General features: G+C 36.9%; 2 protein-coding genes across 2 annotated transcripts; both read left to right on the top strand.

Annotated features, from left to right (window-relative positions):
• Nucleotides 1–4,374: 4,374 nt before the first annotated feature.
• On the top strand, nt 4,375–9,957 carry tmem256 (transmembrane protein 256). Its single transcript, XM_030161607.1, has 4 exons — nt 4,375–4,490; nt 5,040–5,077; nt 6,489–6,569; nt 9,331–9,957. The coding sequence occupies exons 1-4, from the start codon at nt 4,409–4,411 to the stop codon at nt 9,472–9,474; spliced, it is 345 nt and encodes a 114-aa protein (XP_030017467.1). The 5' UTR covers nt 4,375–4,408; the 3' UTR covers nt 9,475–9,957.
• A 19,452-nt stretch (nt 9,958–29,409) lies between these two features.
• tmem102 (transmembrane protein 102) lies at nt 29,410–64,637 on the top strand. Its single transcript, XM_030162514.1, has 6 exons — nt 29,410–29,670; nt 30,850–31,061; nt 52,902–53,246; nt 59,362–59,555; nt 59,819–60,031; nt 61,820–64,637. Exons 2-6 carry the CDS (start codon nt 30,860–30,862, stop codon nt 62,417–62,419), a joined length of 1,554 nt encoding a protein of 517 aa, XP_030018374.1. The 5' UTR covers nt 29,410–29,670; nt 30,850–30,859; the 3' UTR covers nt 62,420–64,637.
• Nucleotides 64,638–72,089: the final 7,452 nt, after the last annotated feature.

Below are 72,089 nucleotides of genomic sequence, written 5' to 3'. Positions count from 1 at the left end.
GCTAGATAGATAGATAGATAGATAGGATAGATAGATAGATAGATAGATAGATAAAAAACACACAATTACAATTAATACATAATCAATAAACATAAATATAATCAATTAAAATAAAAGGGAAGAGTGCAGATAGGAACACTTACAGTTGTTATAGAAACCTGATCAGCAGTAACATGTTGAGTCTAAATCAATTGCTAGTTGTTATAAGACTTTAATTAAACATTTTCTTAAACAAAAGTTTTTTTTTTTGCATATTATCTCAATGAAGTGAGTAATAACTAGTATTATAGTATGATCAAATGTGAGCAAACCATTAGATTGACAGCATTAAAAACAGTTTTGATTTAATAGTTTTCACACAGTTTATCCCTTTCTGTTATTTGCATTTTAAATACATGTTTCTTTGCTTCAAAAATTAAACGTATGGTGTCCAGCTGAGCGGACATTTTTGTAACTCCATAAAAAATAGGTTCATTAAAAAAATTTCAATCACATTGGTATTTTTTTCATGCCTAAAGAGGAATACAAAACACTCAGGAAAAAAAATCTTGACAAAGGTTTTCATAATTCATGCATGAAAGGGTTAAGTATGGATGCCACAGAAAATCTGATAAAACACAACAGTACAGTATGATACAGTTTTACATTTGTTATATATAGCATAACACTGATTTTTGACCTATAATAATAATGATAGATAGATAGATAGATAGATAGATAGATAGATAGATAGATAGATAGATAGATAGATAGATAGATAGATAGATAGATAGATAGATAGATAGATAGATAGATAGATAGATAGATAGAAATATGGAAGTATTTTTAATTTTGTCATATTTTATTTCAAAGTAGTGATATTTTGCTTTTTTAATGGAATTATGCATTTTAAAACATTTCCCGTTTTTAGTTCAGTTTTTGTTACCATTATAATTATCACCATGGTTGTTACTGCTTGTATTGTTGATACTTTCTTGTGAGGGTCTTCACCACCTTCTTCTTTCTTGCTCTCTCCCCTTCGCCCCCCCCCCCCACACACACACACACATGTCTGGTCTGGCATCAAAATGCAAAATGTGGTTCAACAAAGCTCATAATAAAGTCAGTAGAATATCAAGGAGAGCTTCATATACTATAAGCAAATTTGTTCAGCACAAAAGGCAGCAGACTACCATTCTGCCGTTAGGATGCTGGACAAGACAAGTTTAAAAAATAAATAAATTCCCTGCGGTCTACATAAACTGTAAATGCTATGCTGGGTCTGATTCTTCATTAATTTCAACTCCACAGGTTCCATCTTCAACCCTATTTCTGAGTAATGACACCAGAAAGGTCATATTGAGCGCTGGCCCTTTAAATGCAATCGAGCCACTTCATGCCCCACCCCCTCGTCATTGTTGGCTGTGCTGTTCTGTCCCGTTCAACCAGTAATTCAACATTTTAGGTAATCAGCTCAAAGTTTGGACATGTATTCAGTTTTTACTACAACTGCTTCTGCTGATAAACAGTTATGTCATACTCGAGAAATGTTCGTCGGAAAGTCTTGACCTTATATGTGCAAAATGTTGTGATTTAACTAGTTATAAAGCAGGAATTAAAACAGGCGGTAGAAATCCACCTCGATTTTGTCAAAATAAATGTAAATATAGCTTTGCAGCACCTGGAGGGTTCAAATTTTAAAACTTTATGAACTATTAGGGTCCAAATACACAAATAAATGAACCAAAGACTAATAAAGTGGGTTTAGCAAAATATAAGTAGTGTTGTAATTCGCAGCGAGTATGAGTGATGATGATGTACATTATGTCATATTAATCTACTCCTTAAATCAGGAGCACCCCTGGCCAAAGCCGGCCCAGCAAGGGGTCTAATCCAGCCCATGGAATGAATTTGTTAAGTGCAAAAATTACACTGAAGGTATTAACAATCTAGGATGTCAAAATTATTTTAATTCAAGGGCACATGCAGCCCAATTCGATCTAAAGTGGATTGGATGAGTAAAATACTATCATAATAACTATAAATTGTGAAACTCCAAATGTTTCTCTTTGTTTTAGTGTACAAAGTAAAATTACATGAAAATGTTTAGATTTACAAACTATCCTTTCACAAAAATGTGAATAGCCTGAACATGACAACATGAAATGTGTTAAAGCAGGGGTGTCAAACACATTTTAGTTCAGGGGCCACATTCAGCCTAATATGATCTAAGTGGGCTGGACCAGTAAAACAATATAAATATAGGATAAGAACACAATGTCAACTCCAAAGTTTCCTGTGCTTTGAGTGAAAAAAGTTAAATTCCGTGTTAAAAATGTTTACATCTACAAACTGTACTGGAACATATCATGAACAATACGACATAAAAATCTTAGAAAAATAAGTGCAATGTTAACAATGTCACATCTCTGTTTATCATTTATACAAGTGCATTACAACTTACAGATCACAATGGATCAAAAATGCACAAAACATTTAATAACAGGCAGAATATTGGTACAATTTTACATACTACTCTTAAGACATTTCAGGTTGTTTATATTTGTTCAGGTAATTCACATTACTTGTAAAAGGCTAGACTTTAAATGTAAATATTTTTGTGTAATTGTACTTTTTTTTTTTTTTTTTTTTTTTTTTCACTAAAATAGAGAAAAAAAATGCCATTTTCATTATTTATAGGTTATTATGATTGGATTTTACTGGTCTGACCTATTTTAGATTGAATTGACCTAAAATGATTTTTCACATCCTTGATTGTTAATGTCTTCAATGGAGATTTTTCATTTTACAAATTCATCCCAAATTCATCCCTGATTGGACCCTTTGGCGGGCCAGTTTTTGGCCCCTAGGCCACATGTTTGACACCTGTATTTTAAAGGAAGTAAGTGCAATTTTAACAATGTTGTGCCTGTTAATAAATGTTTTGTACATTTGTAGATCCACTGTAATCTGTAAATTGTAATGCACGTGTGTGTAAATGATAAACTGAGGCATAATATTGTTACAATTGCACTTGTGTTTTTTGGCAAGAAATTTGAGGTTGTTCGTGCTTGTTCATTTTATTCACTTTTTAATTATTTATTTATTTATTTATTTATTTATTTATTTATTTATGTCAACTTTGTAGATGTAAACTTTTTCATACTGTAATTTTACTTTTTTCACTGTCATTATTTTACTGGTCAAGCCCATTTGAGATCATAATGAGCTGTATGTGGCCCCTGAACTGAAATGAGTTTTACACCTCTGTCTTAAATCAACAATTAGATGAAACTAATTTATTGGGTGTAATTGTGGATGGCACATTGTCGTGGAATGGTCCAATAAATAATATATTGCAAAAAATGGGTCAAAGTATAGGAATAATTAGACACTGTAAGAAATTTATTCCTCAATGGTTGACCAAGCTATTAGTTCAGTCATTAGTATTATCTCATATGGATTATGCCTCAGTTGTTTGGTCAATTACTAATGAAAATAATTTACACAAATTGCAAGTTGCACAGAATAAAGCAGCATGAATTGTTTTGGGTTGCCCTTACAGAACTAATAGAACCACAATGCACAAACAGTTTGACATGGTAACTGTAAAATCTAGATTGAAATATTCTTTATTATCATTTATTTGTAACATTATCACAACACAAACTCCAGAAATTATTCACAGAAAACTGTCATTTTTTGCTGATCAACATAATTATCGTACAAGACAAACCACTGAAACACGGTGTGCTCTGCCTTTAGGCAGAACAAATCAGTTACAGAGAACTGTTTTTATCGGGCCATGGTTGCATGGAATGGATTGGCAGGGTTTTGTTGTCGGAAAATAATAGAAAATGTTCTCAAAGAAACTAAAACTTTTTTGTTTACACAACAGGCATGAAATGGATTGAGTATTGCTAATATTGAAAGATGTTTCATGATTTGTGTCAGAAAGCTATTGTTTGGTGCAGGAGTACAAATGTATAGTTTTTATTTTTGTTTATTTATTTTAATTGCATTGGGCTGTTGTATATGTCCTGTTTGTGTGTGTGTGTGGTGTGTGTGTGTGTGTGCGTGCGTGTGTGCGTGCGTGCGTGCGTGTGTGTGTGTGAATGGTGTAAGATTAATGTAAAAATTTAAAACTGTAATGTAATGTAGAGGAGACCCCAGGAAGAATAGCAACTGAATCATCAGTTGCTAATGGGGATCTTAATAAATGAAATGAAACGAATTCTTTAAGTCTTACAATATTGTATTTACATAATTTGCTGCCACATTTTGACATTTTGTTACAGTTTCTGAAAATTATAACGTGTGTGACACAAGGTCAGTCCGAGTTACGTCCAAGCTTGAAACGTAAGAAGCTGGAGTTTACAAAGTGACCGTGAAGGCACCACCGCAGACTTCCGGTTTGTGCGCAGACAAAATGAGTGCGTCGGCTGTGGTCCGAAGGTTAGCGGCTCTGTCCGGGGCTTCGGCGGTGGGCCTGGGGGCCTACGGGGCTCACGGTAGGGATTTCCCACTAGCTGATAGTTGACATTTCCAGTCTCTAACAGTTAAGCGGAATAATAACTTAGAAAATCCGAAGGAAATGCAGTGTTAGCAGTTACTACCCCAGACTCCATTCGGAAACGTGGCAAATTAATGTTGTCTGGGGTTAGAAATAAAAATAACTTCCTGCCATTAAAGAAGTAAAGTCTGCTACGAATGTATAACACAGTAAACATTAATTCGGCGTCTAAATATTGTACCAGAGTTTACGTAGTTTCAGTTTATCATCATCTACATGTGTCATCAGTGTGACCCTGCTCTCCTTCCACAGTTATATCACTGAGTGTCTGAATCATGGTGGAAAAGCTCAAAAGGCCAATACATGTGTTGTTGTTTGTCAAGTAAAAAATGGTATCATATCTTTTATTAAGTAGCTATTTGGAATTAGACTGATTGTAGTAAATTGCAAGTCATTTGTGACAATCTGCGGGAGACATTTATCAATAATATTGATTATATATTTGAATTTGCAGTTTAATATTTTTTCCCATTTCTCTTTGCATCAGGCTTCAAAAACAGTGACCCTGATGACTACCGGATGGTGGTATGTATACAGTCTAATGTTTTGGTTATTTTTTTTGTTTGTTTGTTTTTTTCAGTTTGACTTGTAAGATTTTGCTGTGAGGATACACACAAATATATTTTAATGCCTTATTGTAATTATTTATTATGTATATGCATATTTTTTGCACTTTCAATAATCAAACTGTTTGGAATCATCTTAACTATTTTAATTTATTGTTTGAAATCTGTTTTTTAAGTTATAATTATTATTATTATTATGTGTATTACCGACCTCTTGTCACCCTTGCAAATGAGATCTGGATCTCAATGGGTCTTACCTGGTTAAATGAAGGTTGAATAAAATACCTAAAAAAAGTACAATTATACAGTTACAATCTGCATGTGTTAGTACACAGTTTGCAAAATCAATGAAAAAAATATTTTTGCGAAGTTACAGACTCTAACAGGATGCAGATTATCACTTTGATCACTCGGAAGTCAAACTGTGGAAATATCCTGAATGTGAAATAGAAGTGTCTCTATAAATGGAAATGTAGATTGTCTAATACACTAAAAGAACCCAACCTGATAGAAGAAAACAATGCAATAGATCATGGGTGTCAAACATAAGGCCCGTGGGCCAAAACTGGACCGCCAGAGGGTCTCATCTGGTCTGTTGGAGGAATTTGTGACATGCAAAAATTACACTTAAGATATTAACAATCATTTTAGTTCAAGTTCCACATTCAGTCCAATTCAGGTGGGTCGCTCACCCTCAGGTGGGTCGGATCACTAAAATACTATCATAATAACTCATAAATACTGAAATGTCGAAATTCTTTTTATTTTAGTTAAAAAACAAAGTTAAATTACATGAAAATGTTTACATTTACAAAGTATCCTTTCATAAAAAAATTTGAATAACCTGAACAAATATGAACAACATGAAATGTCTTAAGAGAAGCAAGTGTAACTTTGTGTGGTCTGTTGTAATGCTTATGTGTAAATGAGAAGCTGAGGCATAATATTCTTAAACTGCATTTATTTTTCTTTAAAAATAATCTGTTTTTTTGGGTTGTTCATGTTGTGCGAATTTTTTAAAGGATAGATTGTAGATGTCAACATTTACATCATGTAATTTTACTTTTTTCACTCTAAACCATAGAGAAAAGTTTGGACTTGACATTATTTATATATTTTTATGCTATTATTTTACTGGTCCGGCCCACTTCAGATCATATTGGGAGGATGTGGCCACTGAACTAAACTAAGTTTGACACCCCTGTAGTAGATAAATATAGTTATCCCATTCTTTTTTCCTCTTGTAGTGCTTCAGTTCAGCCGCAACAATCCCACCATGCTTTTCCAGAACAGTTTTGATTGGCTAAAATAGGATGAAAAATAGAGAGTGCAAAGTTTTGTAAAAACTTTTTCTGTGTCTACATTTCCAGCTATTTGAGACTGCCAATAAGTACCATTTCTACCACAGCCTGGCCCTGCTGGGTGCTGCCCACTCTGGAAAACCTGCTGTGGTGAGTAAGGAGGCTTAATACCAGCTCTTAAGGCTGGCTGCACTCCATTGTCCTTTGAAAATGAGCCTATGTGATTTCCTGCCATTTCCTATCCATGCTCACTCAGAAAATCACTATTCCTTTAAGCAATTATTACTGACAATTGGGTGAACAAAGCTGTACTGCAGTAGGTAGTAAACACTGCAGGGGGATTATGGTTTAAACCTGTGTTTTTGCAAGAAACTCCTTTGTAGGGTTTTGTTAATTTCTGCTTAAAAACCAGCAGTGAAAAGTACTTCAGTACACAGGCTGGGCAGAAAAAGTCTTAAAATGGAAAAAATACTGAATGTTTAGCTTGGTGTCACCATATCAACTCTCAGATGATAATTAGACTGATGCCTCTCAACTCATTTCTTATTGTGAAGGCCAGTAAAGTGCAAAAGTCTTAGGCCTCCCTTAGCTTTGTTGTTTTTTCCAGGGTTGAAATGAGCATACATGTTTATTTTTCACTCTGCGTTTTTTTCAGATACAACAAAAAATATCGGAAATATGTGCACAGCCTTAAAATACACACAAATGGAAACTAAATGGGTTCTAAAGGTTAAAGTCACGTTTTAGTGTTGCCGCTGTCACCATGATGAAAAGCAGCACAAACAGTTAAAAACATTTGACGTGTTGAATGAACCCTGTTATAAAACATCCGAAAAAGAGCACAATAAATCTCATATTGTCTGAACAGAAGGGTTAATGACCTGTTAAGTGCAAAGGGAGGTGACACTAAATACTACCGCTTTGGTTTGTAGAAGCTGTTTTTCCCTGAAACTTTACATACTTCATTTATATCAGATTAGATTTTTATACAGAGACTGGCCATTAGAATTTTACTAAACCAACAAAGCAAAAAGGCAGACTAAGACTTTTGTGCAGAACTGTATATGGTTATATTAAAGTATGTTTATGCCTTATGGGATCACATTCTGGAGCAACATTTCTCAGTTCATGTGGTACCTAAAATATCTTACCCCCTACATTTTGATGGTTGCAGAGTTAAATGGTCGGGTTTTTTTGTTTGTTTGTTTGTTTTCTTTTCCCTCTTTATTTTTCTTTAACAAATGAACAAGAAATAACATTGTCCCAATCCTGGCAGAAAAATACAAACCTACACATACAGAAAATACATACCTAAAAGTAATTACCATAAAATTTAGGGTTTTCTTAATAAATAGAAATAGTAAATCAAATAAATAAAACTAAATAAATGAAATAGAATGACAATACAATTATAAAATTATAAAATCATTTCTTTATTACACCTGCACGAAAATCACATTCTTCTGGAGTTCATTTTTCCTGCTGGAAGGAGTGCGGTTCACTTGAGGCATATCAAGTACATGTATTCTGGTCCTGTCCTGGTATTGTTGGCTTTTGGGGAGAGATGATTAAGTTGATGTATTCAGTTTTTGGTGTTCATTTTGATATGTCATTGGCTACTTTGTTTTTTAGCATTCCCCCAGAGGAATTACAGGAAAGTGACATGTATTTATTTTGAATACTGCTTGCCGCAGGCAAAAAAGCCATCACCAAATACTGGCTTAAAAAGGACCCTCCCTCAATTTCCTTGGTGATAAAAATTGTCAACCAAATCCATTTAATGGAAATGATGACATACAATCTCTGCCAACAACAACATAAGGGTGTAAAGCACTGGAAAAAATGGGACTTCTTCATTCAATCTGTGGACAGTAAACAGTCTGTAAATGTGTGAATGTACCTGTGACTGTGTTTCTCTTTGTTTTGTATTTTATATTAAAACCATAAAAAATAAAGTACAAAAAAAAATTATGAAATCAGACCACAGTATTGTAGAACTGTAGCTCAGAATAGGAAATCAAGTCATACAGAACTGTGGTTTTTCAAGAAAGCCATATACAGACCCCATAAACAGGCAAATTTCTTGTCCTTCTTTTTAACAATATATGTTAGCCCTTCCAAGGCAAGACTAGCAGCCAGCTCTTTTATCCACCAACCAACAGAAGCTATGTCCATACTTTTCCATAAAAGTCTGATTATAAATTATTGTAAAAGTCCACAGTCAATGAGTAGTGACTGCTGTAAGGTTCCAGCAAAATCTTCAGGATACATGCCCAGCACACAAAGTTTAGCACATGATGGGACTTCCTTCCCAACTACAAGGCTTATACAATATATCACAGATTTCCATAATCGCTGTAGCTTTGTACACTTCCACAGACAATGATATAAAGTACCCTTTTCCTCTCTACATTTCACGCGGAAATCTGAAATATGGGGGAACATCTGGAGTTAAATGATAGTTACTTCACGAACATCATTTGTAAACACGAAGTGAAAATCCAAAACTTTACATGTTCAGCCTCTATTTAGGTGCAAGCTAACTTTTGCTTCCCAATTCCTACTTTCAGCAAACTTATTACCCTTCTACCTCCCATCTAATGATGTTACTTGAGGTTAGGAAAAAAATGGGAGAACATGTCACATTAAATCAGAAGAATGATTTAATGCTTTCTCAGCCACTTTAGCTCCTGCACTCCCTGTCCCAACCATTGCTCAGAGCTGCATTTTAAATTTGAGCAGATCAGTAAATATGACTCTACCTTGAAAATGAAATGAAATCCAACTAAAGTAACTCTGGTAGATTATTCCTCTTTTTGGCTCTTGTATATTCCAATCTCAGGTCTGTCCAGGTAGGTTTAAATCAGTTGTGACCAGCGCTAATTTGACTCTGTTTTTGTCTCCTCCCCAGGCTGGAGCTCTCCTCGTAGCTGGGATGGGGATGTTCTGCGGTTCTTTGTACCACCAGGCCCTGACGGGGGACCCTGGTCTGCGCAAAGTGGCTCCCATGGGGGGCATGGCTATGATCGCTGGCTGGCTGGCCATGGTTCTCTAAACCGTAACTGCTCTCAGCTCCTCCACAGGGCCACCATGTGATACTTAACTGTCAGGCTGCTAATGGATGAACTGGGAAAGCTGTGAGAGTTCGCTGAGAGGCACAAACTGCTGAGTTCTAATGTCACCCACCCAACCTCTCCCAGCTCTGCATTGTGGGTGTCAGCAGGAGATAAGGTCACAACAAGATTATCATGTTTTTTTTTTTTACCACTGTGGCCTGTTTTCTGACTCATGCCCTTTGAGTATACTGAGTTAAAATTGACAAATAGGTAATATGTTATATATTTTATGACTGAAAAAATATATTCAGTTGTATGTTAATGTTTGTGAGACAGTATCCTATTAATTAATACTAGTTTGTGACTTAAAACACACTATTATACCTTGCCGTTTGTTCATTTCTACAAAATGTTACTCTAATGCAGGAAGTTTTACGTGTCTGAATACAACCAATGTGAATAAAAAAAATCAGTTTGCATCATGGGGTCACTTATTTTATCTATAATTCTGTCAGATTGTGTTGACATATCAGGCATAAACATAACACACCCAACGAGACTAAGGATCAATATTCAGGATCTGACTGCAGATATGTTATCACCACTATGTTCTGTTTACCGTTACTGAGATATCTGCATTCTGTTTACTCTGTTTCTTGGAAGCGATAGAAAGTGAATGTGCTGTACTACTACACTAAATTCTATAGGATTGTACACACTGCTTTACATTTACTTGAAAAATACTGGTTGCTTTAAATCAGAACTTTTCTAACAAAATATTTGAGTTCAACTGATACTTTCTAGTTTGTAATATTACTCACACTAGAGCCTGACTGATATGGGATTTTTGGGGCTGATGCAGATACTGATATTGGGGGGCTAAAAAAAAGCCGATATCCGATATATCTACCGATTTATGAGATAAGAACATTGATATACACAGGATATAATAGTCTTAGATAATGGGGGACGTGAATTAACAGTTGCATCTTTATATCACAAAAATACACACAATACCCTACTTTGCAGAATGAAATTGTGAGGCACACAGGAAGTGCATGGACTGGGGTGGGGGGTGAATAGTTCGTAAGATGTGGGGGGGTAGCGTTTCATGATTGTACAAGTGAAAGTGAAACTGAGCATGCTTTACTATTCCTCTAACTTTCTGGGCAGCACAGACACACAGGAGCAAAGCAACAGAATCTCCATGCAACAAAAAAGTTAATACATTGGTTACATATTGACCGATGTTGATTAATCAGTTTACCAGTGGTTCCCAACCTTTTTTGGCTCGTGACCCCATTTTAACATCACAAATTTCTGGCGACCCCAGACATTCAAAACGGAGACTTTTTTTTTTTTTTTTGCTAAAATGAATTTGTTTTTGATCATGTAATAGTTTGCTATACTATGTTGCAAATAAGTGTTAATTTTAGATGACATTTAGTCTATATAATGTATATTATTATGGATGGAGGCAGAAAAGCCAGGTGTAGATTACTGCACAAAGTGAGAATTTTATTTTCCCTGTTCAGGATATGTACAGTCAGTCCACCTTGGATTTACAAAGCTGAATCATGAAAGAGCTGCAGCATCTGAAACTGACCACAATGAACATTTGAAAGATAAACAGTACCACAGTGCTTCAGTTTCAGAGTTTGTCATGTCTTTTATGGATTGGGATTGTCTCTCTCAACTCACCATAGATTTTTTATTAGTAAGTTTTTATTTTTATCAATTACTAGAAATTTCAGGTAACCCCACGTGGGGTCCCAACCCCAAGGTTGAAACACACTGGGGTAACTCATTAGAGTTTTTTGGAAACATTTAATCTGCTTGCTGAGAAAAGGGCATTTTAGAAAAACATCCAGAAACCTTAATATGTGACAGATTGCAATGTTTGGCATTGAATATTTGTAGTCAAAACTATATCAAAAACTATAAAGCAACATTAAAAAAATATTATTTCCACAACTATGACATCTCTCTACCTCTAAAAATCATTTAACTTTCCAATCCTCTTTTGACTGGATTATGTCATGTTTGGCACTTGTTCAGCGCATTTAGAAATCACTTAGAAATGAATCATAATTGGAATAAATTACAGTCAAAGCTACCAAGTAACAAAAAAAAAAAAAAAAAGACTCAAGTGCTGTGAAAAAACAAAGGGTGGTCTAATAATTTTTTCCATGTCAGTACATCCACTCTGTTGATATAATAATCCTGCCTCTTTACCCCCATCCTCACCTTCTTTTCCTCAGGTGTGGTGGGGGATGTGCTGATTTGTTTACGTGTTTTTGACCTTGTTTTTGATCATGTAATAGTTTTCTATACTATGTTGCAAATAAACATTAATTTTAGATGACATTTAGTCTATATAATGTATATTATTATGGATGGAGGCAGAAAAGCCAGGTGTAGATTACTGCACAAAGTGAGAATTTGATTTTCCTTGGTCAGGATATGTACAGTCAGTCCAGCTTGGATTTACAAGGCTGATAATTAATACTGAACAAACAAGAACTCAAACTATGAATTATGAAAGAGCTGCAGCATCTGAAACTGACCACAATTTTATTTCATTTGACAGATAAACAGTACCACAGTGCTTCAGTTTCAGCTTCACAGTTTGTCATGTCATTTATGGATTGGGATTGTCTCTCTCAACTCACCATATATTTTTCTATTAGTAAGTTTTTATTTTTATCCATTGGTAGAAATTTCAGATGACCCCATTTGAATTCCAGGCAACCCCATGTGGAATCCCGACCCCAAGGTTGAAAAACACTGGATTATACGCTATAATAGGCTCGATTAATCGCTCTGGCTCTATTACACACTGTTGAAATTAACATGACATGTAAAATCCCTCTGAATTACCTTTTACAAAGGCTTTTTTCCTTGAAATACCTTAAATGGCATAACATAGTAACTAAAGTGATGAACTGAGTGCTTCTGACACTTGTGGTATACATACTTTGAAGAATTACTTCTACACTGGACCTTAGACTGGACTGTGTTATAATAATAGTAATTATTATAATGGATTAGATGTCTATAGTGCTTTTCAAGGCACCCAAAGCGCTTTACATTTGTGAGCCATTATTCATTCACTCTCACAGTCTCACTAAAAACATGTGTACCCACCGCTGTCTTAGGGCAGACTGACGGAAGCGTGGCAGCTAATCCACGTCAAACAGCCCCTCAGACCACCACCAAACATTCACATGCATTCATACAGCAGTCTGAGTGACACTGGAGGCAAAGTGGGTGAAGTGTTTTGCCCAAAGACACAACGGCACATGACTAGAACAGAGTGGGATTTGAACCGCTTCACCTGCTCTACCTCCTGAGCGACATCATCACACAAATAGAAACTCATTTTTCCAGGCATGTGACAAACCAAAGGTGATATCTTTGGAAAAATGCAGTTCCATCCATTCACTATTGTTTGGAGATTTGCAAGGCACACTGAAGCTACTCTAGCAGTAAATGGAACCCAACACCTCTCTAAGACGTGTTCTATTGGCTTTCCTTACACTACTCTTCTGTATGTGGGCAGAGGACAGTTCGGATTAGCCGTACAGCACATCACAGAGCAGCTTTATGTGTCTGAATCCAATTTGTGCACGTTCCCAAATGTCTGTTTTTTTGTACTAAAGGGTGGATAAATCCATAGGATTCACCACCTATAGCAGCTGAAGGAAGTCCACTTTCCTGTGGTGATGAATGTTTTTACAGCCTCCAGCATTTGATTCTCTAAGTGGCAGAACACAATAGAGTTCATTACCCATGGTCCCCCCTGTGCCGCGGCCGTGTTCCAACCACTCCGTATTCAAATGGAAAGAGAAATCCATTGAAACACTAATTCTCCTTCCTGACTGTAGGCTCATGAATGGGGACCTTTAGAAAATAGCTGTATAAATCTCTGGGTCAATTTGCTGGGGTCAGCACATAAGCCTAGGCTTTGCTCAGAGGAGAAGACTTTATTACTGAACGCGCGGTGGATGAGCTCTTCATCACAACCCATAAAACACACATTAGAATTAAGTCGCTATTGGGAAACATTCTGCTATTCTGGGAAGAGAAAATCACATAGCATGTGTCACACACACCCTGTCACACGTCTGTCGCCAAAGTTTCTAGGAGACACCTGACTAAAACTTACAGGGTTTTCCATTCACTCTGCCATATATTTTAAGCTCCATCATCACATTTTTCACCCATGTGTTAAATGCATCACGGACACATCATCTAATTCTCAGACTAAATGCGACTTGCAAATTTGACCAGATTTATACATCGCTCTTATTTTAAGACTAGCTATTTTTCTCCTCTGTTGCTGACATTCAGACATGTGGATCCTGTTGCTGTCAGAACACCATCTCACTGCTAAAATTTATGAACTGCATCACAATGTTCTGGTCTAGCACATTTGGAAAATAAGATAAAGGGAGACACTTGAGTCTGGGTACAGTCTTCTTTACCATAGTCCTCCCAGGTAATGCACAGACACACATTATCCACCTGTCCACACCATATACAGGGTGGGGAAGCAAAATTTACAATGAACATTTAGTTGTTTTTTCTCAGCAGGCACTACGTCAATTGTTTTGAAACCAAACATATATTGATGTCATAATCATACCTAACACTATTATCCATACCTTTTCAGAAACTTTTGCCCATATGAGTAATCAGGAAAGCAAACGTCAAAGAGTGTGTGATTTGCTGAATGCACTCGTCACACCAAAGGAGATTTCAAAAATAGTTGGAGTGTCCATAAAGACTGTTTATAATGGAAAGAAGAGAATGACTATGAGCAAAACTATTACGAGAAAGTCTGGAAGATACTATTAAAGAAGAATAGGAGAAGTTGTCACCTGAATATTTGAGGAACACTTGCGCAAGTTTCGGGAAGCGTGTGAAGGCAGTTATTGAGAAAGAAGGAGGACACATAGAATAAAAACATTTTCTATTATGTACATTTTCTTGTGGCAAATAAATTCTCATGACTTTCAATAAATTAATTGGTCATACACTGTCTTTCAATCCCTGCCTCAAAATATTGTACATTTTGCTTCCCCACCCTGTATATGAGCAGTACTTGCCTTTTTTTAACAATGTTTTCACTCATGTTGCTATTTAACCCACAATCCATAAAGCATATCCACTTGAGGAAAGTCTGGTTTTTGCCTCTGCCTCAGTCTGTGCTGTTGTGTCTGTTGGGTGAGAAAGAAGACAGATACTAACGGTAGATATTGTTAATTATACCTCCTGGGACTTCTCCTGCACTTCACAAGCTTTCCTCTGCTTTATTTCTCCACTCGAGAATTTATTATTTAGTCCAAAAAATTTCCCCCCCTTTTTTTTTTTCCTCTTCTTACCCTTTTCTCGTCTTACCCTGCAGACAGATTTAATTACATCAGCTCTTTCTGCGGAGGGAACAGCTCCTTGTTTCCATTGATTTCTTTGGTCTGAGTCTGTTTTGGTCAGAGATGAAGCGAGTAGTTGTGTGAGAGTCATCAGACAAGAAGAAGCAGGGTGATGGAGAGCTTATGGGACTCTGGATCTTTAGATTGTCTCCTAAAGACCTGGAATGAGATGTTTTGCTCGGGCCATCCTGCATGATTACCCACAACTTCCTCCATCTCACTGACGCACACAACACACACTAATACCAATCCACGGACACGCACAGGCTATATATTAAAGTGCATGCAGTATAACACGCCAGAGCTGCACCAAATCCTCCCATTGAGACATCAATCAGGGTGCGGTGGCTCACACAGTGAAGCAGAATGGCTGTAATGGCCGTCCCAAGCCTTCCCATATTCCCGTCTCCTCCGCTGACCTTTCCAAGCCACTTAAACGATAGTCAGTGCTATCACACCCTCAGATAGATTATTCGCTCACTTCAATGGACACTGAGGCCTCATCACCGCAGCCCCCTTTTCAGAGCTTTAAACCCAATCATTTCACTTCAATCTGCAGCACAGTGATGACGGCCATGCATCAGAGGAGCTAAAAGGGATGACACCGGTGGGGAGCGGCCATTGTTACCATATCACCATAAACTCTATCAGGAGCCGTTTCAGAGAGTTATGTAACGTCGGTGAATTGTTATTTGCCAGCTGGGAAATTTTAGATGGTGGTAGTGGCAGGGGTTATGCAATGAAATGTAAATGATATTACACCAACTCACTATGATAATAATGAAACTGTGGAGGTTTGCAGCTATAATTATGGTACATTATTATTTTCCGTGGGACTACAGTGCAAAACAAAGGCTTTGCAGATGCATGACAATAGCAGAAACAACAGAATGAGGCAAACTGTCATATAAAATTGAACAATGCTGCACACATTTACACAAACACATTGTTCCTAAATATCTTTTCTCCTGTGCTATCAAATAACATCCAGTACATATTTTATAGACTTTTTTAGACCAGTAATTATGTAAATTCTAATCCTACCACTTCTCTTTATTCATACAGTCAACATTAGCTAACTATTTTATTAAAGACCCAAACATCCACCGGTGACCAAAACTATCAACTAATAAATGTTTAATACCTGCAGATCCACTAATCCTATCAATACACGTAAATAGTTGATGTAAAATACAGTTTGTCGTCTTTTCATGGTCATCAGATATGAGGAATTTGGACATTCAGAGGCTCCATAGTGAACGTGGAGACACTGTTATGTTCTACGACATTGATTCACCAGTAAAACCCATGGAGTTGGATCAGTGACAGTGGATGGAGACACTTCATTTATGTTCAGTCAATGATATATTTTGCTGAAAAAGTCACTTTTTCTTCATTTTTCTCAGTTTTTCTTATAATAACCCTCAAATATAATCCCAGCATAATGATTAAAGTATATGATCAGTAAATCAAACGTTGGAAGATACCTGATTTTCAATTTTTAAAAAAAAATTAATAAAATAAATCACTTGATAAACACAGGTATTAAATATTTTATATCAGTAGACAGTAGATTTTGCTGAAAAAGTCACTATTTCTTCAGTTTTCTCTGTTTTTGTTGTAATAACCCAGATGCATGACAATAGCAGAAACAACAGAATGAGGCAAACTGTCATATAAAATTGAACAATGCTGCACACATTTACACAAACACATTGTTCCTAAATATGTTTTCTCCTGTGCTATCAAATAACATCCAGTACATATTTTATAGACTTTTTTAGACCAGTAATTATATAAATTCTAATCCTACCACCTCTCTTTACTCATACAGTCAACATTAGCTATCTATTTTATTAACCCGTAAAGACCCAAACATCCACCAGTGACCAAAACTATCAACTAATAAATGTTTAATACCTACAGATCCACTAATCCTATCAATACACGTAAATAGTTGACGTAAAATGCAGTTTGTCATCTTTTCATGGTCATCAGATATGAGCAATTTGGACGTTCAGAGGCTCCATAGTGAACGTGGAGACACTGTTATGTTCTACGACATTCTACGAACAATGCTGCACAAATTTACATAGACACATTGTTCTTAAATATGTTTTCTCCTATGCTGTCAAATAACATCCAGTACATATTTTATAGCCTTTTTAGACCAGACTTTCAGAGGCTCTGTAGTGAACTTGGAGACACTGTTATCTCCTATAACATTGATTCACCAGTAAAACCCATGGAGTTGGATCAATGACAATGGATAGAGACACTGGTTTATGTTCAGTTATTAATACATTTCGCAGAAAAAGTCACTTTTTCTTAAATTTTCTCTGTTTTTGCTATTACTCTCGCATGTAATCTCAGCATGATGATTAAAGTACATGATCAGTAAATCAAATGTTGGAAGATACCTGATTTTCACTAAAAAAAAATGCAAAATACAGGGGATAATATTATGATAAATGGTGATAAATCACTTGAGAAAGGTTGAATACAGAGAAAAAATAATTTGGGTACTGTCGACAGTATTTTTGTGACGTCACAAAAGTAGCACTGGGTCTTTATGGGTTAAACAATGCTGCACAAATCTATACAAACACATTGTTCCTAAATATGTTTTCAGTCTTGAGAACTCCTGTGCTATCAAATAACATCCTGTATATATTTTACAGCCTTTTTAGACCAGTAATTAAATAAATTCTAATCCTACCACCTCTCTTTATTCATACAATCAACATTAGCTAACTGTTTTATTAACCTGTAAAGACCCAAACATCCACTGGTGACCAAAACCATCTACTGATAAATGTTTAATACCTGTTGATCAACTAATCCTATCAATACATGTAAATAGTTGATGTAAATCATCCACTATGATCTTTCATGGTCACCAGATATGACCCATTTGGATGTTCAGAGGCTCCGTAGTGAACGTGGAAACACTGTTATCTTCTATAACATTGATTTATCAGTAAAACCCATGGAGTTGGATCAATGACAGTGAATGGAGACACTTCATTTATGTACAGTTAATGATATATTTTGCTGAAAAAGTCACTTTTTCTTCATTTTTCTCAGTTTTTCCTGTAATAACCCTCAAATGTAATCTCAGCATGATGATTAAAGTACATGATCAGTAAATCAAATGTTGGAAGATACCTGATTTTTACTGAAAGAATGCAAAATAAATCACTTGATAAACGCAGGTATTAAACATTTTATATCAATAGACAGTAGATTTAGCTGAAAAAGTCACTTTTTCCTCAGTTTTCTCTGCTTTTCTCATAGTAACCCAGATGTATGACAATAGCAGAAACAACAGAATGAGGCAAACTATGACATAAAATTAACCCATAAAGACCCAAATATACACTGGCGACCAAAAACATCTACTGATGTAAAATATTTAATAACTTTAGAGCCACTAATGCTGATAATACATGTAAATAACTGATGTAAAATACAGTTTGTCATTTTTTCATGGTCATCAGATATGATCTATTTGGACATTCAGAGGCTCCGTAGCGAACATGGAAACACTGATTCACCAGTAAAACCCATAGAGTTGGATCAACAACAGTGGTTACAGACACTTGGTTTATGTTCAGTTAATGATACATTTTACAAAACAAGTCAGTTTTTCTTCAGTTTTCTCTGTTTCCGATATGATAACCCTCGACTTGATTATTCAGCTTTTATGGATATCTACATGATCAGTAAATCAAAAATCGAAAAATACTAGATTTTCACTTAAAAATGCTAAATTCAGAGCATAAGATCATAATTAATTATGATAAATCACAGAGATTTATTTGGGAACTGCCACAAAAGTAGCACTAGATCCTTATGGGTTAATTATTTTGGCTCACACTTTGAACAATCAATGAGTTTGGTCGTTTTTTTTTCTGTCACTTTCAATTTTCTGCATGAGATATTTACACTTTGCATTTATATTTCTGTGTGCTCTCAGCTGCAGCTTTGTGTTAAAGAGTTGTGATTGACAGCTTTCAGTTATTGTTCATTTATTACAGATCAGAATCATTTTGTAATTCAGTTTGGTTGTTTTTCCTTTTCAGTAAATGCACCCGAAGTGATTATAATTCAATCAAATCTCCTGTTCAAGTATCCCCAGGCAATTACATAAGTACACCTAAGTGTTTATGCACTGTGTATATAGTTGTGTTTGTTATTCATTGTGTTGCATAGAAACACAGATTAAAGGTTTGTTTGTTAAACAAAAGCCTATAACCAGGTAATGTTTGGCTCAGCCTGGAGTCTTCATCCTACAAAACAACTCCACTATAAAGCATATTCACGTTTGGATTGTTGCAGCAGGAAATAAACACAGGCGATTACAAAATCAACAATGGTGAATCAGCTCCATTTCAGAAAGCCATGTTAGTGAGCCAGCACGCACAAAACAAAAGCATGGAATTGATGCACCTACATGAAAAGCAGCCATTGTGAATAAAGGTAATTACAAATGTGCATTTTATACCATTATGGGTAAAAACGTCTGCTGTGAGAGGTTTTTCATTGGTCCCAGCCAAGAAATAATGCAACAGTCCCATTTGATATAAGATGTAAGATACAGTTGCTCAGTTGTTTGGACAGATGCTATAAGTGCACCTTTGTTTTGCAGATTAAACCTTTTAAACATTTTTGTAGGGCTGTCAAAATTAATGCGTTAACACAGAGTAATCCATCATCGTGATTAATCTGATTACAAATTTTAATGCAATTCACTGTAGCACAGAATGACTCTGAATGTCTCTGCCAACACATTTGGGGCAGTTTGTCCAAGTAGAGTTACCATCACCCATGAAGAAATGGGCACGCTGGAAAAAATCTAAATCTTAGCAAGTGTATTTTTGTCATTTCTCTTCAAAATATCTCATCACACTTAAAATAAGACAATCTCCTAGAGAGTAACTTTTCAGCGAGATATAAGAACTTATTTTTAGACAATAGATCTAGAAAATCTTATTTCTTACCAAGATAATTTTCACTTGTTCCATTGGCAGATTTTTTTTTTTTTTTTTGCTTGAATTAAGCAAAAAATAAATAAATAAATAAATAAATTTGAATTTAGCCAAAAAAAAAAAAAAAAAATCTGCCAATGTATGGAAGTAATTCTGTGTCATCAGATTTTGAATTATAAAAGCCATTGAATTTCTCGCACTGAATTTTTTGTATCTGAATGTTTGCACCTGAATTTATTGCATCTGAATTTTTTAAATTCTAAATTTATGAACATAGTTGAATTCAGAGACAAACAATTCAGATACTTAATATCAGTGCAAAAAATAATTCAGATACATAATTTCAGTGCAAAAAAATAATTCACATACCTAATTTCAGTGCAAAAAAATTCAGATACTTAGTTTCAGTACAAAAAATTTCAGATACTTTATTTCAGTGCAAAAAAAAATGAAATAAAATAAAAAATTCAGATACTTAATTTTAGTGCAAAAAAAATTCAGATACTTAATTTCAGTGCAAAAAAAATTCAGATACTTAATTTCAGTGCAAAAAAAAATTCAGATACTTAATTTCAGTGCAAAAAAATTCAGATACTTAGTTTCAGTACAAAGAATTTCAGATACTTTATTTCAGTGCAAAAAAAAAAACAAAAAAATTCAGATACTTCATTTCAGTGCAAAAAAAAAAAAAAAAAAATTCAGATATTTAATTTTAGTGCAAGTAAAATTCAGATACTTAATTTCAGTGCAAAAAAATTCAGCGCTACAAATTCAATGTCTTTTATAATTCAAAATCTGATGACACAGATTTACTTCCATACCAATGGAACAAGTGAAAATTATCCTGGTAAGATTTCTTGAAAGAAGATTTTCAAGGTCTATTGTCTTTAAAATAAGTTCTTATATCTCACTTACAAGTTACTCTTGAGGTGATTATGTCTTATTTTAAGTGTGGTGAGATATTTTGACAAGAAATGAGAAAAATACAGATGGTCAGATTTAGATTTTTGCAGCGCAACCAGTAATTAGCAATAAATTAACTAGAAGAAACAGACTTTTAGAACAAAAATACAGGTGTGAATTATCCCCCTGGACTAAAAACCTGCACCCAGATGAAACTGAACCATGATTATGTTTATTTTTTGCGTGGTTACAGATTTTCTGGCTGATTCGAACTTTCAGACAAGTTAAAAGAAATTACAGCAGGCTATCGTCAGCCATTCCACAAAAGACAGTCAGCAGAACCAACCCATAAAGATGGAAGATACTAAACAGCACGTTGGCCCTCTGGATGGAAATATGACAAGAAAAAACCCCAAGATGGAACAGTTGTTTCAAGTTGTTTTGTTGAAGCTGTTGAAGGTGTTTAATAAACACGTTAAGTGCATATATAGTCCCTTCTTTCTTGAGTCTGTCATGTTCATGCAAAATGAAACACCTTTATTATACAGGGTGTCCCATAAGTCCCCATACATAGGAGACATAATACATTCCATACATATATGGTTCTAACATGTATTTCTTTATATTTCTTCTTTATAGTTCTTCAGCAGTGGAGGACATGCACTGAAATGTGTTCCCGACAAAATGGCAGTCATAGAGAGCATATTATATAAATAAAAATGGTTTATGTCAAGAAACGTTTATTTTTCCTATGTATGGAGACTTATGGGACACCCTGTAGATTAAAAATGAATGATATTTAATCGTGATTAATCAAAATTAATCCACACCAACCCTGCGATTAATCTGATGAAAATTTTTAATCGTTTGGCATCACTACATTTTTTATATTAATGTAAGACGATTTTTTTTTGTTTTGTTAATTTTATTTGTAGAATTTAACTGGGTCTATATAGTTTCTGTTGTTGGGACTATTGTAATGGATAGGCGGAGGAATACGGTGTAGAGAGAAAGTGAGGGGAGGGGTTCGGTTTGAGGAAGTGAGAGCAGTGGACCGTCAATAAAGTTTTTTCCTGTGGAGTTATTCCCTCTGTGCATCTTGCTTTTTCATCCAGCTGTATGATTCTGACTGGCTTTCATATATCAAACATTTTCCTCACAACTCCCAAATTCATCAATATCCCACCAAGCAGTCTGCACTTCTGCATTTACCTTTACGTAAAAAATGTCGTAATCAGTCTTCAGTTAGATTTCATGGTGCTTAATTATGGAACACTCGTTTAGATGTCTTAGATAACTCTACATTAGTATCTACATATAGGAATAGACTAAAACATAAATTGATGGTAGAATATTTGCTCTGACTCACTCATCCCAAAGTGAACTGGTAAATGATGTTATGTTTTGTTGACTGTAAAATTATTTTATTTCATTCTTAGTTCGTTCTTCAGTTTATGTGGTGTTTTTTAAGGCTTTTTGGCTTCTACCTCTCCCATGCACATGTTATTATTCACATGTTGTTATTATTATTTTGTCTTTACATATATTTTATTATCTTTTTTAATTGTTTCTTTTATATTTTAAATCAACATTGTATTAAACTGTTACGTGCAGTGGCCCAGAGGTGCAACACCCGAAAAAAATTATCCATATAAGAAAAAAAAGAGAAGAGCCCCAAAAATTATCCACTATAAGAAAAAAAAAGAGAAGAGGCCAAAAAATTATCCACTATAAGAAGAAAAAAAAAAAGATAACAGCCCAAAAAATTATCCACCGAAAAAGCCATCATCCACCTTTTCAATTAGGGGCGCGCTGTTTACCCAAAAGGTCTCTTGCTTTAAAATTAAGGCCACCAGAAAAAATAAAAGCATAGGCTGAAAATTTTTAAGGCCTTGAGCTAATGTGGCTAATGCTAAGGAAGTAACCCACAGGAAGTGGAGGTCGGTTCACTAAAAATAAACTTATTTAAAACATAGGGGATACATTTTGGACTGTTCTCTTTTTTTTTCTTATAGTGGGTAAATTTTGGGCTGTTCTTTTTTTTCTTACAGTGGATAATTTTTTGGGCTGCTCTCTTTTTTTTCCTACAGTGGATAATTTTTTGGGCTGTTTTTTTTTTTTTTTCCCCTTATAGTGGATCATTTTTTGGACTGTTCTCTTTTTTTTCTTATAGTGGATAATTTTTGGGGCTGTTCTCTTTTTTTTCTTATAGTGGATAATTTTTGGGGCTGTTCTCTTTTTTTTCTTATAGTGGATCATTTTTTGGGCTGTTGCACCTCTGGGCCACCGTAGTTACGTGCCAAAAAGTAAAATAAAAAATAAATAAATAAATAAAATACAGTAAAAAGGTGGTGGATGTTCTCATTTAAAGCTCATTAAGGAATGAACCACTTGTCAGTTTTTTTGTTTCTTTTTGTTTTTTTAAATTCTGTCCAATAGTTGATGTTTGGCATGATGTTTAAAATGACATTATTTTGACAGGCGGTTTCAGTTTTCCATCCCCAAATGTTCCAGATTCATTCTTCATAGTCTAATTAACTCCAATCTCTGACATAAATTGTCACTTTTCTTCTCCGGCTCGTGCCTTTCCCTCCTATCGCACATTCTCACCCCTTCTTTCTTGTCCTGCTCCATTTCCTGCAGTCTTTTTCCATCTTCTTTGCCACTTCCCACCTGCAGCCCTCCCTCTAAAAATCATCTCTACTTTTCACGTACAGAATCCTGCTTCCCTTTCACCTTTGACCTGCCTTGATGGAAACGTTCATTTCTGTCCTCTGGTTTCTTGGTTTATTTGTTTGTTTGCTTGTTTTTTTCTCAATATCTTTTTTGAGTTTTTCATATAACACACACAAAAAAAAATATAGAAAACGAATAAATCCAAATATAAAGCGAGACATGTATGGAAGGTTATGTCATATGTAACAAAAAATAAAATAGTTTCTGTTCTTTCCCACATACAACATGTCATTATGAACAGCCAAATATACAAAGACACAAACCAGCATAGATAAGCACATAAACAACAAACAATGCTGTCTTAGACAAAAACAACCATGACAACAAAAACAACAGGATGGGGTCATATCATACATAAACAAAAAAAAAATCATATATAATACATACAAATGAGAGTAGGGGGAATCCTCCCAAAGACAGCATCTAGTTTTTTGTTTTGTTTTCATTCCACCACAGTAGCATCATTATCATCAAGTACATAGTAATTCACATAACCCACTATGTGTTGATCCATACGACAAGGTTCAAGGTTTGAGTTGCATTTTAGTGACATTAAGGGCAAAAATTCAAGTCCTTGGTTATGGACTGAAAATATATCAGTTTAGGGTCAAATTTTGTCAGGAATTTGAAATCATTTATGCAAAATCTTTTGTGGTTTTCAAATCACTGAGCCTTTATTGACACATGGTTGAAACAAAAAAAAAAACAAACATGAAATTCTACCTATGCAGTACTTGATTTGACCATTTAACTTCTGTCAAAATTTAAACATAACATGCTTTCTTCTCTTCATCTGTGAGTTTTGAATACTCCCCAGGAGGCCTTCCTTCCTCCACCCTTGGATGGCTTTCATCTTGGCATCCTAGCCCTATTCAGTCAGTCTGAAATTTTAAAAAATATATATCAATTAAGTATTACTCCATAACATGTGTAAGAGTTGTTTTATTAGTTTAACTAAATTGATACATAGAAACCTTCCTAAAGTGATTCTGGCTGATTAAATTGGCTTCATCATTAACAGAGCAAGTCAAAATCTAACAAATTGGTGGGCATTTTCAAAAACAAATATAAAAATTTGGTTGTAAAAAAAAAAAACTTGATCTCACTTTAGGCAAGTAAATGGGCCTAAATAATATAAAGTAATTGTAGCCCATGTAGGTGGGCATAATTGATAAAATTTTGGAGGCTAGATATTGAAAATTGAGTGAATGCAAGTTTGGGTTTTTTTGTTTTTTTTTAACAATGGTATGTATTTTTCTCACAAACTAAAAACTGATGGTGGTAGGGTTAGTAAAAGTAATGATTTTACTTATCTAATATTAGAATATATTTAATTGTTGCTTTATTCACAACAGAAAAAGAAAGAAAGAAAGTGTATAATACATACACATTTATGATAATATCAACTCTACATAAAAGATTATAGGTCAAATTCTTAGAAGCCAAAAAATCCAAATAAAATTGTCACAGGATTTCTTCTGAGGAACTGGCTGATATGTCATTGACTTTGAACTGAAATCACTGAACCTAATCCTCATTCAAAAGTCCATACCATAAGCTCTTCTAAGGTTAAAGGTAAGCAATTTCAATGAAAATTTGCAAGCAGCAACAGGATTAATATGGGTTTTCAAGTTCTTTGCCACTGAAAAAGGGTCATTTTTGCTCACTTTTCAGCAAACATCACACAAAAAGGTCACACAAGGACTAGGGATACGCATTTTTTGATGTTATATTCTGAAACTACAAAATTTTTCCAATAAATTCAACACAAGACACTGCATGAAAGGTATACATTTATTCCACAATAATGATACTCAAAGTTTCAGCCTTGTCATACTGTACTTTCTCACTTATCTATCTTACTTTCAACACAATGGTAGTTAGTCTAGTACCAATATAAGACAGGAATGGGGACCAGATTCTATAAAAAAACTTCAGACATACATCTAGACCTGTATGTTAAGTATTCTATGGATAACATGTAAAAAATAACCTTATGTCATCCAGCTATTGTGAGGGGTTTACAATCTCTCCACCTCAGTAATATGTTCTTCTTTGCACTAAAAGTGAGAATAGCGAAAAGTCTTTTGGAATGTGTACTTTTAAGTTGTGTGTCCGCGAGTCCAAACAGTAGACACATCGGGTCATTTTTAGGTTTAATATCGAAAACTAAATGTAGTCGATTTTCAACATCTTGGTTTGTTTTTTAATGACCTCATTGTTACAAACCAGGGACTAGAGGAACCCAATTGCGTGTGGTGAACGATAACAGACACGAGTAGCGTAAATGCAAATAAAAGTTTATTTATACATAAATAAACGAGTTACAGAAAGGAAACAATCTCTGACGAAGAAGAACCAAGGGCGTCACCGAACTGGGAATAAACACGAACTAAACCAAGGGAACAGGACCTGAAACACAGCAGAGTAAAAGACTTAACACCCACACCGTGAGAAGAACACAGGTAGAAAACTGAACGAAGAATTATACAACGGTCTGAACTCAGACACGGACTCTATTAACAAAACCCAAGCACCAGGTAACCACCATACAAAGAATGAGAGAGACCAACTTACCAGCATGGAAGAGAAGACACTCTGGCACACAACACAGGAGCTGCAGGGCTTCTAAGCAGGAGGAGAGCTTGATTGGAGATCAGCTCCTGGTGTGTGCCATTACCTGGTCAGAGAGGGGGAGGGGAGGAAACAGAAGACAACCAAACCAAACCAAAACGTGGGTCATGACACTCATACTTAGAATGATCATTTTTGTCTTAATGTCACACCTCCCTCTTGTTCCAGCCTCTTCTTCTTCTCCCTGCAGTAATTTACCTTCCATCTCTGATTGTAACCGACTACATTTCTCTTGATAACTTTGCTCTAGAAGAGGCACTTCAATGATGAGGATGTAATATTTGTCTCTCCATCCGGTGCTTGCCACTGCATGTTTGCAATTTCAAGCTGATCTGACTTGCAAAGGGGAAGATTTTCATGGTAACACCAATTCAAGCAAGGGAGAATATGAAGGCATGCCTACAGAGCTATGTTTTTATATTGGTCTTGCAGGCAAAGATGGACAAAACTAGACAGAAAGTGAGTGTATGACACACTGCAATACTTTTTTGAGTGCTTTGCTTTGCTGACTGAAGGCCGATGTTGTGTCTTACCTCTAATTCACTGTTGTTGTTGTGTTGTCAAACCACTACAGATGGTCCAGAATGCAGCAGCGCGTCTGGTCTTCAATCAGCCTAAAAGGGCACATGTCACCCCCTTACTCATTGAGTTACACTGGCTACCCATAGCTGCCCACATCAAATTCAAATCTTTAATCCTAGCCTACAAAATTCTCCGTGGGTCTGCTCCTGTCTACTTAGGTGCACTAATAAAAGCTTATGTCGCCCCACGACCACTCCGCTCGTCTGGGGAACGTAGTCTGGTGGTCCCCAGACCTTGTACAAGACAATCCAGGCTCTTTTCATGGGTCGTTCCACGTTGGTGGAACGCTCTACCAAGTGCTACAAGAACAGAGTCATCCCTGCCTATCTTCAAGAAGCTCCTGAAGACCCAGCTCTTCCGAGAGCACCTCCTGTCCTAGCACTTTCAAACATTCCATTTTAAATATTCTAATAAGGTTTTTCCCAGGACAACCACAGATTCTTTCACGATTATCTCTGGACCTGCTGCGGTGGTCCGGCCTCTTCCCTGCCCTCATCATCACCACTCACTTATCCTCAACCACCTCCATGTGTCTCCCCCTACTCCCCCCTTCTCCCCCTCTCCCCCAGTCCCTATCTCTATCGCTCTCTCTTTTTCCCCTTCTCTACTCTCTCTCTTTAACCCCAACTGGTCAAGGCAGACGGCCATCCTCCAGGAGTCTGGGTCTGCTCGAGGTTTCTGCCTGTTAAAGGGAAGTTTTTCCTCGCCACTGTCACCAGTCACAAGTGTTTGCTCCTGGAGGATTCTGTTGGGTTTCTGTAGAATTGACTTAGAGTCTGGTTTTGACCAACTCTATATATAAAATGTCAAGAGATAACTTTTTTGTGATCTGGCGCTATATAAATAAAATTTGATTGATTGAGTGATTTAATTGGTTTTCCCCTGTAAGTCGCTTTGGAAAAAAGCGTCTGCCAAATGCGTAAACATAAACATAAACATAAACATAATTCGACAGGTTTTTGACCTGAGCCACTCCCTCAGCTTGTTCCTTATGTGCTGTTTGGTACATCCTCATCTTGATAAATGTTGCACTTCTGCTGCAGAATAGGCTGATGAATCAGACTTTATATGGCACTGTAAAGACCGTTCTTCTCACACCCCAGACTGTGAAGTCGTGATGATCCGCTGAAAGGCTGAAAGTGACGTTATTCCAGGTTATTCTAGACACAATCAATCTGGACTGGTTCAGCGGTGATGCATAAAAGGAATGACTTGGGATCATTAGAAAGGATTGTACATGATATTAATCAGTAACCAGTGTCCATAGGCTGCCAAGGAGCAGGGCCTCCCAACTGAAATGAATGACACCATACATTCTTTTATAACTGACTTGATGAGAAATATATATATTAACCCTTTCATGCATGAATTATGAGAACCTTAGTCAAAAAAAATTATCCACTATAAGAAAAAAAGGTAACAGCCCAAAAAAATTAACAATAAGAAAAAAAAGAGAACATCCCAAAAAATTAACAAATATAAGAAAAAAAAGAGAACAGACCAAAAAATTATCCACTATAAGAAAAAAAGACGACAGACCAAAAAATTATCGACTGTAAGAAAAAAAAAGACAACAGCCCAAAAAATTAACAACTATAAGGAAAAAAAGAGAACAACCCAAAAAATTATCCACTGTAAGAAAAGAAAGAACAGCCCAAAAAATTATCCACTGAAAGAAAAGAAAGAACAGCCCAAAAAATGATCCACTACATATTTTTAAAATAGCTTTTTTTTTAGCGCACTGACCTCCACTTCCAGTGGGTTACTTTGTTAGCATTAGCCACATTAGCTCAAGGCCTTAAATATTTTCAGCCTATGCTTTTATTTTTTGTGGTGGCCTTAATTTTAAAGCAAGAGACCTTTCGGGTAAACAGCGCCCCCATAACTGAAAAGGTGGAGGATGTTTTTTTTTCTTATAGTGGATACATTTTTGGGCAGTTCTCTTTTTTTTTCTTATAGTGGATACATTTTTGGGCTGTTCTCTGTTTTTTTCTTATAGTAGATAATTTTTTTGGGCTGTTCTCTTTTTTTTCTTATAGTGGATAATTTTTTGGGGCTGTTGTCTTTTTTTCTTATAGTGGATAATTTTTTGGGCTGTTCTCTTTTTTTTCTTATAGTGGATAATTTTTTGGGCAGTTCTCTTTTTTTTTCTTGTAGTAGATAATTTTTTTGGGCTGTTCTCTTTTTTTTCTTATAGTGGATAATTTTTTTGTCTGTTCTCTTTTTTTTCTTATAGTGGATAATAATTTTTTTGGTCTGTTGTCTTTTTTTCTTATAGTGGATAATTTTTGAGCTGTTGCACTTCTGGGCCACCGTAGTCCACTGTAGTGACCACTATGCATGAAAGGGTTCATTTTAGTTTTGTCATAAAGGCACCAAATTTGTCATTATTATGATAGAAATGATTCCTGAAGTACCTATTATTACAGGACTCTTATTTATTTATTTTTTTTCTTGACATAGTCCCCTAGTCTACATAGACCTGGACCTGCTCCTATATGCACGTGCATGGACGCCACTGCTGGACTTCCAAGTCCTGCATACACAACATGTAGATGCACCTCCACACACACACACACACACACACACACACTGCACCGTAGTGAAACCGCCCTCCCTCATACTAAACCTACCTCAGCCTTATCTCCTTTGCGAGGCTCAATTTTAATCATAAAACCTGACCTGACAAATCCGTCTGCAGTTTTGTAATGTGGGACGCGCGTGCCACACATACTACTAATCCCTGGATCCTCTGAGTAGGACCATGATTTCTGGGACGGTGTTGCCAGGGGGAAGGTGGCGCTGGGGACCTGTTGGAAATGACAGCTGAAGACGGCGGATTGAAGCACAGGAATCACAAAAACAGTAAACACAGAAGATAGCGAAGAAACTCTCTCGCGTCACCGTGTAAAGGGTGTGTGGCTGTTTGACATATTTGATCGGTTTAGCTTGATAGCTAATGATTGCAGTGTGATCCTGCACTTGCAAGCTAGCGACTCCCGACCCGAGTGCATGTGTGTGTGTGTTTATGTGTGTGTACATGTATTGCTTTTTAGTGTGAATGTGTGTTTGTGCGTGTGTATGTAAACAAGGGTGTATGTTGACACACTCGCCCTCACCGTCCCCACCTGTCATGTTAGCTAGCGTGCTAATTTGATAAAGCTAATTGGCTAATAAAAGAAATCTTTATGTGGGCGAGGCACCTCACCGACCTTATCACTGCAAGTCAAATATCTTGCTGTTACTACGCAATTACATGAATCTATCTATCGTAGTCTCGGTGTATTTGTTATGTTTCACAGGAATTGTCCAATTAGCTCATGTTAACTGTCAGACAGCAGGCTGGCTAATTTGCTCGGCTATTAGCTTAGCGGCTAGAAGCAGGGGCTTGCTCGCTAATTGACCTAGTTTGGTGGGGCAGAGGCCATGTTGTCATTCCAGTCGACTGAGCTTTGTTTACATAATGATTTCAGCTTTGTTACTTTCCTGGCACGCTGTTTAATGCTGTAATCTAAACAGATAAGTGCTCTATGAATCGCTAGGCTATATTCATAAGCTTATATTCTTGGAATGACTAAACGTCCTGCCATTTCAGTCCTTTAAAAACCCACGTATCCTGCTGGTTTGGTGGAGTAAAGTTTATTCTAGCTAACTCTTTTCACATGGCACTGCCCTACTAAGTAATCCATAAATTGAACAACAACAAAGATAGCAGGATTGATGGAAAAAAAATGTAGTTTAAAGTCAGTCAGGTAGGAGTTGAGGTTATTTTTTGTGTTTGAAATCTGCCTACCTGAAATATTCATCATCAGATACAATAGCTGGTCATTAATATGGTTGTTGTCGCTACCATATCGCTGTGCTGTTAAAATTTAATGCTGCTTTCCCTCTGATGTCATTTGTTTTTGCAGACACACAGTCTCATGACACACACAAGGCAGCTGAAAACAAGCAAGCATTATTCAGCAACACAAAATCACTCTAAACCCAGAGTGCAACGTTCATCCTGTGTTGTTGCTGCCACTGTGACACAAAGCGTGTCTCAATCACAACAGTTCAAACTGTCCTCTTTTTCCTTGTTTGGACATCACAGGGTTGTAGAGATGGATTCCCTGATGAGTGCGGTGGCACCGCGCTCCCCAGCCCCCGCCAAGAAGCTGTCAGAGGTGGACTTCCGGTCTGGAGCCGCCCTGGATCAGCTCTCAACCCAAGTGTCTGAGCTGGTTGTTCTGGAGCAGGGAGAGTTTGGAGACCAGACCGCCTTAGAAGTCCACACTGCCAAGGACTTTATCTTTAACATGCTAGGTATGTCTGCAAAGTATGAATGGATTATTTGAGCTTTATCACAGGTGATGCCTAAAAGATCTTGTCTTGAGTCATCAGTTTGATATGAACAAGACTGAAGGCCACTATACTGGATAAACTGATTTTTATGGAGAGCATCCTCTGATGGTTTCACTGAAAAACTTTATAGAATTGATATTGTCAATGGCCACCTGCTTCTGTCACCATTAAATAATTGTGAGCCTTAGCGCTTTTAGTACAGACATTGGAACCATAATCATCATTGTCATTTCTTTAAATGTCAGTGACAACTGCTGTTATAGTAGACTTTTTTTAGAGCCCAGTATTCACCGTGTAGTCTTTACTGTGCCCATTTTTTTAAATTTTTCACAAGTCTTTTGCAAGCAGATGTGTATATTTCCAGAACATGGTCCACTCTTTCATTCTTAATCTTTTTTAGCCAAAGGCAGTACCACAAAGGACAATGAGCAATCTTTTGCATAAAGGCCCTCCTGCACACTCAGACTCGTATAATTCATGTTCACCGGGAAGCTGCCCACTCCAGCTGTTGAATCAGTGTTGTGCAAATGTCCACTAATGCTCTAGTTGTGTGTACTGGATATACCACACGTTGTATGCTCAGATGTAGTATCATAGATATAGATTGGGCTGGAGTAAGTGTCTTAGACTATGTTCAGACAGCAGGTCTCAATGCAAATTTGGATTTTTTGATGAAATCCGTTTTTGTTTGTGTGCTCGTTCATATTACACATTAAATGCAACTTCTATCAGTTTTGAGTATGAACTGAATGCGACCCTGAAGTCACCCACATGTGCAAAAGATGTCCTGACGTAATATGTGACCATGCAAGCACGCACTGGGTTTACGGAAGTAAATATGTTTTTCCGCCGCTCCTCCTCCTGGGATGCAGAATTGTGACATTTGTCTCATTTCAATGAAGTAAAGGTCAGATAAATGTGACCTGGCTGTTCAGACTGAAGTCGCATCGCAAACTATCAGATATGTTTTGGATTTAGGACCACATATGAAAGTGGCCTGGGTCGGATTTGAAAAAATCAGATTTGTGCTGTTCAAACTGTCTTTAACAGATGAGATGTGGGTCACATATGGGCAAAAAAAATCAGTTTTGGGCCACATTTGTCTGCAGTTTGAATGTAGCCTAGTAGTAATTTTATGAGACTTTCATTTTATACTGAGGAGTGCTGTGAATGAAATGATGAAGCTTATACAAATGGATGACACAGGGAGAGATGCGCTGGATTTCAAATAAACTCCTGCAAATGGAGATCTCCCATGGAGCTGTCGACCAGTAAATAAAACATGCTGTCACTATCAAGACAAAGTCTTTTTCTGAGGCTTTTTTTCTATACCCACATTTCCATTTGCAGCATCTGTTCAGAGGTTTGTGAACTGCTGCTTCTGTTTATAGATATGTGGGTATAACTCACATCAAACAAAGTCTCAGATATGGAATTTGCTTTAAAGTGGTAGTACAGTGTTTTCAGTTCAGTTCTCTGATTTGCAGAATTGTGAGCCTTATAGTTTTGTGGATTTGAAAGATGAATACATTTACATTTAAATAACACCTTGAATTCAGATATTTGTGATGTGCGTTCATATCTTCAGAATTTGTGGCTGTATTGTCTCAAATAGACAGATACATAAGGCTTTTTAGTCTTATTATTAATGTCAGTTGTGTGTGAACAGTGAAGTGTGTTTGTTTGTCCAATAGGTGGCACTCTCCCCCCTCCCTGCTGTCCTCTGTCATCCCTTCCCTCTCATGTCACTGTCAGTCAGAACACTCAGAACAGCATGGTTGTCAATCTTTGAACAAGTTTCGTACATTTCTTTTAAGTTCCTGACTTGACTCCTCTGTTGTTTAATTCTACTTACATTTCAGTGTCTCCCTCTTTTTGCTGTCTTGTTTCTCTTGTGTCATACTTGTAACTACATTTGGCTCAGCTCCTTCTTTGTGCCCTGAAACATCAAAACACACATATTCACTAATCCAGGCAAGTGAGTGCTACTGGATTCACTGACAGTCTTTTCTTAAGGATATAGAAGCCACTCTACTTAAGATTCTCACCAAATCTGAAATACCTTCACGAAATATTTACCTCTCCTAGGGAAAAATCAAAATAGTATTTAAGCCTGTGTTTCTCAGTTCATCGTATCACTTAGACAGGCGCTTTTTGCCAAGACTTCTAACATTTTTAGGTGTTTATCTGTATTTTCTCTTGGTCGGGTTTCATTTTTCATGATGTGGATGCACAGCCCTCTGCTTTTCGTCTTTGCTCTTGTTCCCTCTCAGCTGAAAATCTTCCGGAGACTTTTTCAGTTTTGAGTTTGCTTTGGCTGGCATAATCACCAGTGGTTTGCTGGTATTTTCATACCCTGTGCCTTACCGCCCACTGTGACAGCTCTGTGTGAAAAGGGAGGAAAAAAGTTTGGCACTTTTCAACAGAGGGAGATGACTTGTATTGGATTCTTGGAATATAAAGTTAAGTATGCAGTGGTAGCTGCATTAGCAGCTCTATGCCTCTCACATCTCTGTTGAGGATGAAAGGCATCACTGACAAGGAAATATCTTCTTGATGGAGTGGTGGCATTACAGCGGACTTGTCGCAGCTGCATAGTTGTGTGTGTGTGTTTACATATTTATTGGGTTGACCCACATGTTCTGAAATCATTCAGTTTGAGGGTTAAGAGTTACTTTTAGGTCAGAGTTGGGGTTGTGTTTATGGGAAAGGCTTAGATTTGGCCATTTCGTACTTAAGGTAAGCTTCTATGTAAGTCAGTGTAAGTTCCCTTAAAAACACGAAAACACATTTCTGTGTGTGCATAGAGGATGCTGAACTCTAGTGGTTATGGCTGTTTTTGCCTGGCTTTTATAAAGTTCCAGCTGCAGCAGGATCCCCACTGGGCTTTCCACACTGTCAGTGTAGAGAAAAGAGATTAGACTTGCACACAAACACACACACAGTAAATTTCTTCACAGCCTGACACATCCAAGGAGAGGCTCTTATTTACCCTGCGTTGGAGTAAACAGTGTGGTTTGCCTTCAGGCAAGCGTGGTGGGGGCTACTGTATATCTTTTGAAAAACAAAAGTCTGATGACAGCAAAAATAAACGCAAAGTGCCGGTGAAGCAAAAGACCTGGTGCTTGATCCAGATATATCCAAACCCAACTTTTCAGATCATACAGTTTGTTAGCCAGCTTAAGAGAGTTCAGTTCAGAGTTCAGCCTTTCCTGGTGTCGGTGAAAATGGATTCTTTGATCCAAGTTTAAAAAGACAAGAGCACAGTTCTTTCTTCCCATATATTTATATATATATACAAACCTGTTGCATCTTAGGTTTTGGGAGAATTAAATATTGTAGTTATGAGAGGAGATGCTGATCCACACATCCTTGTGCAGGTGGTTGTGTAGTTTTCCATTAACCCCCACCTCTTGGCTTTATGTAGGTTGATTACATCACATCAGTCCCTTTGTTTTCGCCTATCTTTCACACTTAAGCCCCTTAACTGTATGTGCATTGGGGCTTGAACAGTGATAAGTGGAGGTGTTTAGAGAGAGAAGGATGATCAGCACCTGAGTTAGTTTCCTCAAAGTCTGGGGAAACTTGAAGGAAAAGAATGTGTGCAAATGGGATTCCACAAAAAATCATTTTTTTTGGTCACTTAATAGAAATTTGCTGTACTTAAAATCCTCAGTCATGCCATTCTTGTTATCATCAATCATCACATAGTTCTAGACCAGGGGTGTCCAGTCCTGGTTCTCTAGGGCCAGTATCCTACATGTTTCAGATGTATCCCTCTCCCAACACACCTGATTCAAATGATAAGCCTCTCATCAAACTCTGAAGAAGTCTGATAATGACCGTCAGGTGTGCTGGAAGAGGGAAACATCTAAAACATGCACATCCCTGTTCTAGACAGTAAATGAAAAAGCATAAAGATCAGTTTAGACTGAATTGTCCATGGTATTATCTTGTGTTATGGTAGTAAGTAATATTTGATCCAAACCTAACCAGTAAGGTTTGTGCACTTTTTATGAATTTGATAATTTTCTCTGTAATATTGAAGAGTTCAGGCAAGTGTTTGCAATTTAATATTCCTGTCAAAACAAATTTATTTCCTTTTATAATCTTGGAGAGGCACAGCCTATAAGATGTGGAACATCTATAGTTTCCTCTGAACACACTTAAATAGTGGCACTCTTCAATTTCTGTCCATCTCTTCCCAAAGTTGCACAGATTTGGTATGAGGTGATATATATTTTATTTGTTTATTTTTTGGCCTTGGGGGGTCACATTGGTAAAATTCTAACCATCTGAGTGGCAGTTTTATGTTGTTTTGGGCAAGAAGCCCTGTTCGCTGAGGCAGGCTGCTGGCCTGCTGGACCGATACAGTGGCTGGACAGTCTTTCAGTCCAACTCATTAACTGGTGGACTGATGATTGGTGTGAATGATTCACAGCTTGATGTTGTTTCTACTTCTGTGGCTCCCTGCCCCATTTGACTGCAGAATTTTGATGCTTAGTGCATTCACGATTCGGGTCCAGGCTGCTGAAAGGGGGCCCAAATGCCTGCTTTAGCTAAATATATCACTTTTAATGCCATATTTTGATTATAGAGCTTCCCTTCATCTGGCAGCTGGTCCAGATCCATGGCACAACAGAAGCCGACTGAATTATTATTTTTTTGGCTATTGAGGCTTTCTATTCTCAGATTGTATCCATGCGGACACAGCAGTGCCAAGTAGCACAGATGAGAGGCTCCTTGGGTGCCATAAGTGATGGTCATTGACGGCTTTTTGGCATTTAGCAGGCTAAAATCTCGATTGTTTCACAGTTAACCCTTGTGCCAAAGTGAATGTACAACACCATCTACTTGATGTTAATTTAACTTCAGTTCACAACCTCTGTTAAAAGATGCAACAGTGATTTGTGTGTTCTCTGACTGAACTGCTTTACCCGCACCATTCATTAAGTATCTTTCATGGTATCTAATTGAAAATGACTTACTGAATTTGCCATGTTCAGTAAGATGTGTTTTGACATTGCATGACACATTATCTAGCGTCCTGCTCATTTTAATAACCAAGGCTGACACTGTGATTTTGGCTTCTCCATAATAACACTTTAAATATTCCTGTGGCGATGATGGACGAATCATTTGGGTAGTAGCTGTCAAACTGATAACAGTATTTTATGTGCAGGCTGCAGCTGTCTGAGCTGCTGCTGCTGCTGCAAAAAAAAGAAAAAACTTTGAGGGCTTGATGTTTGCCACACACCTCACTACTCCTCCTTGGCTGACACATTTCAGTTATCATTCTTTAACATTTTTGTTGCACACCTAGAAATATTGAAAGTAAAAATCAACTGAAATGTCCACTTTCTCTGTTTTTGCAAACTTCCTTCACATCTGCCATCAACCTAGACTTATTATTTAAATGCACCACTCAAATACCCGTTGCTGTAGCACTATGAGCATAGTAATTGCAACATTCTCACACACAGGTGACGTAACGGGCAGCCGCAAATACTACTTTGGTTTACAACTTCTGCATCAGCAAGCGAGTGTACAATTGAGCACCTCATCGAAGTCATTCAGTCTGTACCTGCTCACCTGCTGTGACACATAATAAGTAAGGACAGTGTTCGATTCTGCTGTGTAATTCAGGAACATGTGTGAATATGATTCAAAGAGTGGTGGAGAAGCAGGCTAGTATTTCAAAAGAATGTTACTCTGGCCTTATTCACACCTGGTATGAACGTACTGTAAGTCCTGAATGAACCATCCACGTGTGAACAGCTCTAATGCAGGGTGTGAACAGACTCAGGATGCATTGAGAACCAGTCACTCAGGTGTAGTCTGCTGATGTGACGCCTTCTCTGTAGGTGATCTCAGTGTGCAAGCAGCATCCCATTAAAGTGTTTTTGAAGATGTCTTAGAAATTTTAACTTCACAGATATATTTTTGTTAGATATCCAGTACAGTGGAAAAGTCTTCGTCCACCTCTGTTTATTGGTTTTGCAGGGCTGAAATGAGCAGACATGTTAATTTCAAATTCTCTTTTCTTCACATAGAACATGAAAATACAGGAAATACATGCACGGCTTTAAAAGACACCCAAAAAACTGAACTAAATGGATTCTAAAGGTTAAATTTAGTGTGAGCCCTGACCCCATGACAAGAAGCATCAAACAATTAGAAACACCTGACATGTGTTGAATGAAACCTGGTATAAAACACCAGATAATTGATGCAATGAATCTCATATTTAAAGACATGTTAAGTGCAAAGGGAGGTCATGTGAAATGTTTAATGGAGTACACTTCCCATATAACTATATTGTATCTTAATACAGAAACTGAGGAATGCATATGTCTTGACCTAGTACTTTTGCACAGTACTGGATCTTCACTTTTTGTCCTCTATGAAAAAGTAGAATATCTGCAATTTTCATAATCCAGTGTGTATTCAAGCACATATTTTAAGCGACTGTAGAGTAGTCATCAATAGGTGTTTTTCAGTAAACATATTTAACATGGAAAAAAAGTTAGACAATCTTGGGTTGGACACAGCAAAATGTGAAAAAATTGTAAATATAAATATTAGATGAATATTTTTTCACAATCCTGTTTATGGGAATAATAATTTGGATTTGGATTTTTTTTTAAACTTCACAAGGTCACTTCACTTTCACTTGACTCTTTATGTTAACCCAGATAATACAGCATATGTGTGCAAGAGAAGAACACAAATGGAATGGTCAACACCGTTAACATTTAAGGCATATTGATTGATTATAATGGTACCTCACGCAGAGAGCAATACTCAAGAAAACACTTCGCTTTAAAAGCTGCTGGTAGATTTCAGGACCTACAATTAATCACATTTGCATAGAAACCTTATAGACCCAACCTGTCCAAGTAGAAATGAAAGTGTATGTCCTGTTTTTAGGCTGTAGATGACATTATTTATTTGCATATAGAGTTGTGAAGTTACATCCAGACCCAGGGCTGTGTGTGAACTGACAAACTGGATCGCTCAGGACTCATATTAATGCCAGGTCTGAACAGGAAGTCCATCTTAAGTAAATTTGCCTGCTCTTTGTTAGGACATTAGGTTATGAGTTAATTGCTTTATGCCAGGTTAATCTGAGACTTAGTTGATCTCTGTGGAGTCCTTCCAGCTTCATCTGCTCCTTCTTAAAAGGTCAGAACCCCTTTTTTTTTAACATAACCAGTCTACCCTGCTGTCCAAAAATGTAATATGCCAAAATAAAACTGCTGTGATGCTGTTTTCTTGTGATAATTGCCTGTTCTTTTAGCAGGACATGGGATCCCAGTGTGGCAGGCTTCAAGGCGTTAGCGAGGTGCTGACGGCTTCCTGCATCCTTCTCTCTGCAGGTGGTTTAGACACACCGCATCTGTCAGCCCTGTTCGTATTAAACACAGAGGCATGTGCACACACTGCGACCCAGCTCAGCAATCCCACACATCCTCCTCTATCAGATAAAATTGGAGCTTCTCTATTCGGGTTCTTCTGGAAGCTATTTTCAAACCAATCCCCAGCTGTGATATGAATTCATAAACATTGAGGCAGGCAGGTGGCTCACCTTTCGGCAGCTGGGTTGTCTGGGATTAATCCCGCTATTAACGTGCAAGATAGAAAGCTGCGAGACGTGCTGGTTGAAAGCCACTGATAACATCCAGTCGAGACTATATTAGTCAGTTTGGAAGAGATTGGATTGCTCCTTTTGGGATAAGGTTACTTTCCAGGTTATTGTTATGGCGTGCTCTGCTGCCGTATTAGACTTTTATTGTCTAAAATAACAGAAAGGTCACACAGAGGTAGGGGAAGTGCAGCAGCAGCTGTGAATCTTGCTTTGACATGAACAACAGCTTTTCCTTCAGCCGCGACTGCACCAAGGTGCCCTCATCTAAGAATAGCACTTAATCTGTCAAAGTTAACTGCATTAAAATAAAGGTATCTTTTACTGATACTTCAACCAAAATTGCTGCACATCTTCATAGGGAAATACATTTTGGGATCAGTAGTGCTGCATACACTGATTTTCAAGACTACAGCTTCGATTATTGTGTAAAAGCAACAATCAATGAATACAATCTGACAAGGAATGCATAGCGTCCAATGAATAGGACTAATTCTAATTCATATTACACAAACACCATGTCACGCAGACCCTGTATTTGTACAGTGATGATATTACACAGTATTGTACATCACCTACCCTGCATTAAGAACCCTGAACCCTTAACAACCCTTGGCCTTAGAAACTGGGAGATTTACTCAAACCCCAGAAGAAAACAGATTTTTTGGGCTGTGATTTGGGGCAAGTGGAAAATAAATCATGTTTTCTTTTGTATTGTCCTCGATATGATGAACTGAGAGCCTCTTTGTTTGATGACATGTTTATCTGAAATCGTGATATGTTCTGGAGCACTGATGATGACAAGATGAAATGGTTGTTTAGTTCAAATGTATTTAAATTAGCATTATTTATCTGTAAAGCCTGGAAAAAGTGGCAGATGTGTTTGTTTAAATAGGTCAGTACTTTGTTTTGTTCATATCTATTGTGCCTATTGTCTGGTATTTGATTTTTGGTTTGTATTTTTGGTGTCTTACAAGCCCGTGTAAGGGCTGGGCATGTTTTTTTTATGCAAGACACTATAATAAAAACATTCACTCATTCAGAAAGTGGTATAAATGAGTTTTTACAACAATCTGCATTCAGGGACTCTGTATCTTCTGACTGATTGTAATGTAACATAGGATGGGTCATCTAGAATTTTCTCATGCATCATTTGGAAGGGTTGATGTTCTTCCATGTTTGTTGAGCCAGGTTGGATTTGGATTTTACAGATGGATTCCCATACCATGTCTGGAAATTCCATATTTTATTAGTACTCCCCAATACTGCCTGATAGAACGTATGCATAATGTATGTGTGTGTGAGTGTGTGTATAGATAGGTAGATAGATAGAACTCTTTATCATTCCAGCCCCAGTGAAAAGTAATTTTTAAAAGTTAACATGGTATAGGTTTTTTCAGACTTTGTTAGCTCTGTGCCAGTGCAGGAGATAGGTCTGGCGTCCAAGTGGTAAACATTATTTGGGGTGTTCCTTGGCACAAGATGCTGTGTTTGATGATGCGTTTTAGAGAACTATGTGTACTCGAGGAAGCACTTTGCGGTGCTAGAATGACTAAATGCCTTCAAAATAAAGCAGCAGATAAAAATATGTCTATGTCATGACTTGCCATTGTAAAGATGTAAAATAATGCTCGCCATTTCAAGCAGGAAGGGGGACTTGGCCATAATGCTCAGATAGAGGAAAGAAAATGACAATCTCACCAATGTGCAAAGAAAATATTCACCTGTACTGCAACAGAGCACTTAACAAGATACAAAGAACTGTACCTCAAAATGTCACGACTGGCAGAAATGCATTTATCTTTAACCATTCTGCAACATTGATATGACACATGCAAGATACGAGTCCACATCCAATAGAGTTAAAAATGCTGGTTTACACTAGCGTCCTAGCTCAAATACTACCTCCAACCAGCACTTATAGATGTATAGTTAAAGGGGTCATATTTTGCTAACCCGCTTTTATTAGTCTTTGGTACATTTATTTGTGTATTTGGACCCTAATAGTTCAAAAAGTTTGAATTTGAATCCTCCAGGTGCTGCAAAGTTAAATTTATATTAATTTTGGCAAAAATCACGTGGATTTCTATGACCCGTTTCAATTCCTGCTTAATTTGTTAAGTCTTGTAACTCGTTACGTCATGACATTTGCACATCAAGGTCAAGACTTCCAACGAACAATTCTCTGAGTATGACATAATTGTTTATCAGCAGCAGCGGTTGTAGTAAAAACTGGAAATATGTCCAAACTTAAAGCTGATTATCTAAAATGTTTAGTGGTTGGTTGTATTAATGAACACAAGTGGCTGAACGGGACACAAACCACACAAACCACAAACCATCATTTGCATTTAAAGGGTCAGCGCTCAAAATGACCTTTCTGGTGTCATTACTCAGAAATAGGGTTGAAGATGGACCTGTGGAGTTGAATTAATAAAGAATTCAGACCCAAGCATAGCATTTACAGTTCATGTAGACCACATGGAACTGTTTGAAAATGAATAATTCCGTTTAAAAAAGCAAAAGATCACTCCTTTAAGTGATGCTTCATAAATGTGGAAGAATTCCATGTAATAATCCTGAAGTAGAGATTAACTTTACAGCACTGTCTTAAATCTGGTGAAAAATAGTCTGTTTTTGATACTTATAGATATCCTGTAAAATATTCAGTTGTAAAGATTTAATGTTAGCGCTAGCTAGTTAGAATTACAGACCAGATTAGCCACAGTAATCGGCACTAGTCGTAATAAAGCTGTTGTGCTAAAGCATAGTTAAGGATAATAAGAACTGATGTTTTAAGCGTAAAACAAATACTCTGTTTTGTTTCTTTTTTATGTTCAGTAGCAAATCTTTGAGCATGTGTTTTGTTTTCTCTAATGAAATATATTTCCTCTCCAGCACTATGTTTGAACAGCTGTCGCTAAGCGCACAACAATAAAGACAAGACATTATCATTATGTTTTTGGTATTAATTTTTTATATAATGCTAGTTGTATTTACATATGCCAGGAAAAGAAATTCAAAGAGATGCCTTTTTCACTGATGGTTAAATGTATGCAGTCGAGGGAGTCAAGGGAATGGGATAAGAGTTTAGAATTTAAGTGGAATGTTTATCAGGGAAAGGATTGGTGGAAGAGAGTTGTTTTTTTCACCCTAAGCTTAAAATGGGCCATCTGGACTTTTTTTTCTTAATTTAACTATGGAAAGGTTAGAAAATATGCTGTGAGTGAGTCCTTTTGCCCATTTTTCTAGTGCACTTAGAACTTTCAAAATCTAGCTCTCACTCACAGTTCACTGCATTTACTGCTATTCTGCTAAAACTTCTTATTCTCCAGCCTCTAGTACAGGTGTGAGTGAAATTACAATTATGACCCAATAAAGCCTATAAAGCGCAATGTCTCAGGTTTCAGAAACTGTTGGAATTTTTCCAATTGGGCAAATGGTGAAAGAATTCCAGTCATCCAAACTGCATATACACAGGGTGTGTCAGCGATGATACGTCTGGTTTTAAAGAGTTAACTAGTTTTTCCTTTTTGCTTTTTAGTCATATTGATTCCAGTGTGTCCATTCTCTCCAGTATGTAGTTTTCTGTCCGTTCCCACTGCTCGTTTTCATCTTCCTCCTGCAGAATTCAGCTCTTAAAAGGTCTCTGTCCTCCTGCTATTAGACATGCTGGTTGTTCATATTCTGCCCATCTCTACTCATTTACTCATTGGACCCTTGAGTTTTTTATTCTCATAGTTTTTCCATCGACTTCTATCAGGAGCTATCACTTTTCTTCTTGCTGTTTATTACTGCTGAGCCTTAGTTGCTCTTCAATCGTATCTGGAGCACCTGTGAGGTTTTTAGTCTCAAGGTTATTCTCTTTAAGCATTCAGCTCTTCTCCTCCTCCTCTTCCTCCTCCTCTTCCTCCTCCTCTTCCTCCTCCTGCAGTGTTCTTCAGGAGGGCAGATGTTTCCGCCTCCACCAGACACAACAGCTGTTCAGGTTGATTCACAGCCATGGGTTCTTCCATCTCAGGATTCTTCTGTTGAAGCTGCACCCGGTGGTAGTTTTTCAGTGTTTTCAACTCCTCCTGGTGCAAAGACCTCTCTTGTTGCAATGATGGGATGTCTTCTCATCAGCCTTCAGAGCAGCTGCAAGGGTTTCACTCTCATGTTTTGTTTGTTTTTAAGCAGAGCCTCATAAGCAGCTTTTTGATTTCTCTAGCTGCTCCTGGAGAAAGGCTTTCTCTGGCTGAAGTATCATTTTCTATTGTTGATTCTGGGGGTTTCTATCTGTTTGAGAAGGAAATCCTGTTCTCTCTCAGCTTCCTTCTCCTGTTTACAGAGAGCTTCCTCCATCTCATTTAGTTCAGCTCCATTCTTCAGGGCTTCAGTCTGCTCCAGTTGTACTAACATTCCATCTGTACAGCTTTGGAAAAGGCCTCAGAAGCTGCAATTTCTTTTTCAAACATTTCCATTTTAAGGAACAGAAGGTTCGTTTCACACTTGTGTTCATCCGTTGTTCTCAGGTGTTTCTGAGAGCTAAGTTTGGTTGAATGCTATTTCTTGCTACTCCTCTTCTAGTGGTGGTCGATGGGTTCTGTGGGCTTACTGCAACATCATTTTGGGGTTGTTTAACTCCAGTTTCAGATCTACATGGTTCTGTATAAAGTCTGTAGTGTGGCAGAGAATGTGTGCAGTTGGTCCATTAGAGGAAGGTTCTCTGGTGTCCTTCTCATACACTTGTTCATAGTGATCCTTTCATTCAGCCTTGGGCTTCATTGTCTTCTGGTTTTCTAACACCTGGCGTATTGAATCTTAAGTGAAAAACTGTGTGTAGGCTGAAACAAACTTGTACAGCTTTTCTATATACATTTGATAGTACGGTGCTTCAAATGACCATTTGATATTCTGATCCTGAAGTTCTTCACTTATATTAATTCATTTATTCTTGAGAAGGTTACATCTTTGTTTTCATTAATAAAAATAGGCTACAGCTTATTATGCAATGGAGTCGAATGCCGATGTCAAGAATTTAACCAACCTGAGTAATAAATGTCAGTATAGAATGTGAAGGCAACAATTCTAAATGAGCTTTTTTTTCCTCACATGGGTGCCATAGGGGGTAATACAATACAATACAAAACAATACAAAACAATGCAACACAAGGCAATACCTTGTATTGCATCGTGCATTTTATCAGCATTTACGGCTATAATACTTACAGTTCTAGTGTTAGAGAATGCTCACATTAACCCTTTCATGCATAGTGGTCACTACAGTGGACAGCTATTCAACAGCTGTTCTCTTGTATATTCATGGGTTTTGTTGATTTATGTGCATATCAGACAACACGGTGGACATTTATGCAACATCTCATACACTGCAATTCACGCAATTACTGATAAATAATTGGTAAACATGATCTGCAGTAACATGTTTGAGTGGAAATCAATTGCTAGTTGTTATTAGACTGTAATTAACAGGTTTTTTTTTTTTTGCAAATTATCTCCGCGAAGTGAGTAATAACTAGTATTAGAGTATGATAAAATGTGAGAAAACATCAGATTAGCAGCATTAATATTTTTATTTCATAGTTTTCACACAGTATATCACTTTCTGTTATTACATTTTAACCCTTTCATGCATGACGTCCACCTTTGTGGACAAATAGTTTAAGCTCATTTTCCAAAGGGTTATAAAGGTAATATTCGCCAAACCACATGGGTGCACTCTGTATAGACCCTAAGCAATACAATATAAAAAAAAAAGTATCATCTTAAATTTAGAATTTGGATGCTCTGTGATCTCATAAAGTTAACCTCCTAAGACTCATATATGGGTGTACTGTTTGTGGACAAGAGTTTCACAGCTTTAAAAAAGACAAACAAACCAACAAAAAACTGTCCACCACAAAGGGCGTTCCATGAACATTTTTTTAAAAAGCATTTGAAAAAACTGTTGCATCATAATGTTTCCAATGTAGGCAATTATTCAATTCTGAAAACAGCCAAAACATATATATTTGTATATTCCTGTGTATCAAGAGGTTAAAAATCTTCTTAATAAAACCATATTAAAAAAAAAACAAAAAATTCAAAATGCATTTCAACTTTAGCCTAATTTTGAGCAATAAAATCAGTCAATCAATCCCAAAAAAGAAATAAAAATTAGATACTTTTTTCTTAATTCATGCATGAAAGGGTTAAGCGAGTCTGAAGTTTGGTCACACAAACAAGGAATTTGACTTCGGCTTAACCTTAGCTCTCACATGTTGTAGAATAAAGAATAAGAATTTTTCACAAAGCTGTACCAACAGTGTGAGACCAAATGGCAGACAGAACAATAATGCAAGTATAAGCATAACGTTCTGCACACTTTTAATACCCTTCGGCCACATACAGTGTAAGATTCTGTTTAAAGTTGCTGCCCTATTTTCAATGGGCTTCTACTCTATGCCAAGATGCATCCACAGTATAAATTTGGTGTGGATATCACAATGCATTCTTCAGATAATGTGATTACACCGTTGTATGGACAGACAGACAACAAAACAATTACAATACTCCTTCGGGCAATATTTTTCATTTATTTTTTTCATTTATTTATTTGTATCAGACATGTAAATAGTTACAGTCCATAGAGTATAATGAGCATTAAAAAAAATATTAAAAAGGATTATAAATGTATGGCCAAAGGGTAAAAACCAGTAGTTCAGTATACAAGGACAATATATAATGGTTTACAAATATAAAATACTATAAATAGACAACAGTGTTTCGCAGGATTTGTGCAAATATGCATGAGGTACATACTGTGTGTTACAGTTTGGCATTCAACAGAGTGACTGCCTGGGGAAAGAAACTGTCCATGAATCTGTTGGTGTTAGCATACAGTGCTCTGTAATGCCAGAGGTAAATACTTTTTTGACAAATGTGTTTCCTCAAAACTGAGATCAGTTTTTCTCCAGTGACCATCAAGATGTATAAAACACAAAATGCCAGCTGATTTTAGCAGTGTGTATTGCAAAAGCAGAGACTTTGCAAACCGATTGTACAGGCAAGCCCAGTGAGGGACTTGAATATGACAGCGATGGTGCTTCCAGGCTCGCAGTCGGTACAATAGGAACATCAAATAGCACGCTGCTCACAGGAAAGGGCATCTCATTTATATCCGCACAGGGTTTGAGCACATTCAGACAAGTTCTACACAGGCTGTAGTCGTTCTGGACAGCTTCAAGGTGTGAGCCAGTCAATATTCTGCACATAAATACATGTTATAAATAAGTGCATAAGAATGTGATTAGCGGCTACGTCTCAGCGTTGGTACTCCTGCCTCCATTGGCAGCAGCAGCACAGAGAAAGTATCAGCTTATTTAGAGGAATCCCATTTTCCAGAGAGATTTACAGACCTATTTTTGGAGTCGATCAAACCAAGAGGTGTGTGGCAGAATATTCTCACTTTTTCACTTTCCCATGATGCTACCGCTCTGCTACAGGGTGTTTCTTAGCTGTGCCATTTTGAGAGCGTTCATGTCTGAATAGACCCCAGAGGGTATAGTACAGCATATGTCCATACAGTTTATTTTATGTGTTATATTAACACTTTCACTGTATTCAATAAAAGAACACATTTATTTAAGATTATAGAAGAAAGCATCCCAGGAAAGAGGCCGTTTCAGTCCGACTACTGTTCAATATGTTTGGGCAAGCACCTATTGATGGAGTTGTAAACAAAATTCCCAAGATGGATGACAAATGAGAGCTCCTGTGCAAATTACATTCTCTATTGATTGTGGAATCTCAGTAAATGAGTTTTGTTTTTGTTTTTTTAAAGATGAGAGTTTAATCATTCATTTTCATAATATTATTAGGGGCCTTGAAATATATCGAAGGTTAAGCTTGTCATAAATCTAATTGGTAAAAAAAAAAAAAAAAGTGTTGCTGCTTGGCCGCCTTCACTGTTTTTTTTAAATTTGTTTTTAATCAACAAAAGAGAATGTAGATTGTGTATAAAAACAAACAAAAAAAAGGTAGACTAAGAAACAAGGGCTGCACAGCACGTCCTCCAGTTTTCTTAGTAAAGAAGCCCTTTTTATTTCTGTATTGTGGTCGATGTGAAATGCCGTGCAGCTTCCTGTGGGTGGTCCTGTTCGCTTAAATCCCATGCGGATTAATCTTGTGATGAATTATTGATGTTAAAACTAGATATTGATGTTTTTTCTCACAGCCTTACCTACCAAAAAGTCATTTGAAAGACTGTTGCAGCAGAAAAGTGATTGCTCCCTGATTGCAGCACCGATCAGGCTTAAAACCCAACCGCCCAATGTATGTTAAATGGGAACATTTGAACTATTGTTTAACTTAAAAGACACAAAGTAGGTAAGCTTTACTGTTGTCCATACCCTGAGATGGACTGAGTAACAAATAGCCATCAGAAAGTGACTTCACAAATGTGGAAATGGGTCTAGTCTGAAAATAGTCCTCATCGAAAACTTCCCTCTAATGGAAATCTACATTCAAAGACATTTTTTTTATAGGATTAGGTTTAATCCGTGGCTGTGAAACCAGCCTAGACTGTCTCCATTCCAGCTCTATTCTCAGACCGTGTGTGTCTACAGGCATAGGCGTTGAAGTGTTTGGATGTGTGTGTGTGTGCGCGCGCTGGCAGATGCCCAGCAAAGCAATGTGTGGCTGTCGATTTGACAGAGTTTGGATTAAAAAAGTAGATTGTGTTCCTTGGAACAACCGCAAACTTCCCGCAGCCAGTTTGGAGACGGAAGAAGCCTCGCTAATTGATACAGTTTTTCCTCCACACTGCTCTCTCAAACTGAAGCCCCCGTTTGAGAGATAAGATGCGCTTTATTCTCTCTTTTTTTTTTTTTTTTTTTTTTTTTTTACCCCAGCTCCCTTCCTATTTCTCGCCTATTTAATCCAATTTATCAGCGGCAGATAAAACCAAACAAATCAGTGGAGTCGTGGCTTTAAAGTCGTTGCCCTTTGGCTGGAGTCTGATCAGTTCCTCCCTTCCACACTGTCTTTTTCCTTCTGTACTCCTCTTTGATCTGCCTACCCTATGTTTCTCCCCTATTTCGTCCTCTTCACGCGGAACATGAAATTCAGATCATTTAGTCAGAATTTGTCTCACCTTACACCCAGAGAAGATTAGTTGGGTAGAAATAATGTGCTTGTGATTAAAATCCAGCTAAAACGACCCATGTCATCCTGTAGATTGAACATGTTGTTGACAGTAGGAAACGGTACCTTTGAAAACATGATACTTGTATAATCATTGTATTATAGTGATGATCTGCCAAGGAGATTTATTTATTTATTTTCCCCTATATCTAATTGCGGTTATTATGATGTTTTTATATTTTTGTCTTTAGGGATTATTTTATTGACATTCCCAGCTTTTTTTTTTTTTTTTTTTTTGTCAGTATTTGTCTCTGTATTTGTTCTTCGACTACCATTTAGTATTAACTTCGTATTTGTTTACCCGTTTGATGTATGTTTGTCTCTTGGCTGTTTATTGTAAAGCATCTTTGAGTACTTAGAAAAGCGCTATATAAAACCGATGTATTATTATTATTAGTAGTAGTAGTAGTGGTAGTAAAACACTAAATAATATTCCACCAGTTTGTTCTAGTACTTAATTTTACTCATCAATATTCTGATGTTGATGATTTTAGCATGTTCAAGCCAATATTCGATTATTACTGGCAGTATGTTCTGGCCATAAAGAAGGGTTTAAAGCCACAAATAACATGATGTGGACCCCAACTTGAGTAAGATTTCAGATTCAAAATAAACAAGATGAGCACAATGGTCTTGCTATGTCTTATGTCATTTAGGTCATTTTTATTTTGTTATTTTGTTTGTTGTTAAGTTTCACTCAGGGCCAAAATTTGTCTTCAAGCCATTTCATTTTCATTGATCCCCACTGGTAATATCATAGTACTTGCTCTTTGAAATTTCAGATCCTATCAAAAAATTACAGATAACATTGTACAGCTGCGGAAAAAATTATTAGACCATCGAAAGTGATCAAAAACAATGGTTATGCAATCAAGTACTAACTCCTGTGTGTATCATGTGACTAGAACAGACAGAAAATAAAACATGGAATGTCTAAAAGCACTGTTTTTGTCAGTACAGTGCCAATGATATTGATGTGAGAACTTAAGTGATTTTGGTTATTATCAAGAAAACCATAGAAAATGGATAGATATCAGCTCTGAAAATAAACTCTTATGAGCTATTTTTGTTGCTATCATTATATTTGTCCAAACAAATGTACCTTTAGTTGTACCAGGCATTCAAATGAACAAGAAATAGAAGAAAACAAGGGTGGTCTTATAATTTTTTCCACGACTAAATTATTTTTTGTTATGTTGTAGTCGATTCCTAAAACACATGACTCTAAGTGTGCCAGTAAGTCTTAATATCTTAGAAAGGGGTTGATTAATCTTTAATGATTTTATTGATCGCTTGGATTTGGTTAAAGGCAAGTTTAGTTTTGTTGAACATGCCTAATACATTGTCATTCATAACCTTGGCATGAAATGGATTTTATGGACTGTAATGCTGCGTTTCAGGCAAGTTTTTGAGCCCGTAAGTCACGACTTCAAACCACGACTCACCACTTTGTAGTGTTCAAGGCAAGTCATGCCAAACTGCCCGAGCACAAGGAATTGTGGTAGCTAGATGTAAACAAACCAGCATGGCGGACCGTGCAGGGCTGATGCTCATTTACAATCATTTCTATCCCAGAGGTGCTTGTTCCTTGCTTTTTTGAGGGAAACGGAGGAGTAAAAATGGTGCATAAGACAAGAGAAGCTGTTATACCTTTTATGTTGCGTTATGTGTACATTTGGATACGTATTTGGTATTCATTTATTGTAGTCCTAATGCTAGATTAGCTGCTGATTATGCATAACATTGGCAGATAAATTACATCAGGGCAATACCTTTTAATAAACAGTTTGCATAAGCACCGCATCCATGGGGGCCGCCATTGTTGTTTCACGGGTTACGTGACGTCAGAGCTCGGAACTGGGAGTACATCGATCTAGTACGAGTTCATGGGTGGGAAGTCAACAGTTTGACTGCCATTCCAGTGCATTTTCACAGGTAGAAGGTTGGAAAAACACAAATTGATTTATTGATAGATGTCTTTATTTTGATCATGTAAATGACAATTTTAAAACAAATGCAAATAAATGATAATCAAGAGAATGAGAACAAAACAAAACAGTAACTAAAAACATCTTAAGCCTCAAAATTTACATGAGCGAAAAAGAGTAGGAAGAAGTATAAACTTATGTAATCCTACCCCTTCAAACCTTTCCATACTTACTGAAAACAACACTCCCAAATTCATCAGCAATTTTTAAACATGTGCATTTAGTCACTCATCCATATTACAACACATTCACCGACACATTGCAAAATTCATATCCAAATAACAAACAAGTACTTTATAGAGATTATTTATCAATGTACTTCTGGAAAATAATTTCTTTATGTCTCTTTCTAAACACAGTCATACTGGAAATTTGTTTTAGTTCTGCACTCAATCTGTTCCACAGTTTAAGTACCTTAACTGTGATATAGAAGCTTTCCAATGGTATACGCACACTTCTGACCTTTAGATTTAAATTTTCCCTTAAATTATAAGTCCCCTTCTCTTTTCGGTAGCAATCTATTCCTTGCTTTGTGTAGTATTCGAGCCATTTTATGTTCCACCAAGTCAAAAAATTTCAGAATTGTGGATTTTAGAATTACGGGTTGCCTGGAATGCAGAAAAAGGTGGCATTTGAATTGTAGTGTTGGTGGAGTTACTTAGATCATACAGTGGATTTACAGTGCTGAAGGGAATAATTGTAAACAATGAGCTTATGAAGTTTCATGTATCAGATGTTGCAAAAATTAGGTGCTTCCAGGAACTTGTGCGCATGTCATGGGAGTGTTAATAAAGAATGAAGATCTTGGAGGAAAAGCACATTCCACATAGGAAACGGCGCCATTAGTCTCACTGGGAGACGAATGAGCTTCTACAGGAGGATGAGTTGACTCTACTGAGGAATAAGACGATCCGGAGATCTGCCGTCACATATCCTTTCTTCTCTTTAGCTGCTCCCCCCCAGTAGGTCGAGTCAAATGAGGTACTTTCATTTTCCCTCCTTCAAAGCAACGCACCACAGAGACCCCTCGTCAGTACATTTTGACTTTGACTCCCACTTTAGTCAGCCTCACTTGGTGCGTTTTCGGTCTCTGGATGCTTTCTTTTTCCTTTTCTCCTATTTTGTATTCCATTACTCTTCCCTGGCTTTCCGAAGCTGTGCAAGATTGTGCGTTATACTCTGGGATGTTTCTCTTTCTGAGGGATACGGTTTAAGTCAAGCCGATCATTGATTGAATATAATTGAAATAGGGGGACGTTATCTCTCACTGACCTCACAGGGGCTGAGAAATCACATGTATGTAACCCAGTTTAGTTGAGGGTTTACTTTCATATTCAGACACGTGCAGCAAAACCCACATTTCTCTGCTTGGCAAAAAAAAAACATGGCTTGTTGCCACTGAGGTTGTCCCCATGTAACTGGATGAGAGGAATTATATACGGAGCTTTGTGCCCCCAAGCCATGGCCCGCTGGCGTGGTCTGGTGCCCCCTGTTAAAGCTTTTGGTGGTCATTTAACTGCCCTAGAGGGATAAACACTCCAGCTTAAGCCTACAATCTCTCCCCTGTGACAGTGCGAAAGGTCTTAAAATGTCCGCGCTTTACCTTTGACCTGCGCCGGCCTGCAGTTAGTTCTGCATCAGCACTGGTTGGGCTGTTGGATCAAGCCTTTTCTCAGTTGCTCTCATAAGCTGGCAAAACATAATTTACTCAACTCCAGTACTGCAGCTCCCAGGGGACCAGCCTGGAAAGTTTACAACACAGCTAAGTAGCCATAAAGGGATTTGGAGGCGAGTTTCTTTCACATAAACTGTTCAGAGAGCCGGGTGAGGAATGCTTTTTAGCTCCCTGGAAGATTACGTAGAAGACGGGAATAAAATATAAGGATATAATACAATAATTGTCTGACACCCTCTGCGCTGTCTGCGTTTCTTTTCAGCATGTTTCCAGATTCTCCGCAGACTCATTATATTTGTTTTGGCATTTTCACTAGTTTTTTGTTTTTATTTAATCTTTCGGTTTGTTTTTGATTTAAGTTTAGGTGTACAGAGTTATTTTTATTTGAAGGAAATGACTAGATTTATTTTTGTGCTTTTTTTAGTGTTCGTTTTCTGATATCATGAGAAAAGCCTTGGCTCGCCATTAAACCGTTGTTTATTAAGTCTAAGAATTCATGTAAAGTTATTTTAATATCAAGCACCATCTACTATTAAGATGACGTCACCTTCACTTCTGTTTTGTCTGAATTCATGCTGCATTTTATTGTAATTTTCCACTTTTGATTCATTGCTAGTTTACGTTTAGGCTTAATTTCATTAAATCTAATAACTGAAGATCTCAGCAATCACCATCTGAATCAAAGTTCTATAACCTAGGTTGTCAGAAAACTCTGTTATTCCCTGAAGTTGCTTCCCTCTGTCAATTTATTCATGTTTCTGCCAATAATGACAAACTTGGAGGAGACAGCCCCCCCTACTATAATGTTAGTTGGGTGTGCTGTATGTGTGGATTCCCCCTGAGCCAACGTACATGTGAACCGAGAGCTTAGTTTTGTGTATGTACAAAAAGCTGAAATGATCATCTGATTCTAACCCACTAGTCACTGAGGGGCCTGTTAATTTCACACTTCTCGTGTCAATATTACTTCAGCTCAGACTCATAAATAAATGCATTACCTTTCAAAACAAACTAAGCCTTGCTTCTGGAAATGTTCCAGCCTCGCGTACTTACGGACCTGCTGTTTTCTGTCCCAATGCATCCGCCAGGGCCGGTGTGCATACCCCGAGCTTGTCCGTGCATCTCGATATGAAATGCATTTTAATGTGCGTATGCATCTCTGAGCAACAGAGAACACTTCTCAAAACCTTTCCTTTCATTGCTCCTAGCACCAGCACTCCTGGCAGAAACACATTTTCACACATACCAGTGGCTTTGAATATGAATTTTGGTTAGTCTTATTGATTTCTTGGTCCCTTTCTCAACACCAGGTTTAGTCCAGAAGGTGGACCAGCGCCTCCCAGTGGCGAATGAGTACCTGCTCCTGTCGGGTGGGGCTCGGGAGGGTGTCTTGGACCTCAACCCCGAGGACCTGGGTGACTACGCTAAAGGAGCAGATTTTGACCTGGACTTCACTCTGCTGGTTCCTGCGCTGAAGCTGCATGACCGCAACCAGCCGGTAACGCTGGACATGAGACACTCCCCGCCCTGCCACTCATGGCTCAGCCTTCGCCTCTGCGACTCCAACATCCTGTCCCGCTGGAGCATCTGCTGCCAGGAGGAGAACGGACTTCCACCCGAGGAAGAGGAAGAAGAGGAAGAGGAGGCAGAGATGGGTGAGTAGGAGAGGTAGAGATGATGAGGGAAGAGCCCGGGATAACATGAGTATAGATGCAGGATTGATTGATTATTTTGAATATCAACATTTAAAACCAATATGAGAAAAATCAATATAAAAAAAGCAAAGAAAACGTATTTGAAAAGGAGCGCCCCCTTACCCTATCTTTTTACTGACCATAGATTCTCATGTCAGCTCTGTAAAGTAACTTAAATACTAAGTAACTTATATTTTATTAGTCTTTGGTACATTTATTTGTATATTTGGGGACCCTAACAGTTCATAAAGATTGAATTTGAACCCCCCAGGTGCTGCAAAGTTATTTTTATATTAATTTTGGCAAAAATCAAATGGATTTCTACAATCCGTTTCAATTCCTGCTTAATTTGTTACATTTTATAACTAGTGACGTCACAACATTTGCACATAAGGTCAAGACTTCCAATGAACATTCCTCAGACTACGACGTAATTGTTTATCAGCAGCAGTGGCTGTAGTAAAAACTGAAAATATGTCCAAACTTTGAGCTGATTACTTAAAATGTTCAGTTGTTGGTTGAACGGGACAGAGCATCACAGTTAACAACTTGGAGGGGGTGGGGCATGGCTCATGTGCATTTAAAGGGCCAGCACTCAAAACGACCTTTCTGGTGTCATTACTCAGAAATAGGGTTAAAGATGGCCCTGTGGAGTTGAATTAATGCAGAATTCAGACCCAAGCATAGCATTTACAGTTTATGTAGACCACAGGGAAATGTTTTAAAATGCATAATTCCATTTTAAAAAGCAAAATATCACTCCTTTAACAAATCTTATACATATCAAAATAAATTCTGACTAAGCCTGCACAAAATATAAACATACTTGACATATCAAAAGTAAATTCTTTCCATTTCATGACAGTGGTACACATTGAAAAATAAACTCGATGCAGAATTCAGGAAGGTGAGACTTATGGCTGGGAAGTTACCATAGAGATGGAGGGAAAGGGTGAAATAAGGATAGAAGGAGTCGAAAGATACAAAGATAAGGGAGGAGTGAAACACAACGACAAAGGTGCAGTCGCAAGGAATGGGAGCTGATTAGATTTTCGCTCATGTTTCACTCAGATAATTTGATGCGTGATGTTTTGATGCAATTTTACGGAGAGAGCTACAGCAATTGCCCGTTCCTATAACTCCAGGGATTGGTAGAACAAGAAATGCCCGCACAGGAAATACACATAGAAACATTTATGAGTATGACTCGACAATCGCAAAACTTTAAGATCACAGGGCGTCTGTAAGATTGCACCGTAGCATCAAATCTGCCACGCACTCGCCAGCGTGAAACGTCCAAGACGCCAAAAAGTAATGACATTTATGGATATGAATCTCTTTAATTTCAGCAATTTGGAATATGTATTTCATGCATTTGCTGATTTTATCGCCATGTTTCCGACAGGATAGATCGGGACAGCGTAGACAGCTTACAGCATTCACAGAAGTCACAACAAAATACTTGTAATAATAAAAAGAATTGAAATGGCAGCTTCAAGAGCTGACAGCAGATGAAATACATCAGAAGGAATTCTCATGTCTGTAATTATTGATTAAGTATTGGTGTATTGATTCTGCAGTGATTAATTTTCACCTTAAAATGTCAGACAAATGAAATATGGCTCTCGCATGCCTTGCTCAATGTCTTCCGATAGCATTTTTAATCCACTGAAAGCTGTTTAATTTACAATAATGTATAGCCTACATTTTAAAGCTGCATAAATATTATTCAGTGCAGCTTGGATCAATACTTTTTTAGTATCAGTGATGAGTTAAATGTAAAATGGACTCTTGTATTTAGTGAGAACATTATCACCTTCAGCTCGTCTTCAGCTTTATAATGTCGTTAACCCTGTAAAGCCTGAACCATTAAATCATTGACAGAAAATTCCAGTTCTTTAAAACTGGAGCCTTTATTGGTCCTTCTGAACAACCCCCCAATTTTTTTTAATTTATTTATTTTTTTCAAATATCAATTTCAATACCAATTTCCAAATTTAAAACCACTAAAGAGAGTTTGGATTTATCAACTTTTCTTTTCTTATAATAAAGAAAATCAGCCTTAATAATGGAAAGAAACAGTGATGGGACATTTACTATGATATTTATATGCAGAAAGGCCCTATTATATGCTAATATTAAGCTTAACCCTGTAAAGCCTGAACCATTAAATCACTGACAGAAAATTCCAGTTCTTTGAAACTGGAACCTTTATTGGTCCTTCTGAACAACCCCCCAATTATTTTTTTAAAATATCAGTTTCCATGTATGAGTTTCAGTTTTGTGTCATATTTGATACATCGGGTCTCAATGCTCAAATATTATTATTTTTGAACAAACAAAAACATAATATAACACAAACATGTTTAACAAATTGATATTTCCTTTTCAAATTTGTCAAAGTTCTGCCTCCTTCCTCATTAATGACAATCTTGTAATGTGACTGGAAAGGCCTCTGATGAACAAATTCCTCCCCCTATCCATGTATTGCATGTATCTAATTGTATACATCAGGTCATTCAAGAAAAATATCACACTGATCATGTTGAAGGCTTCAAAACTATCAAATATGATATGTTTGGCATTATAGGGTGAAGTGTGTTTGAGCTCTTTTGGATTTATGGCCAGTAACATTTCTGTCGTGGCTCCATCTCAGCTTTCATCTGACTTGGGTTTTTGGTATAACTCAGAGGTGATTGTTTTTAAAGTTAGCCTAACATTTAGTCATCGTGGCATCGGAGCTTATTTACCAGCAGGTACAACATCCATTCACAAGTGCACATATTAACATACAGCTTTAATGCATATCTAATGTTTTGCAGTGCAGCAAGGCAAACATTGAGCCAGTGAAGCATGAAATAATGCAAAGAGGTTGTGATCTGATATGCTTTGGGCGCACTGTAATAGCATCCAGCCACGATTAGAGCCGATTAAAAGCGAGATTTTTCATTCTGCATACTAAACACGTGGAGCAAATTACCTTGGCTCTTCCTTTTCTTTTGTGACAAATTCATAATGGCAGTTCATTAAAGACAACATTTGCACAGATGAACTCTTCTTGTTATCTGCTCATCTCTCCATCGGTCAGAATTCCATCAAATAACTTCTGGCCAGTGAACACACAGGACATTTCCCTCTTGTTGTTTTTGTCCCAGCCCTGTGGGCAAATGTAGATTTAACTTAGCTGTACTTTTATATAAGAGTCAGATAACACACTGGCTTTTTGAGTGGTTGGATCAGCAGAGGGAAAAAGACTCAAATACCGCACAGCCCCAAAACAGACAGAAAAATCAATGGAGTATTTTTATAGTAACTTTAGAGGCTTAGTTTGCTTTTGGCATTTTGTTTCCACTGAGCTGTGAAACTTTGGTCCAATAAATACATGATATATTGTTTGTTATAGTTCTTTAGTGTTTACCCAAGAGTCACCATACCTGCTACTGTACCAAGGTTGTTCATGTGGTTTTCTGACAGCGTAGGTGCTGTCTGGGTTTCTTCGTTTGTGAAAGACACACAGCTTGGGGCAAAGGAAACTTTTCTGTTTTTCTTCACATCATTTGGATAATTATTATAGCCTCATCTAGCTACAGACATTTAGAACGGAGAAATAATAAAATAAACAAGTGGTCCCAGGCAAAACAAACCTCGCCCCTCGCATGTATTGTAACTTATTTTGGCATTGATCCAGCTGATGTCATGCATGTGCTGATGTCATCATATCAATTGCCTCTATATATGTGCCAAGCTTGCAGTAAATTGAAACAAAATTGATGTTTTTATAGACATGTGAAATTTCACCCATTATAATTAAATGGGAGAAGAAAAAAGATTTTAAAAATTCCTAAAAATTTAAACTTTGGCCTGCTTTTCTCAACATGTAATGACATGTATTCTGGGTCACTGGCAATCTATAAACCCAGTTTGGTATGAATGCAACCAATAGTTTTGCTGCTAGAGTGTTAACAAATAAACAAACAAACCAAACCAAAAACAAAAACCCTTGCCTCCCTTTCGGGGGGCGGGGTAAAAATATTCAAAAAACTTAAAAACAAGACACCAACCAAGGTTATTATCGTTAACGAAAGCTAACGAAATGACAAAAACTGGAATTGTAAAAACATTTTCGTTAACTGAAATAAATAAAAACTATAATTAAAAGAAAAACGATAACTAACTGAAACTGTATTGTGCTCTTACAAAACTAACTAAAACATATAAAAATTCTGGATAAAATTCCCTTCATTTTCGTCTTTGTCAATGTCAGATTGATATGAAATTGATTCATTTCCTTCAAGCAATTTTAGCTGCTGGCACCATATGATATTTAACGGTCCATCACTTCTCATCACTTGTGGTTTACAGTCGTCTTCTTGTCCCCACTCTACCTGGAAACATGGAGACTAAAGTTGGGAGAAAACAACAGAGTCCTGTATGCGGTTTATTTGAATACGACGGAGAAGAAGAGAAAAGATACGACAAAGCTAAAACTAAACTAAAATTAAGCATTTAAAATAACAAAAGCTAATAAAAACTGGCAAACCTGCTCTAAAAACTAATTAAAACTAACTGAATTAGAGAAAAAAAAAGTCAGAACTAAATAAAACTAAACTAGAATAAAAAATACAAAACTATTATAACCTTTACACCGACTAGGGACCAACTGCAGCCTGTAGAATTGGACAGTCATTTATTCAGTTTTAATTAGGGCTGTGCAATTAATCGAAATTCAATTACGATTTCGATTATTACACGCAACGATTACAAAAATTATGTAATCGAGAAAAAACTATTATTAGTTTTGAGTTGTTTTAATTCACGCGCACGCAAGCTACCATGAGCTGCACTGCCCCGCCCCCCTCTAAGCTACAGCTGCCAGCTAGCCGGCAGGTCCACCCCAAGAGGAAAGTTGTACCTAGCGGTCTGGAAAAACGGTAGGAGAATCACAGCAGAAGTGCTTGGTAAACAAAAAAGGCAAGTCAAATTCAATTGTATGGAATCACTTTGGGTTTGATGAAGAAGACGAAGAGCAAAAACACATCACGTGCAAAAAGTGTTTCGTAGTTGTGTCCGCACTGACCGCTAACACAACAAACCTTTGTAACCATCTAAAGTTTAACCACCGCCACCTTTATCATAATCTTATGAAAAACTAAAACGCATAAAAACAACTTCGTCCGCAATGCAATCTTCAGTCTCCGAATCTCTTTACGCTGCAACTCCCGTATTAACCTAACCCTAACCTGTATAACCCTAACGTACGTATTCTACAGGGTGTCCCACAAGTCTCCATACATAGGAAAAATAAACGTTTCTTGACATAAACCATTTTTATTTATATAATATGCTCTATATGACTGCCATTTTGTCGGGAACACATTTCAATGCGTGTCCTCCACTGCTGAAGAACTATAAAGAAGAAATATAAAGAAATACATGTTAGAACAATATGTATTATGTCTCCTATGTATGGAGACTTATGGGACACCCTGTAGATGGCTGATGTATACAGAAGGCCTGAACTGAAACCTCACGGCACGCCACTGAATTTACTATGTTTCATACTACATTGAACATACTTGAATTTATTATTTCCACTTTACGTGAGTTTTTTTTTTTTTTTTTTTTTTTTTTTTTATTGCTACAGTTCTATGGCAAGTCTATAGCAGTTTAATTCCAGTGCACTATTTATTTACAAAAGGAAACATACTTGAATTTACAGTACACTTATTTGATTTCAAAGATTTTTTTGTTTCGTACAAAAGTGAAAATACTTTGTTTTAGTGGTTAAAAGCTTTATTTATGTTTAAAGAGTATATTTTACATTGTTTTGCAAGCAAAAAATAAACAACTTTAAGGTTAACAAATAATCGTTTTTAATAATCGTGATTTCAATTATTGCTAAAATAATCGTGATTTTTTTTTTTTCTATAATCGAGCAGCCCTAGTTTTAATGCTCTTACTTTTGATTTGAATTAAGGTTTGTTTTGGCCAAAATGTGTCGTCTGATATTCCTAAGCATTAGAAACAAAAGGGAAACCCTGATCCGAGGCTACACTGACATATTCCCTCTCTTCAGGTAAAGGCCCTGCCCCCCCTCTGGATTCCCCTCAGTCTCTGGACGGCTGTTACTTCTCCCCCACCTTGGTGACAGACTGGTTCTGGGGGGTGGTGAGCGAGGCAGTGGAGGAGTTGAGGCGTAGCCCCCAGAGAGGCATTCCCACCCCAGAACGACTGGAGCGCAACGGCCCACTTACCACCATCATCCTCCAGGTACAGATGAGAAACAGACGCTGAAGTGATGACAAAATGGTGACAGTTGGACTCATTATGTCTGAACTGATAAGGAATGTCAGGCTGCCTCACATTAGCACCGTGCTCTGAAAATTGCTCATTTTAAACAGAACATTTATGTGAAATCTACAAGAGTCAAATACGCCAAATGACTTTTTCAAAAGAGGAAAATTACGACTAAGCAATGCTCTAACAGGCCTCTCCCCTCCTCCATCCTTCCTCCCTTCGTTCCCTCCTCGTAGGCGGGCTCGAGCCGGGTTCTCTACGACCTGCTGCCTGTCGTGTCGTTTCGCGGCTGGCCTGCCGTGGCCCAAGGCTGGCTGACCGCCAACCACTTTTGGGACGGTAAAATCACAGAGGAGGAGGCCATATCTGGCTTCTATCTGCTGCCCTGCTGCTCTCCGCTGGGTGGTCGGCCCGACAGGGAGTGGAGACTGGCCTTCTCACGCAGCGAGGTGAGGGGATTATTAATGTGTTTTTCTTTCCCATGTTGAGTTTAGTTTAAAGCAACAGTACAACCGTTTTGTTTGCTGTTTCTTCTTTTTGTCCTTTCTCTTTAACTTGTCACACCTCAAACCAAGCTTCATGGTTTCATTACATGGTGTTAATTCGATTCCATTATAATGGCAGAAATGAAAGAAATGTGCTTATAACTTCTATATGTTGTGTTTCATCACCTATGTTGGCAACATCTAAAACTCTTTATCATCATGTGTTTTGATCTGCACTATATGAATAACATTGAATTGGACTGTCTGTAGAGGGGTGTCAGTTTGACCACAGTAAGCTGTCATTATTTTCTGTTTAATGGAGAAAAATAAACCAAGTGTTGAGCCTCCAGTAACACTGGTCTCTCACCATCTCATATCCCCCTCTCTCTTCTTTTCAAAACATACTTTCAAAAGTTTTTGTGCTTTTATGTGTTGTTTTGTAGTCGACTATTATGTTATCAGACAATTTTTCTATTAAAAACTTAAAACTTTGTCTGCTCCTCTCCCCCTGTACTGCCACAGCTCATTTTTTCCCTCTTCTTTCTTCTCTCTTTCTTGTTGTTTCGTTTTTTTTCTACTTTTGTGGAATGGCTGACGATAGCCTGCTGTAATTTCTTTTAACTTGTCTGAAAGTTCTTATCAACCAGAAAATCTGTTACTACACTAAAAACAAATGTAATTCTGGTTCAGTTTCATCTGGGTGCAGGTTTTTTGTCCAGGGAGATAATTCACACCTGTATTTTTGTTCTAAAAGTCTGTTTCTTCTAGTTAATTTATTGGTATTTACTGGTTGCACTGCAAAAATCTATTTTTGCAATGTATTTTTCTCATTTTTAGTCAAAATATCTCATCACACTTGAAATGAGACATAACCTTTCAGTGAGATATGTTAACTTATTTTTAGACAATAGATCTTATTTCAAGAAGTCTTACCAAAATAAATTTCACTTGTTCCAGTAGCAGATTTTTTTTTTTTGCTTGAATTAAGCAAAAAAATCTTGAATTAAGCAAAACAATCTGTCAATGGACCAAGTGAAAAATATCTTGTTATTGGAGGACCTAACAAGACTTTAATACTTTTGTGAAATTTCTCAAAAATTGTTTTTGTTATGTAGAAAATCAAGGTCAATCAAGTTACCGTATTTGGTTCCTTACCTGTAAGTAGCAAAAAACCAAAAAAAAAAAAAACAACAAGTAAATATAAAAAATACAAGAAAATTACATGTAAAGTGGAAGGCACATGTATTTTAGAACATTCACTGCAAAAAAAATCTAAATCTTAGGAAGTGTATTTTTCTCATTTCTTGTCAAAATAGCTCATCACACTTAAAATAAGACATAACTTTTCAGTGAAATATGTTAGCTTATTTTTAGACAATAGATCTTATTTCAAGAAATCTTACCAAGATAATTTTCACTTGTTCCAGTGGCAGATTTTTTTGCTTGAATTAAGCAAAAAAAAAATTGTGAATTTAGCCAAAAAAATATGCCAGTGGAACAAGTGATAATTATTTTGGCAAGATTTTTTGAAATAAGATTTTCAAGCTCTATTGTCTAAAAATAAGTTCTTATATCTCACGGAAAAGTTACTCTTTAGGAGATTATATCTTATTTTAAGTGTGATGAGATATTTGGACTAGAAACGAGAAAAATACACTTGGTAAGATTTAGATTTTTGCATTATGATGCTGTTTTTGGATAATCACTTTTTCCATCATTTCTTTTTTTTTTTTTTTTTTTTTTTTGGGTTAGGTTCAGCTAAAGAAGTGCATCCCGTTCCCCATGGCCCAGGCGTTCCAGGCGGCCAAAGCGGTCCTGTCTCGTATCCTGGCCCGTCCACGGACCGGCCTCAGCCTCTACCACCTACGCACTCTGCTTTTTTGGGCCTGTGACAGACTTCCCGCCGCCTACCTGTCCTGCCCCGACAGCGACACTCCAGGTCGTCTCCTGCTGGGTCTGCTCGACGACCTCGCCCACTGCATTCTGGGTAAAAACTGCCCCAATTACTTCCTCCCCCAGTGTAACATGTTGGAGCACCTGACCGACAGCCAGGCGCTACTCGTCGCAAGGAAGCTGGCCCACGTTCGCTCGGATCCCAGCGAGCACCTGCGGGCAGCTCTGGACCAAGCCCAGCAGGCGGGTCAGTTGAAAAAAGAGTTAACGGCAAGCACTAACGGCCACAGCTCCCCCGGTCATCACCCCGCCAACGGCATCATCTCGCCTTCTGAGGACAAGCTGGCTCAGCGGCTGCAGCAGCTCGTCACCGAGAACCCCGGGAAATCCATATCAGTCTTCCTCAACCCAGATGATGTCACCAGGCCTCACTTCCGCATCGACGACAAATTCTACTGATGCCGACACGCTGCCGCAGAGAAAAGCGTGGAAATGCGTTTGCCTGGCGAACTCTGAAAATGCTCTGAGACGTGGCATCAGAAGGTACAGAGCGTTTCTTCAGAACACTGCAGGTGTGGAGTTGAACCCTAAGGCTGAACAGTAACCATGCAACAAAGCCTTGCTGCTCGGCTCACTCTCAAAACCAAAAAACACACATGTTCGACTGACGTATGACATCCCACTCGGCCCACGTTGCACAATTGACAAGATGTCGACGAGCTGACGCCACGGAGACGGCCTGACGAGCTGGCCTTAATGAGACTCATCAGCTGGTGCTACAAAGATGAAGGCCAGCTTTAGTGATGTGAAATAAGTCTAGTGGAGATCAACATTCAAAGCGTGTGTGTTTGTGTGTGTATATGTGCGCCTAAGGGTTTTCACATAATACTAACACTTCTAAAGACAAGACTCTTTATTTTTGGCCGTGATCAGAGTGGGTGATGACTGAATTAGAAAGAAAAACAAGGTGTGGCTGATGAAACTGAATGTAATGTTCGGAGTCTTTGAACAAAGTCTCTCTTTCAACTATACTTTAACCCTCTTGCATAACCCGACTGGTGATCTGATGGCATCATTTTCACTTTTTATTTTGAAAATCTTTCTCAGGTATTCATAACGCTTCTGATGCTTTTATTATTAGTGATGATTTCCTTTTTTTTTTTTTTTAAGGTCGTATTTCCGTGCTGCTGATCAGACTCTGCCCTAGATTTCAACATTAAATTGGGTAACGGTTAGTACCAAAGAGCTACATTGGAGCAGTGTTGCAAAGAGAAACGTACTTTAAGTCTTACATATCTTTAAATGTCTAATCTGGAACCAACTTGATGATCTTACTGAGTCACAAACAGAATGTTAATTTTCTACAGGTTTGGAAATATTTTGGTTGTGTTTGGAATGTTATTATAGCACCTGTATAAAGGATTAAAACCACAAATCCTATTTATGGAGATCAAGTAAATTAACACTAGCGCATATCGTATAGAAATATTATGGATTAAATATTCAAACAGGTACAGAATAACATAGACATAACTATGCCAAGGTACTTCTGTGTTAGAATGTCCCACTGAGAGCCCACTATGTCAAATATTTTTGCACATTTTTTGTCAGCACCACTTAGTTGTGTGTGTCCCTTATATTCAACTGTGCTTCTGACTTGAGTGATTCTGATAATTGTCCTCCGTCTCCTCTGCTTGGTTGGTCTTTTTTAATGAGCTGTGTTTGTGTGTGTTGTGTTCTCGACGGACTGAACCACGCAGCAGGATGCAGACAGACACCCAGATGCTGCCCACTGAATTATTTCCTCAGCGGGATGTTGTGCGTCGGCCCCTGGGGTCTATCATTTCGTGGCAGACGGCGTCATCCACGGGTGGGGTGGTGGTGGTGGTGGTGGGGCACAGGCCTCCGCTGGTCCTTTTGAAGAAATCTGAAGGTGCGTCTTACGGGGTTTGGATCGATGTCTCTCTCTGGGACTGTTGCTTTTCTTTCTCAGCACTTTGTCATTTTCTCTCTCTCTCTTATTTCATTCTCTTATTTCCCTCCGAGCGTCGGCATCTTTTTATTGTTTTGAGCCACACAAGGACGCTCCAGCCTTATGTTTACACTGTACACCCCTTTCACTGCAATGCTTCTCAGCTGATTCCATTACAAGCTGTGCAGACAGGCAGTGGTTTAGTAGCAACAAGCTCAACCACGCCAAGCATTTATTTTCTCTTTTCCCCCTTACATTAGCGGAGGGAGACCCACTTGTTTTTACCTTAATGGATTCGAGACTTTAATCTCAGCTTGAGAAGTTGGCTGAGCGCTACTCTGCCAACAAACTAGAGGGACTGGGATTAGTTGGAGTTTGTTGTGCTGCTTCCAGCTGTGTACAGGCAGGGTACAAAATACTACAAGCACAAGACTGGTTTACATTAAAAAAAAAAAAAAAGAGATTAAAAAAAAAAATTTAAAAAAACAAGGTGATGGTGGTTAGTTCTGGAGTGATTGTGTTACTTTAGCAGATTTTCTGTGCTTACTACTGAGTGATTTGTTTTTAAATATTGTCTGTACTACTAATTTTTGCAACTGCGTGAAAGAACAGGACTTTGAGGAAAACCAAAGCGTGTATTCAGTCGAAGGGGGTTTCTGAGGTTCGACCTCTCCTGCACTGGAGCAATCAGGGTGTGAATTCAGTGAAAAAGGCAAAATAGTCAAGTTGCCACTCTTATACTTCCCATAACAGACCCTGCAGTGCTAATACCAGTTAACTTCTTAAATGGAAATGTGTTACATATGGTTGGTAGAGCAAAATTAACTTGGTTGCTAATTGTGTAACCTTGAGCATTTCTCAGAATTCAAGATGGTGTCCTCCATCATCTTGGATTTTCATCAGTTTTCACCTTTTGCTCTCGTTGACGAAGAAAGTCGTGTAATATATCGTTCGGTAGGTTTTCCAGGATGGGGAGTCCATTTCTGAAGTCATTTTTTTGGATACAGGTCAAATCAGAGGTCAAATTTTGAATGTGAATTAAATTATAGGAACAGATCGACTTCAACAAGATATTGAAAAGACTGCGTCGACCAAGGTTCCCACCGTTTGGTTTTTTTTTTTCCAAAACATTGGTTGTCAGTACATGTATAAACAAACAAGGGGAACGTTTGGTTAGACGTCACAATAAAAGGCTTTGTCAGTCTTTGGAAACTGATATTAGTCTGATTGCTTGATTTTGACAGCGCGTGATATTGTGTGTGTGTGTGTGTTTTTATGTGAATCAAAATCTGGAAAAATTGACAATGAACGATTACATGTGACTTGTTGCTTGTTGCGTCTTTCCTATATCTCGTTGAAGTCGACCTGTTCCTATAATTTAATTCACATTCAAAATTTGACCTCTGATTTGACCTGTATCCAAAATAATGACTTCAGAAATGGACTCCCCATCTTGGAAAACCTACAAAACGATATATTGCACGACTTTCTTTGTCAATGAAAACAAAAGTTGAAAATTGATGAAAATTCAAGATGGCGGAGGACGCCATCTTCAGTTCTGAGAAATGCTCAAGGTTACACAATTAGCAACCAAGTTAATTTAGCTCTACTAACCATATGTGACACATTTCCATTACAAAAGTTTTACTGGTATTAACATTGCAGGGTCAAAATCAAGGCAACTTGACTAAAATTACAACATGTAAAACAACTTTAGTTGATACAGACAGTTTGACGACGTTCACACTGCAGGTCTTAAAGCTCACTTCTGATTTTTGGCTGAAATCCTATTTTTTTTTGTACCATAGTTGTTCACGTTAAAGCTGCAGCTATCAATTATTTTTGATCAGTTTTCTTCAATTTCGATTAAATGATTAGTGAATAGGTAAAAAAAAAAAATTGCAACAAGTGGTACCAGGCACAACAAACCCCGCCCCTCGCACGTATTGTATCTTATTTTGCCATCGATCCAGCTGATGTCAGCATATCAGTTGCCTCTATATATGTGCCACGTTTGAAGTAAAGTGAAACAAAATTGATGTTTTTGTAGATATTTGAAATTTCTCCCGTTATAAGAAAATGGGAGAAAAAAAAAGATTTAAAAAATTTGAACTTCAACCAACTTTTCCCAAAATGTAATGACATCTGTTCTGGGTCACTGGCAATCTATAAACCGAATTTGGTTTGAGTTCAACCTATAGTTTTGCTGCTACAGACATTTGAAATTTTATCCATTATAAGTACATGGGAGAAAAAAAATTGTAAAAATTCATAAAAAATTTTAACTTTAACCTACTGTTCCTAAAATGTATCAGATCTATTCTGGGTCACTGGCAATCTATAAACTCAATTTGTTATGAATTCAACCAATAGTTTTGCTGCTAAAGTGTTAATAAACAAACCAAACCAAAAACAATAACCCTTGCCTTCCCTTTTGGGGGGTGGGGGGGTAAAAATGTGAAAAAGACGTGTATGAAAATGACAACTTCCTTTATTGTAGAACAGCTGAAACAACCACAGAAAGCATAAAAGGATATATAAGAAATATCTATATAGAAATAACAGTATAAAATATATATATAAACAAGTCAAATGACATCTGTAAACAATATGTGCACTGAAGATAACTCAAGATGTAACTAACATAACTTCTGACTAACTAGCGTCTGTGTGAAACAACAGCGGCACCAATGTTTAGCAGCAGCGAAATTAATGAAACAAAGCTTCGATTCTGGAAAATGTAATCGAATTTTACAAGTTTGAATTGATTTTATTCATGGTTTCAGCTCTTGTTCACATTATACAGAAGGCGCGACAATAATGTGGATCTCGTCGGTCGCATTTCAATGGCAGAAAAGTCCAATGAAATTCGACATGACCATTCAGACTGAAGTTGCATCACAGAACATCGTATGAACCCGATTTAAAACTGTATGAAAGTGGAAAAATGTATGAAAATTTATAAAGTCAGATTTGGGCCATTTTCGGCTTCAGTGTGAACGTAGCCGACGACGTGCAGATACGTAAAGGTACGGTACTTGTGTTTAAAACATTAGGTGTGTCTCACTCTGTACCTTATCGGGCCTAGTTAGAGATTAATAGACACTGGAAACAATCAGTTCTTTTCTCTTAATCAGACACTTTTGTGGAGAAGACCCTGTATTTGAAGACGGTGTCACGTTCTAAATATGCAATCACACTCCCTGTGTCCACACCTGTCATTTACAAAGCCTGTGTCGCATTACAGCAGGGGTCTCAAACTCATTTTCTTTCTTTCAGGAGCCACATTCAGCCCGATTTGATCTCAAGTGGGCCAGACCAATAAAATATTTGCATAATAACGTATAAATAACGACAACTCCAATTTTTTGTCCTTGTTCTAGTGCAAAAAACAAACATTAAATGATGAAAATACTTATTTTTATAAACTATCCAAACAAAAAAGATGTGAATAACCTGAAAAAAACTGAAATTTCTGAAGGAAAATAAGTGCAATTTTAACAATATTACGCCTAAACTTATCATTTATATACATGTGCATTACAGATCGGATCTACACAGACACTGTTTTTTGTCCGTCAGTCTCGACGATGACTTTGACTTCAGTTTTTGTGGGTCCTGGAGCGGCTTGTCGACCCTGTTTTTGCCCTGAAGTATCTGCCACAAAGACGCTAAACACTAAGTAACATGCAGAAAATTGTTCAAATTGTGTTTAATTTTCTTTAGACATTTCAGGTTGTTCATATTTGTTCGGGTTATTCACATTTTATTGTTACAGGATAGTTTGTAATTATCATTATGTATTGGCATAATGTAATATTATTTTCACATCAAACCAAGAAGAAATCTGAAGTCATTATTTTTTCGGAGGTTTTTATGCTTTTATTTTACTCTAGATCAGATTGGTTTGTATGTGGAACCTACACTAAAATGAATTTGACGGTTTTGACTATGGAATTTTTTGCAGTTTGCAAATTCACGGGCCACATGTTTGAGACCCCTGCATTAGAGTTTATGGAAAGGGGGGGGGGGGACTATCTGCTGTCCAGGGATCGCATGAATCACAGATGAACACTCCCAGACGCCAGGCTTCACGCCACGCTACGAATCATCACCACTTTTTTTGTGCTGAAACTTCTGATGGCTATTTAAAATGAAGTCAACTGCTGTGGCTAAACTAAATACGATGAATGTATCCCTACTAACGACTCCAGTCTTACTCAGTCTTATCTGAACAGATGTCATCCGGTCTGCGCTCAAGTGCTGAGATACTGATCTGTCCTGAATCACTCCACAAACTGAACAAAATTGCTTTCATATCTTAAGTTCTACTTTTTTTTTTTTCAAATAAGTGCAAATTATTTTCTCTGTATCATGACTGATATGCTGTATTTATTACTGTTCCTTTTGGGGTTTATATTGATCAATCTTCAAGCTTTAGCATGAAATAAATCACTACATTCAAGTCTCATTGTATGGAAATGACCTTTTCTTTTTTTTTTTTTTTTGTCAAAGGTTACAGTCCGGCCCGCGGGATGAAAGTACAAAAATGACACTGAAGATATTAACACTCAAAGTTGTCAAAATCCTTTTAGTTCAGGTTCCACATACAGATCACAAGTAAAATAATAACGTAATCCATACTTAAGTACAAATTTTCTTTTTGAAAAATTGTTAAAAAAAAAAAAATCTAAGTGGAAAAATATTACACTATGAAAATATTTACATTTACAAACTATCCTTTCACAATAAAATGCACATAAATACACAAATAACAAATATAAACAACCTGAAATGTGCAATTTTAATATAAATGTTTTAGTGCATTTGTAGATCTAATGTGATCTGTAAGTTGTGTTAATAATAATATTGAAGAAATTGTTCTTATTTTAGTTCCAAACTCCAACATTTTAACAATTTTCTGCCTGTTACCAAATGTTTGTGTAACATTGTGTATAATATACATGTATAAATAATAAGTTTAGGCACAATAATGTCAAAATTGCACCCATTTTTGTAAATTTTCAGATTATTTGTATGTTTTTTTTTTGTTCTAAAATATAAATATTTTCATAATTTAATGGTTTTCTAAATTTTTCTAAACTTTCAGATTATTTGTATGTTTGTTTTTTGTTGTAAAATGTAAATATTTTCATAATTTCATGTGTTTTTTTTGTACTAAAACACAGAGAAAAACTTGGAGTTGTCATTATTTATAGGTTATTATGTCATTATTTTACTGGTCCGGCCTACTTAAGATTAAATTGGGCTAAATTTGGCCCCTGAACCAAAATGAGTTGGACACCCCTGCTGTAAAACCAACACACATTCCCAGAGGCAAAGTTAAACTTCAGTTGCAATACATGTTTTGTCCAACAGAGGGAGCTCCAAGACTGTGTTGAGAATACTTCAATGGACTACAGACCCACAAACACTCAGGGTAAAATACTAATATGTAGATGGTGAGTTGTAAAGAGAGACTGTTACTAAATATAGTAACACACTAATGAAGATTATACAGGAAGGGGTTATTTTTTAATCCATATAACAGAATCATAACACTCCATTATTAATGAACAAAGCGCAGCAGTTGACCTGAGCTGAGCATCACAAGTAACTACATCTATCAGCATAGTAAAATAAAATACAACAAAATTAATCAGCATGTTTTTTCACTTTTTTTCCCACTTTTTTTTTTAAAATTTGTATTGTGGCACCAAAAATAGCTACAAACTTAAAAAGCATCTGCTAATATTTAACCCTTTCATGCATGAATTAATTAGTCAAGAATTTTTTTTTTTTTACTATTTTATTCCTCTTTAGGCATGAAAAAATGATGCGATTGAATTTTTTTTTTTTTTTAAGAACTTATTTTTCATGGAGTTATAAAAATGTCCATTCATCTGAACACCATGCATTTAATTTTTGAAGCAAAGAAACATGTATTTAAAACCCATCATCAGAAAGTGATATACTGTGTGAAAACTATGGAAATAATAACATTTTTCATGTAGCTGATGTTTTCTCCCATTTTAACATACTCTAATACTAGTTATTACTCACTTCATGGAGATAATATGCAAAAAAAAAAAAAAAAAAAACTTTTTGATTAAGACAACTTTTATTAATAGTCTTATAATAATTAACAATTGATTTACACAAACATATTACTGCAGATCAGGTTTATCAAGAAAAGCAACGTTACAGTAATAGTGTGAATTACAGTATATGGGATGATGCATTAAGTGTCCACTGTGTTGGATAATATGAAACTTAAACAACAAAACCCATGAATTTAACAAGAGAACAATAGCTGTCCACTGTAGTGACCAGTATGCATGAAAGGGTTAAAGAAAACTGTTGATTACAGTCTAATAACAAGTAGCAACTGATTTAACACATGTTACTACAGATCAGGATTATCAACCTGATCTGCAAAGTTACAGTAATGGTATGAATTACAGTGTATTATGGGATGATGCGTAAGTGTCCACTGTGTCGGCTGATATGGAACTAAAACAACAAAACCCATGAATATATAGGAGAAGAACTGTCCACTGGAGTGACCACTGTGCATGACAGGGTTAATATTTAGTAACTGTCAAATCACAAATCTTATGGATATATTTACATAATTCAGATAAAATGCAGTTTCTCAGCTTTTCAGTCAAATCAAATGTGTTTTATTTGGACGTCCTGAAGCTCTACAGCAGGAGCGTCAAACTCATTTGGGTTCAGGGGCCATATTTAGCCTAATTTGATCTGAAGTGGGCCAAACCAGTAAAATAATGAGTTAATAACCTATAAATAATGACAACTCCAAGTTTTTCATTTTGTTTTAGTACAAAAAAAAAAAAAACAATTATGAAAATATTTACATTTTACAAAAAACATGTAAATAACCTGAAAAAACTGAAATTTCATTTGAAAAATTAGTGCAATTTTAACAATATTATGCCTCGACTTATTATTTATACATGTACATTACACACAGTGTTCCATAAACATTTGGTAACAGGCAGAATATGGTTAAAAATTTGGAGTTTGGAACTAAAATTTGAACAATTTCTACAATATTACATCTCTTATTATTAACACAACTCCAGATCACAGTAGATCCATAAATGCACAAAACATTTAGTAACAGGCAGAATATTGTTCAAATTGCACATTTTGGGTTGTTCATCTTTGTTTTTATTTTTGTATTTATTTGCATTTTATTGTGAAAAAATAGTTTTGTAAATGTACATATTTTCACAGTGTAATGTTATTTTTTCACTTACATTTTTTCCACATAATTTTTCACAAAGAAAATTTGTGCTTCTCCTTATTTATGGGTTATTGTGTTGTTATTTTGACTGTAGATCACATCGGTCTGTATGTGGAACCTGAACCTAAATGATTTTGACGACCTTGACTGTTCAGGTTCATTTTTGCACTTTCATCCTGCAGGGCCGGAATGGAACCTTTGGCGGGCCAGATTTGGCCCCCATGCCGCATGTTTGACACCTGTGCTCTACAGTGAACACAGAAACAATGCCATTTTCTGCAACATTGATTCACCAATAAATCCCATGCATTTTGAGCAACAACAGTGTAGCTGTGGTTGTAGATGCTTGTTTTTATATTTTATTAATTTTTGAAAAAGTCACCTTTTACTCAGAGTTTTTAATTAATGTGATCAGTTAAATATAGGAAAACACCTGATTTTTGCTGAAAAATCAACAATACAGAGGATGATATTAGAGTAAGGGATCATAAATCACTTAGGAAAGGTTAGGAGTAAAAAATCATTTATAATTTCCCTCAAAAATTATTGTAGGTTTTGAACCCTTTATAGTTCACTCATAAAAATACACTTAAATTCAAAATGTCAACCTTAGTGTGTTATTGGAGGACCTAAGAAGACTAATACTTTTGTGAAATTTCTCAAAAGTTGTTATTATGTGGAAAAACAAGGTCAATCAAGTCACCATATTTGGTTCCTTGCCTGTAAGTAGCAAAAAAAAAAAAAAATCCAATAATAAACATAAAATTCCAGTTCTTTGAAACTGGAGCCTTTATTGGTCCTTCTGAACAACCAAAAAAAAGTTTTTTTCACATATAAATTTCCATGTATGAGTTTCAATTTTGTATCATATTTCATACGTCAGGTCT

The sequence above is a fragment of the Sphaeramia orbicularis genome, chromosome 18, assembly GCF_902148855.1.
Source record: "Sphaeramia orbicularis chromosome 18, fSphaOr1.1, whole genome shotgun sequence".
Classification (NCBI taxonomy): Eukaryota; Metazoa; Chordata; class Actinopteri; order Kurtiformes; family Apogonidae; genus Sphaeramia; species Sphaeramia orbicularis.
This window is presented reverse-complemented; position numbering and strand designations above follow the sequence as displayed.

What these genes read in the sequence shown, in the direction of transcription:
- tmem102 (XM_030162514.1), top strand. Translation starts at nt 30,860, where the DNA reads ATGGATTCCCTGATGAGTGCGGTGGCACCGCGCTCCCCAGCCCCCGCC. An exon ending in GGAAGAGGAGGCAGAGATGG is followed by an intron (nt 53,247 to 59,361) that starts GTGAGTAGGAGA and finishes CCCTCTCTTCAG; the next exon opens with GTAAAGGCCCTGCCCCCCCT. An exon ending in TTACCACCATCATCCTCCAG is followed by an intron (nt 59,556 to 59,818) that starts GTACAGATGAGA and finishes CCCTCCTCGTAG; the next exon opens with GCGGGCTCGAGCCGGGTTCT.
- tmem256 (XM_030161607.1), top strand. Translation starts at nt 4,409, where the DNA reads ATGAGTGCGTCGGCTGTGGTCCGAAGGTTAGCGGCTCTGTCCGGGGCT. An exon ending in CTGATGACTACCGGATGGTG is followed by an intron (nt 5,078 to 6,488) that starts GTATGTATACAG and finishes CTACATTTCCAG; the next exon opens with CTATTTGAGACTGCCAATAA. An exon ending in ACTCTGGAAAACCTGCTGTG is followed by an intron (nt 6,570 to 9,330) that starts GTGAGTAAGGAG and finishes TCTCCTCCCCAG; the next exon opens with GCTGGAGCTCTCCTCGTAGC.